General features: G+C 48.1%; 1 protein-coding gene across 1 annotated transcript; it reads right to left on the minus strand.

Annotated features, from left to right (window-relative positions):
* Positions 1-10410: 10410 nt before the first annotated feature.
* On the minus strand, positions 10411-29053 carry ARF1 (ARF GTPase 1). The gene is made up of 5 exons (XM_077267809.1): positions 28784-29053; positions 16321-16506; positions 16136-16246; positions 12346-12470; positions 10411-12264 (listed from the first exon to the last, which is right to left on the minus strand). Exons 2-5 carry the CDS (start codon positions 16466-16468, stop codon positions 12103-12105), a joined length of 546 nt encoding a protein of 181 aa, XP_077123924.1. The 5' UTR covers positions 16469-16506; positions 28784-29053; the 3' UTR covers positions 10411-12102.
* Positions 29054-72089: the final 43036 nt, after the last annotated feature.

Here is a 72089-nt window from a genome sequence, read left to right on the forward strand (position 1 = left end):
CTGAAAGGCATCGATGTAAATGGGCCCGCCATCCTGCCTAGTTCTACCTCTTTTTGAACTTTTTTCCGTAGGATCTCGGGAAATTCGCGAGCGGATTTAAGATTATTTGCCGATTTCGTTTCGCGACTAAAGTTAAAGGGGATAAAGAAACCGAATTTAAAGCCGAGATCGAGTTGCTGCGCGGCCTCTTTATTGGGGTAGCGGCTCAGCCAAGGGCCCATTGCGGTAACGTTCGCCGGGGTTATGCCGTGTAGGTGCTTGGCGCGTACATCTCGCTGCGGGGTGTCCACCACCACAGGCGGAGCAGTCGTGTCTGTATCTACAGGAACCGTGGAAGCGGCAGTACCCCTCGTTGTACAGCAAGCAGGCCCCTGGTCTCCGTACGACCACTGAATTTTGGCCTGCGGTGGCTGGGTAATTAGTGGCCGACGACGAAAAGGGGGGTTGTTTTTGGGATAACATAAGACGCAACCAGACATCCGTCGCTTTAACGCCCCATCCTAGGTTGGGTTGCATAGCAAGCCGCCTGCGGAATTCTTCGTCGTACCGCCTCCACGCTGACCCGCCGTGGGACTTATACGAGTTATATACTAGGTCTTGGTATATGAATAGCTCGGAACAGCGTTCCGGGTGTTTTTGACCCATGATGCAGCCTAAGACTGCGAAGGCCTGGAGCCAGTTATTCATGGTTTGGGCGATCTTAGGTCTGCTTCTTTCGAATCCTGCCCTCCGCTCCTTATCTACGGATTGCTTGTCTTCTGACAATAGCGACCATATATCCACGTAATCGTTATCCCATATTTTCTGCTTTATCTCTGGATCCACGTGTGTACCTAGGGGACTAATACCGCAGAAAAATGCGTCCTTGTGGAGGCTAGCAAGGCTAGCTGATTGAGCTGCCCTTGTGTCAGTTGGTCCGGCCGAGCGAGTCAGCTGGTGAACCAGCGCCCTGATAGTGGATGCTAAATCCCCTTCCCCTGTGATGTGTATGGCTTGGTGCTCGCCCAATTCAGAGCTCTTACCGTTGCCTGACGCAGGCCGAGTGTCTCCCGGTAGTGGGGGTACTCCGACTCCCGTCGTAGCTGTAACTTGCTGGCAGGAAGCCCAGGGGGGTAGGTTGGTAGCCCGGGGACCAGAGGGTAGGTATCCCCTGCCGGTAGCCGAGGCTAGGGACGTTGACGGCAATGGCTTATCGTGTGGCTGAGCCGTTACCGCTAGTGGTGTCGCTCCCGCCATGTTGATGTGTGGCTGAGCCGTTACCACTGATGGTGTCGCTCCCGCCATGTTGACATGTGGCTGTGCCGTTACCGCTAGTGGTGTCGCTCCCGCCATGTTGACATGTGGCTGAGCCGTTACCGCTAATGGTGTCGCTCCCGCCATGTTGCCGTGTGGCTGAGCCGTTACCGCTAGTGGTGTCGCTCCCGCCATGCTGACGTGTGGCTGAGCCGTTACCGCTGTTGGTAGTGAGCGCCGCCTTCTACGGTAGCGCCTCTCGCTGTACTCGGAACTGTCAGACTGTCCCGATGTGGGTGGCGAGCGCCACCTAGCGGACCGGGATCTGTGGCGATAAGTGCGCGCGCAGCGGCTATAGGGGGAATAGTGGGGATTTGGGGGGTGGACGTAGTGTTGGGAGTCTTCGTCGGATGGGGACAGTCTGCGGCGTATACGCCTGTGATTGTCGTTGTCAGGGGATGAGGCTGGGGCGCGCTGGCTGTGTGTCATAGCTTGCGGTGTGGGGCGGGGTGACGGCATTGGCGATAAGGCGACGACGTTAGCCGCTGGGGGTGTGTGGGAAGGAACCGTGGAGGGTGTATTAAACAGCTCCGGCTGTGTCTGGGTGTATGGGGGTGTCGGCGGAGCGCCGTTTATTAGTGGCGTGTGTGTGCACGTGTTTGTGCCATACTGTACTGGTTGCGGAGCGCGCTGGTTGGATGAGGTGGCCCGATCAGCGCGCTCCGTGACCACGATGTTGGGTGAACGGCCTGACCCCACGACCCCTCGTGCAGGCATTGCAGCGATGCCTGCTGGGAGGGCGTAGTGGGCCAGGCCGCGGCTGGCGGATGGTCTGTGCCGGGGTGGTGGGTGATTGAGCGGGACCTGACGTGGGGGGCCAGACAGCGCAGCCTGTGAGGCACCCCTCCGGATGATTTGGTGTGCAGGGGCCCCACAGGCTAGCAATGTGCTCGCACAGAGTGCCGGGGGGCCAGTGGGCGGGGCGTAATCACCCCGAGCAGGCAGGGGGATCTGCCTGCAGCTGCGGGAGCTGTGCGGCGCGCCCAGACTGTTTGGCGGCGCTGCACCGCTGCCCCACTGTGTGGGTGGCGTGCAGCCAGGCTACCAGGGGCGGCAGGCGGCCCCCCATGGTGCCCGGAGCTCCGGGCGGAAGTGGGCGTATCCCTGCCGGCCGGCGGTGCGCTCCGGGTAAAGGGGCGGGCCTGCATCCATGAGGAGTGCAGGGGTTGCTCCCCGCGCGCCGGGCCCCGGTCTGCAGTGCATGGACCGGAAGTGACCGGGGCCTGCGCATATGTAGGAGGAGGGGGGCAGCGAGGATGGGCCCGTTGCTGTGGGACCGCGCGGCGGCTTGGAAGCGCCGGCTCCCGACCGACACGCAGGCGCTCGGGGGGGCGTGAGGAACGACCCGAGCGCCTACCAGGGGGAAGCGCTGCAGCAGGGAGAGGGGCGCCGGCGGCAGTGGACGGAAGCTCAGGTGGAGTGGAGGAGGAACCGCTCGCAGCACCGGCAATTGACCGAGGTGGGTCCCCGGGCGGGGGAGGGGAGAGCAGGCAGCCCGGGAGAAGAGGCGGCGGTAGTCTGGGGGACCCCGAGTTCCGCGGGCAGGGGAGGGTGGTTTGTCAGCCCCGGGACGGCGGGAGAGGACGAGGACACAGGGGAAAGTATGTGGGGGGACGGAGCCCTGGGGGACAGCGAGGAGGCTTGAGGGGAGACTAGGGGGTGAGGAGAGGGCACAGGAAGGTGAGCACCCAGGCCAGAAATAAGGGATCGCAACCATTGCTCACCTTCCTGTGCAGCTCTCCGTTGTATGGCCTCGATCATGGGGTCAGACATGGCAGACGGGATATCCGGGACAATTGCTTCCAGAGGGTCAGCCGGGGAGAAAGAGGAAGGAACTGACCCCGGCACCTGGATTTAACCTTTGTGGGTGTGGCCAGATGCCCCTTCCTCTCTCCTCCCGTTGGTCCGCTGGGCGTCCCAATTAGTGCATCACCTGGGGGAGTAGTGTGAGGGGGGAATAGGCACTGCACGCTGTTTCCTATTATCTTCATCTATAAGGGGCTCCGCAGTCAGAGGCACATTCCCTATGCGGTACCGTGCCTACTATTACTGTGGCCACTCTAGATACTATCAGGTGAAGGTGTTATAGCATGTTGCCAGCCACAATGTGTTTGATCATTTAACAACCCCCTGGTGTGCTGGCCCCAGCTGCCAAATTATCCCCACCCTGGTCCCACAATCCATCTCTCCTGACCCAGCAGTCTGGACTATATATTAAGAACCATCCTTAGGGGTGCACGCAAGCATCCCAGAAGGAAAGCGTCATGAAGATAAGCGTCGTGATACAGCAGTTATTCCATGGCAGTTCGTCAGGGCAGGAGTCAGGTAACCCACTCTCTGCACTCCTGTCTATCCATGTGCTTTATTCCTATCCTCCCATGTTCCCTTGCAATCCACTTTCACCGCCCAATCTCCCCTCCACCACGACTCATATACATCAGCTCCTCTCTCTTTCCCTCTCCCATGTACAGCTCCCATGCACTTCTCACCTTCCTGGAAAACCTCAGTCCATCTTGCGCAAACACTGCACAAAAAAAACTTCATACACTTCCAAAAACTACTTGCTTTATATCTTCTTACTCCTACTGATTTCGGGGGACATCTCCCCCAACCCCGGTTCCCCCATCTTCAACCGCTACCCTACCTCATATCAAAACCATACTAACCTTATTAATGTTACTTGCACTCCCTCACCTCTCTCTTTCAATTGTGCCCTTTGGAATCCACGGTCTGTATGTAACAAGCTTCCTTTCCTGCACAACTACTTTCTGAACAACTCTCTAAATCTGTTGGCCCTCACTGAAACCTGGATCCAGGACTCTGACACTGTCTCCCCCGCTGCCATTTCTCATGGTGGCTTACAATTCTCCCATTCCCCGAGACCCACAAACAGACCTAGTGACGGAGTCGGCATACTCCTGTCCCCACAATGCACGTTCCAGGTCATCCCCCCAGTTCCATCACTCTCATTCCCTTTTGAGGTCCACACCATCAGGCTCTTTCGTCCTCTCTCCCTCAGAGTAGAGGTCATATACCGGCCCCCAGGCTCACCCACCCACTTCCTGGACCACTTCTCAGCCTGGCTGCCGCACTTCATGTCCTCAGAACTACCAACCCTTATCCTGGGAGACTTCAACATCCCCATTAACAGCCCCACTTCCACATCTGCATCCCAGCTTCTATCATTAACCACTTCTCTAGGCCTCTCACAGTTCTCAACCTCTGAAACACACAAAGACTGTAATACCCTGGACCTGGTCTTTGTCCGGCTCTGTTCAATCTCCTACCTAGATAACTCACCGCTTCCCCTCTCTGACCACATTCTATCCTTCACACTCACAATTCCTCCCCCACCCCAGCACTCTCCTACCTACAACACATTCAGAAATCTACATGCCATTAACCCTCATGCACTTTCAGACTCCCTACACTCATCATTGTCCCCAATCTCTTCTTAATCATGTCGTGATCTGCCTGTACATCACTACAACGACACTCTTAGAAGCACCCTTGAACAAGTAGCTCCCCCCTCACCCTCAGAACCTCCAAACACAGAGTGAAACAGCCCTGGCTCACATCACAAACCCGATTTCTCCAGCGATGCTCTAGGAGTGCTGAACGCTTATGGAGGAAAACATGCACACCAGAAGACTTCACACACTTCAAATTTATGTTAAGAACCTATAACTCTGCCCTTCACCTCGCCAAACAGACCTACTACACCAACCTGATCTCCTCACTATCCAGCAACTGCAAGAAACTTTTTAACACCTTTCACTCCCTCCTCAGGCCAAAAGCACAAGATCCTATCACAGACATTTGTGCTGATGACCTGGCCTCCCATTTTATAAAATAGACAATATCCGTCAGGAAATCCGCTCCCAGACACCAAGTGCAATGACTCCCATCCCTCCCTGCATCTCCCCTGGCTCACTTTCCACATTCGATCCCATCACAGAAGTCTCTCCGCTCCTCTCCTCTTCTGACTACATGCACTACCGACTCCATTCCCTCACACCTCCTCCAGTCTCTCTCTCCAGTTGTCACAACTCACCTAACTACAATCTTTAATCTCTCCCTCTTCCCTGGCATTTTCCCCTCCTCCTTCAAACACTATCATTACTCCATTACTAAAAAACCCACCCTCAACCCATCCTGCACAAACAACTACAGACCGGTCTCCAATCTCCCCTTCATCTCTAAACTCTTGGAGCGCCTGATCTACTCCCGTCTTACCCGTTACCTCTCCACTCATTCCCTCCTAGACCCTTCACAGTCCGGTTTCTGCCCCCTACATTCGACAGAAACTGCACTCAAGGTGACCAATGACCTTCTGACAGCAAAATGTAACGGTTACCACTCTCTGCTCATTCTTCTCAACCTTTCTGCAGCTTTTGACACTGTTGACCACCCTCTCCTACTCTCTAGGCTCCAGTCACTAAGGCATTAAGGACACTGCTGTCTCCTGGTTCTCCTCCTATCTTTCTGACCGCTCCTTCAGTGTTCTGTTCTCTGGTTCCACTTCATCTCCTCTTCCTCTTACTGTCGGGGTACCCCAGGGCTCAGTCCTTGGCCCTTCTCTTCTCCCTCTACACAGCCCCAATTGGACAGACCATCAGCAGATTTGGCTTTCAGTACCATCTTTATGCTGATGCTCATATTTGAAATACAGTCAGAATTTATTATGTGCATGTGCACTTTAGATATTGCGTTTTGACCTTTAGCAGTGCTGGCTTCTCTCCTCTTTTTGCATCTTTATGCTGATGACACACAACTATACACGTCATCCCCTGACCTTACCCCCGCTGTACTACAGAACGCCACTGACTGTCTGCAGTCTACAACATCATGTCCGCTCTCTATCTGAAACTCAACCTCTTCAAAACTGAACTTCTTCCGCTCCCGCCATCTACTAATCTCCCTAAATCTGACATTTCCCTCTCCGTGGGTGGCACCATAATAACACCCCGGCAGCAGGCACGCTGTCTGGCTGTTACGTTTGACTCCGATCTCTCCTTCACATCCCATATATAATCTCTTGCCCGCTCGTGCCGCTTACACCTAAAGAACATCTCAAGAATCCGCCCTTTTCTTACCATGGAGACAACAAAAACCCTGTTGCCCTGATCCACTCCCTGGACTACTGCAATGCTCTATTAATTGGCCTCCCCCTCACTCGACTTTCCCCTCTCCAGTCTATCCTATTGCAGCAGCCAGGGTTGTCCATCTGGCTAATCGTTACTCAGATGCATCAGCTCTTTGCCAGTCATTACACTGGCTGCCCATTCATTACAGGATACAATTCAAAGTTCTTCTCACCCACAAAGCTCTCCACAGTGCGGCACCCCCATATATCTCCTCCCTCATTTCAGTCTATCGGCCTAACCGACCTCTGCAAATGACTTTCGACTAACCTCGGCATTAATCCGTACCTCCTACTCCCGACTTCTCCTGTGCTGCGCCGATCCTCTGGAATGCTCTACCACAAGATATTAGAACCATCCACAACTTGCATAGTTTTAGGCGCTCCCTCAAAACACATTTGTTCAGAGCTGCCTACCACATTAACTAATCAAGGTCATTTTATGTTTGTGTGTGTGTAGCCCATTCACTATCTCCATCTATCCCGCACCCCCTGAAGATGGCTGGACCATCATTGTAAATACACACCTGTACTTGTATCTCCCCCACTCATTGTAGATTGTAAGCTCTCACGAGCAGGGTCGTCTTATTGTGCTTTATTATTGTATTGCTAACATTGTTACCTATGATTGTTGTTTGAAACTGTTACACTGTAAAGCGCTGCGGAATATGTTGGCGCTATATAAATATAGATTATTATTATTAAGCTCTTCCCTTAATTTCCTGAAATCAGCTTTTCCTAAAGTTCCAGGTTTTTGCATTTCTCCTTTTGAAAGGTTATGATTACATTGAAACTTTCCATATTATGGTCACTGGTTCCCAAATGCTCCCTGACCTGTAGTTCTAAAATTGCATTTGGTCTATGTGAAAGAACCAGATCCAGCAGATTACCTCGCCTGGTCTATGTGACAGGACCATATCCAGCAGATTACCTGGCCTATGTGACAGGACCAGATCCAGCAGATTACCTGGCCTGGTCTATGTGACAGGACCAGATCCAGCAGATTACCTGGCCTGGTCTATGTGACAGGACCAGATCCAGCAGATTACCTGGCCTGGTCTATGTGACAGGACCAGATCCAGCAGATTACCTGGCCTGGTCTATGTGTCAGGACCTGACCCAGCAGATTATCTCCTCTGGTCTCTGAGACAGGACCAGATCCAGCAGATTACCTGGCCTGGTCTATGTGACAGGACCAGATCCAGCAGATTACCTCGCCTGGTCTATGTGACAGGACCAGATCCAGCAGATTACCTGGCCTGGTCTATGTGACAGGACCAGATCCAGCAGATTACCTGGCCTGGTCTATGTGACAGGACCAGATCCAGCAGATTACCTGGCCTGGTCTATGTGACAGGACCAGATCCAGCAGATTACCTGGCCTGGTCTATGTGACAGGACCAGATCCAGCAGATTACCTGGCCTGGTCTATGTGACAGGACCAGATCCAGCAGATTACCTGGCCTGGTCTATGTGTCAGGACCTGACCCAGCAGATTACCTCCCCTGGTCTATGTGACAGGACTAGATGCAGCAGATTACCTGGCCTGGTCTATGTGACAGGACCAGATCCAGCAGATTACCTCGCCTGGTCTATGTGACAGGACCAGATCCAGCAGATTACCTGGCCTGGTCTATGTGTCAGGACCTGACCCAGCAGATTACCTCCCCTGGTCTATGTGACAGGACTAGATGCAGCAGATTACCTCCCCTGGTCTATGTGACAGGACCAGATCCAGCAGATTACCTCCCCTGGTCTATGTGACAGGACCAGATCCAGCAGATTACCTGGCCTGGTCTATGTGACAGGACCAGATCCAGCAGATTACCTCGCCTGGTCTATGTGACAGGACCAGATCCAGCAGATTACCTGGCCTGGTCTATGTGTCAGGACCTGACCCAGCAGATTACCTCCCCTGGTCTATGTGACAGGACTAGATGCAGCAGATTACCTCCCCTGGTCTATGTGACAGGACCAGATCCAGCAGATTACCTCGCCTGGTCTATGTGACAGGACCAGATCCAGCAGATTACCTGGCCTGGTCTATGTGTCAGGACCTGACCCAGCAGATTACCTCCCCTGGTCTATGTGACAGGACTAGATGCAGCAGATTACCTCCCCTGGTCTATGTGACAGGACCAGATCCAGCAGATTACCTCGCCTGGTCTATGTGACAGGACCAGATCCAGCAGATTACCTCCCCTGGTCGGTTCATCTACCAACTGACAGAGGTAATTGTGTTGCATTGTGGATAAGAACTTGCAGCTTTTAGCAGAAGCTTCTATGTCCCGTTAAATGTCTGGACAGTCACCACCCCCCAGTATTAGAGCCCTATTACCGTTTGTTGCAGCATTTCATCCTCTCCCTGTTCCTCACTATTAGGAGGATTGTAGCAAACCCCAGTTAGCAGCTTCCCATTATTGCCATCCCCATGAGCAAGCCTAAACCCCTGCTCACACATTGTACCAAAAAGAGCTTGTGCAGAATTAGAAATTAAATTTAGGTATTGCTCCCTAACCTATGACAGTAGAAGTGTCACCAGGACATGCATGGACCCCAACGTGCATATTGCATATATGGTATGATGCTTCTTCCAGGTGGGATACAAAGATACAACCTTCCACTCATGTTTAACCACTAGGACCTGTGGTCACATGGTCGCTATAAACCAATAGCGGCTGGGTATGCCAGCGCATGCTCACACTGCTGCACAATTTATGAACAGTGGTTTAGGCTCACTCTCGTGGCAGCCATTCACTCTAAACTAGCGTCATTATACGCCCGATTTGCATCGTCCAGGGAAGGGTTAAATAACTATCGCACTTGTATTAACCGTCATTTTTTTTTTTTTTTCTCTCAAATAAATTATGGTGTGTCAAATCTCTTAGTTTCGGATTGCTCAACTTAAAGGGAACCTGCCACCGCCCCTCCCTGGTGTTTTTAACTAAAAGAGCCACCTTGTACAGCACGAATGCTGCATTCTGTGAAGATTGCTCTTCTTTTTTGTGGTCCCTTCCAACACTGCAATATAACTTTTTATCATTTGCACGCTATACCTTTAGTCTGTCTGGGGGGCATGTCTTTTCCCCTGGACACAAACGCCTCCCAGCCATCACTCAGCCCCTCCGTGCGCCGCCTCCTATCCTTGGGGATAGACAATAAGGATATAAGCAGAGAAAACAATGGAAAACTAGTAAGGGAAATGCCAAACTATGATCTTACGCTACAGCATATTGTATGCAATAGTAGGCATTGGAACTTGTAGTCCTCCAACCAGCAAAGCCAGTTTGCTTTTTTTGCACTAATTACTTTCTATGGGTGATTAAGTGTCGGAAGAATTGACGCTGTCGATTTCAGAAACACTGTCGTTCTCAAATTCAGTTAGGAAAAGACAAAAAACTCAATCGTGTGAACGAGATTTCTGAAATATCAGCTGTTGGTAAAATAGAATGTAAAAAGCAGCATATTCACAAAAAAAAAAAAAGAAACCTCTGCAAAACCCCCAAAAGAACCTAGTGCATGCGAGCACAGCCTCGGGGGTGACAAGCTTAATGGTCTGGAATCAGGTTCAAGATACAGGGGCTCTGTTCTCCCCTCACCTAAACTCAATACTCCCATGGGGGTTGTCCAGAATTCATCAATATTGGCAAGATACTCTCCCACCATTCCTGCGTGGTGTGTGCTTACATTGCAGCACACGTGTATTCCAGCAGACAACGCAGGAAGACTGTCTATGGTGACAATATAGCTGCCTTGGGGGAAGACATTTACTTCAAGGACCAGATTTTTTCCCCCACTGTGTAATTGGTGGGCACGTTTCTTACAAGATAATCCCATTAATTACAGATCACTATACTATCGCCCAGAGACCTCATCGGCTAGCCCATCGATCACGGCCATGGTTCCCAGGTGCACCCATGCCACATTTCACCTGGGCGATCACCATTGACACATGAGACGACCAACGCTCCGAGTGTGAAATAGATGACTTTATTCTACCAGCTTTAATTACAGTGCTTGTTTGTCCAAATGAAAACAAGTTTACAAAACGGTTGATTACGGTTCATTTACTGAAAGCGAGAATCCACCCGACTAGAGGAAGCGTCCACACGGCTCCCAATGAGCCCAGATCCAACAGCGCCAGCATTTCAGTGTTTGATCAGAGTAAAGAGGGGGAAATAAAAGGATTCAATCAAATGGCAAATCTGAGCCTTGCAGCAAAAAGCATGCGGCCGGGGAATGACTCCAGACCAGAGAAAGGAATGACCGCTGCTTGATGGAGGGGCGCGAGCGCTACATACCCAGAGGACTGAGCCCAACCACCAGGAACCCTTGTAATCCTGTCCTAGTAGTAAGGTTAGGAATAGAGTGGAAACCCGACAACTTGTGTACAACCCGCCCCCGTAGCAGCTTCTCCACATCAGCATAGACCTTATAGGACCTCCGGCAGAGCCACCGATGCAAGACAACTACGGGAGCAAACAAGCCTCTGAGAACATCTGTACCTGCACGGCGGCTTACACAACTCTGCGATCCCCCAACGGCGCTTTGACAGGTGGTCCTTGGAGCAGGATTCTCCATGTACAGGATTCTCCATGTACAGGAAGCCACCACATTAAGAGCCGTTACTAGGCTGAGTGACAGCAGTCAGACTAGCATTCACCAGTGTGAGGTTCTTCAGGAGCCCATGACATCGGAGGGGGCCACTAACAAAAGCTGAAGGGCACACAAAACGGCCATGAATTCAGGTAGATCAAAGGCCAGCAAATCCGAAATCCAGGCATAGACATACAGGAAAAACCGCAGCAACAACAGGAGATCCCCGCTGGAAACACTGATGTACCCCAGTGTCACTAAGACAAGTGGCCCATGTTTCTTACTTTTGTCGATTTTCATCTCCTAACCAAGTTCTCACTCGAGCGCAAACAAAAGCAGCTGCAAAACGCAGGCAGATCCAGCAGCATTGCAAGTACTGGAGCGGCCATTAACCATGCAAGCAATGAAAAAGAGCATCGAGCAGACACCAGTCTGTGGTGATGCCCTGGAGCCACCAGAAACCTTCTGCCATCAGCGGAAACATGGATGAACTCCGCCAACAGGAATGAACTCTGCCTGACAACCGCATGTAGCCCCTCTGTCAGCACTGCCGACTAACTCTATACAACATGTAGCCCCCCTGCCAGCAGCGTCAGCAGGGACAAAATGTGCCCACATGTGAGGTAAACAGACCAAAGTATTTGTTTTTCAGAATTAACAAGCAATTTCATAGTAAATCCGGCATCCTGGGCCCGATGCGGATGATGGCAGATCCCTCCCCAGACTGTGACATAAAAGAAACCCAATGTTGAATAATATTGCATAGGAGAACCAGACACTGCCTCAGTGGAGACAAAAAGAAAGTAACTATTTACATTAAATAGGAGACCTAAAGTATCAGGCTCTTCATTGCCACACGCACGGCACAGGGCGATACAGACTGGGAGGAACGGAAGGGCAGACAGCGGCTCTCAGTGCCGCAAAGTCACACAGTTTGCCACATTAGATAGAAGCGGAGGAGGAAGAGGAGTAGGGCATGAAGAGAAGATGGGGCAGGACAAAAAAAATAAAGAAAATACCCCAAAAGGGGAAGAAAAAAAAAAAAATATAATATGAAGATGATTGGTGTCTCATTTCTGGTTCCGGAGCTGATTGGACAGCCAGTCCAGTCCTTCATACAGCCCGTCTCCGCTAGTGGCGCAGGTGGCCTGAATGTACCAGTTTCTATGTCGGAGGGAGTGAAGTCCTAACTTGTCTGTGATTTCTGCTGCGTTCATAGCGTTGGGAAGATCCTGGAGGAGGTAAAAAAGGTCACGTTATCCATCAGTGCGGCCACATCCGGCAAAACCTAAGCTCGGCGCTACGGCACAAACCTGTTTGTTAGCAAAGACCAGCAGGACTGCGTCTCTGAGCTCATCCTCCGCCAACATCCTCATCAGCTCCTCCCTCGCCTCGTTCACGCGCTCCCGATCGTTGCTGTCCACCACAAAGATCAGTCCTGGGAAACAAGGAGAAAACATGAGGACTTGATACTGGGGATCAACCGCAGCTCTGCCACAGACGTTCAACATCCAACAGGTGATCATCCGCATGGCTGCCACAGATTACAACATCAAAGAGCCAACAGATGATCAGCCACAACGCCGCCACAGATGTCCAACATGAAAGAACCAAACAGGTGATCAGCCGCAGTGCCGCCACAGATGTCCAACATCAGAGAACCAACAGGTGATCAACCACATGGCCGCCACAGATGTCCAACATCAGAGAGCCAGCAGGTGATCAGCCGCATCGCCACCACAGACATCCATCAAAGAACCAACAGATGATCATCCACAGAACTGTCACAGATGACAAACAAGCCAAGCCAAGAGCGGCCGAACTAATCATGACAATGACCTGCAGCAACACCTCTGTGCACACAAATAGTGGGGACCCCAACACATGTACTAGCACACATCACTGGAATGGAGCACAGCTGTCCTGATGGTGACCCCACACAAACATTGCTAGGAGACATCCGAGGACAGAAGGTTTGCACATTTATCAAGAATAATGGCTTAGTTATTATTCAACCCCTTCATGACGGGGTTATTTTTTTGCGCTTCCATATTTCGCTTTTCTTTCAAGTGCCATAACCTACAAGTCTTGTAAAAATAAAACAAATAGTCTGAATGACACCATTCTTTTTACCATACAGTTTACTGAAAAGCATGAAGAAAAAAAAAAAATGCAGCAAGATGGTGGCAACATGCCAGCATCATCCAGCGTCCCCGACACGTGCAGACCCGGAAGCGAGTCCCGGAGCACAACGCTGGGGCGCTCCTGCAACACCCAGCACGCGCAGACCCGGGACCTAGTGTCTGCTAGAGACATTAACCCAAGAGGTCTCAGCCTGCCCCAACCTCCCGGTTGGTGTTACCACATCCGCAGACGGCATCCCCTGTCCTGGAACCCTTCCGGGTAAGTTTAGTACAGCTTCCTTCTGCAGGTTCCCACGAGGACAGGAAACCAAACTGACGCAGAGGAGAGGTACCGCCTTGTTATTCAGTAGGTTTCCTGTCCTGGTGGGTGGATACCCTCTCAGTTGCTGCTGTCATGGGAAAAATATAAGTAAATTCTGCTTTTTTTTTTTTTAGTGTATATGGCGTTCCTAGTGCGCTAACAATGAACTGGCAACAGCAGTCTTTTATGTTCTCATAATGGCATATTACCGTACAACGAACCATCACAGACACGGCATTAACACGGTCTGAGGTCTATATATAAACTAGGGAAAAGGGGCGATGGAGCGGTGTATATTTTTAAAGGTTTTTATTTGTTAAACTCCGTTTTCAGCCTGAAGTATGGCTTCGTCAGGTACAGATTGATGACCCCGAGGCCATAGGAACCTATAAGCAGTCCGATCTTGTCGCAGGTCGGTGGGGCGAGATAGGAGCGTGAAGTGTGACCCCAATAGAATCACATACATTGAATGCAGCAGTCGTCGGAGTTAAATATCAGAAATCAGAGGGCGCTCAGGTCCCTGCTGTTAATGGTTGGGGTGGGTGTATTCTGTGGCGCCAGCTCCAGGAGACGAGGAAGAGTGACCACATGTATGCGATTTGTCAATTAGATTGTACCTGGCCTCACTCAATGCAGAATACATAGCGCATACTTGAGGCCACATGACTCCTCGCTGCCAGTGATGGCACCGGAGTCCTCACAGCACGCAGTCTGCGCGATGTGAGGATCTACAGGTCTTCGGCCAGCTGTAGTTTAAGACTGGACGGCCCTTTTAAATCGACAAAGGGATAATCGCAACAGGCGTACATCAATGTCAACAGCCACATACAAGACATAAATGCAAAGAAATTATCACTGCTCGCAAATGAGGAAGACAGCGGCCAGCACTTAGTCGTAGTAAAATTGAGAATCAGGGACGCCTGGTACCCTGCTCCCACAACAGGACCAAGACTGGTCAATTATAATCTGTGCCCGAGATATTCCAGGTCCATGAAGCACTCGCCCCCTAAAGCCCATGCACTCCCTGCCTCCAGGCCCCTGAAGCAATCGTCCCTGCACTCCCTGCCTCCAGGCCACTGAAGCACTCGCCCCCTAAAGCCCATCTACTCCCCGTCTCCAGGTCCCTGAAGCACTCGCCCCCTGTAGCCCATACACTCGCTGCGTCCAGGCCCCTGAAGCACTCGCCCCCTGCAGCCCATGTTCTCCCTGCCTACAGGCCCATGAAGCACTCGCCCCTAAAGCCAATGCACTCCCTGCCTCCAGGCCCCTGAAGCACTCGCCCCCTGCAGCCCATGCACTCCCTGCCTCCAGGCCCCTGAAGCACTCGCCCCCCTGCAGCCCATGCACTCCCTGCCTCTGAAGCACTCGCCCCCTGCAGCCCATCTACTGCCCGTCTCCAGGTCCCTGAAGCACTCGCCCCCTGTAGCCCATACACTCGCTGCCTCCAGGCCCCTGAAGCACTCGCCCCCTGCAGCCCATGTTCTCCCTGCCTACAGGCCCATGAAGCACTCGCCCCTAAAGCCAATGCACTCCCTGCCTCCAGGCCCCTGAAGCACTCGCCCCCTGCAGCCCATGCACTCCCTGCCTCTGAAGCACTCGCCCCCTGCAGCCCATCTACTGCCCGTCTCCAGGTCCCTGAAGCACTCGCCCCCTGTAGCCCATACACTCGCTGCCTCCAGGCCCCTGAAGCACTCGCCCCCTGCAGCCCATGTTCTCCCTGCCTACAGGCCCATGAAGCACTCGCCCCTAAAGCCAATGCACTCCCTGCCTCCAGGCCCCTGAAGCACTCGCTCCCTGCAGCCCATGCACTCCCTGCCTCTGAAGCACTCGCCCCCTGCAGCCCATCTACTGCCCGTCTCCAGGTCCCTGAAGCACTCGCCCCCTGTAGCCCATGTTCTCCCTGCCTCCAGGTCCATGAAGCACTCGCCCCGTCACCCAAGCACTCCCTGCCTCCAGGCCACTGAAGCACTAGCCCCATAAACCCATGCACTCCCTGCCTCCAGGCCCCTGAAACACTCGCCCCCTGCATTCCCTGCCTCCAGGCCACTGAAGCACTCACCCCCTGCAGCCCAAGCACTCCCTGCCTCCAGGCCCCTGAAACACTCGCCCCCCGCATTCCCTGCCTCCAGGCCCCTGAAACACTCGCCCCCCGCATTCCCTGCCTCCAGGCCCCTGAAACACTCGCCCCCCGCATTCCCTGCCTCCAGGCCCCTGAAACACTCGCCCCCTGCATTCCCTGCCTCCAGGCCCCTGAAACACTCGCCCCCTGCATTCCCTGCCTCCAGGCCCCTGAAACACTCGCCCCCTGCATTCCCTGCCTCCAGGCCCCTGAAACACTCGCCCCCTGCATTCCCTGCCTCCAGGCCCCTGAAACACTCGCCCCCTGCATTCCCTGCCTCCAGGCCCCTGAAACACTCGCCCCCTGCATTCCCTGCCTCCAGGCCCCTGAAGCACTCTCCCACTCACTCCCTGTCTAGGCCCCTGAAGCACTCACCCCATGCACGCCCTGCCTCCAAGCCCCTGAAACACTCTCCCCCTGCAGCCCACGCACTCCATGCCTCCAGGCACCGGAAGCACTCGCCCCTGCACATAGCGGCCCCTTCCCCCCTGCAGCCCACCCCTCACCCTACAGCCCACGTCTTCTCCAGCATCGCCTACCTTGTGTGTTCTGGAAGTAGTGGCGCCAGAGAGGCCTGATCTTGTCCTGACCACCCACGTCCCATACTGTGAAGCTGATGTTCTTATATTCTACAGTTTCTACATTAAAACCTGAAAGAGAAGGTGGAGGTCAGCGCCTCGATCATGCCAAAAGTTGCGCCAGTGAATTAGTGGGGGACACTTGCCTATTGTGGGGATTGTGGTCACGATCTCTCCCAGCTTCAGCTTGTACAATATAGTGGTCTTGCCAGCAGCGTCCAGACCTACCATGAGGATCCTCATCTCTTTCTTGCCAAACAGGCCTTTGAACAGATTGGCAAACACATTCCCCATGTCGGAAATGTGAGAATGTCAAGTACGGCAAGAAAAACCTGCAAAAAACAAATCCATGAAATTATTAGACAAGATCTGCCAGTAGCAGATAATGTGGTGATAACAGGAAGGCGGCACATAATGACCAACGGCGATTTACACAAATGTATCTAGTGCGAGACTTATCCACAGACGGCGCCCACGAGGAACCGTGCAGATGTGAATGGTCGTGATCGAACAGCAGTGCGACAATCACAGAACACACTGGAACAGCAAGATCTAGAAAACGGCCAAAAATGGATCCAGAAAGTCTAAGAGACAATCGAGTAAACTTCATCAACGCTGCACATTTGCCGAAACATTCTGTTTACCCTCTGATAACCTTCTTTCCCGTGACCTATGTAGCCGTGTGAAAACTTGTTTTTTTTCTATGGTGAGTGGACAGATTAATAGACACCATTTTGGAGTGGATACAACATTGATAGTTTATTCCATTTTTTTTCTGTTTAGAAAAGTGCACCGACAAAGTAAGCTCTGCAATACCGGCCATTCAAAACCTTCTCGTTACAGCATTTACCGTTCAGGTTAATATTTTAATAGATCGGACTTTTCCAGATGTGGCAACACCAATACGCTTGCTCATTGCTTATTAATGGACGACAAAAACATTTGTGGATTTTTATCCCTCTCCGTCGCCTTGAGTCTGAACGCTTGTTCTATACATAGTCCTTCCTCTAAAGTTCAGTCTCAGATTGGGTCCCACAGAAGGGCAAAGATGGTGGCCGTTCCTCAACTGCCATGACACCCACTGGCGTTTGAGCCATTTCAAGGTCGTTGGCACTGACTGATCGAAGAACCTAAATGGTTTCACAGCGGCGATCAGAGATCACTGCCGTCACAGCGTGATGCTGCCCCGATGTAGGGTCGGCTCCTGTACTCGCTCCATACATGGCTATTTATCTTGCGAAGACACAAGATAAATACAATGTATTGGATGTGGTGAATCCGTACGGTTCAATGAACACATGTGGAATCACCTGCATTTAAGGCTATGTGCACACATTCAGGATTTTTCACGTTTTTTCGGCCATTTTCCGCGGAAAAAACGCTTAAAAAAAACCGCATAAATAAGCATCCCATCATTTAATGCATTCTGCAATTTTTGTGCACATGATGCGTTTTTTTTTTACGCGAAAAAATGCATCGCGGTAAAAAACGCAGCATGTTCATTAATTTTGCGGATTTTTCATGTTTTTGCCGCTATTTAATGCATTGGGAAGCTCCGGAAAAAAAACGCACAAAAAACACATGCAGATTTCTTGCAGAAAATGTCCGGTTTTGCTCAGGAAATTTCTGCAAGAAATCCTGACGTGTGCACATAGCCTAAAAGTCAGCAGTGGACATGTGCTGCGACCAACGCACTGCCAATTACTCACCGTGTGCACAGAGTCTTAGTGGGAATGAATCTGTGCTGCACTTTATGCACATGCTTAGCAGTGACCAGTGGTGTGCAGTATTATATCCCAGACTTGCACTTTATGCACATGCTCAGTAGCGACCAATGCTGTAGAGTCGGGAGTCAGGGAAATTGAGTCAGGTTTGGCTTTCCAACTCCACAGCCCTGATTTATATGGAAAGTGAAAGGAGTCAGTCAACCCCCCCCAACCCCAGTCACTATGGGGAGCAGACAAACCACTAGTATGGACTGAGACCGATGTCCTCAAGGTATCTGATGAATAACACCAGTGATTCCAGGTCATGTGACTGAGTTATTCACATGTAAGGTCCTGCAAATGCTCTGCTGCTCCAGCCTCCGTACAGGTCCCGATCAGGAACTGCAGGATGTGGTATTGTACAGTGTGTGTCTATATGAGCATGTAGTGTGCATATAGTAGAGCTGTGTATATATGTACGCGCGCAGGCAGCACAGCGGCGCAGGTACGCTTGCACCAGGCAACGGTTCTCCCAATCTGAACAGGACAGCCTGGGGCAGATATGACACCAACAGGTTCGGGTCAGGAGACCGCGACCGGTCAGTACTTTAACCGCAGCACACAAATGTGCATCTCCAGGTTGCGGCTACATCCACACATGTGTTAATGCATTTGATTAACCCCTTCATGACCCAGCCTACTTTGACCTTAATGACCTGGCCGTTTTTTGCAATTCTGACCAGTGTCCCTTTATGAGGTAATAACTCAGGAACGCTTCAACGGATCCTAGCGGTTCTCAGATTGTTTTTTTGTGACATATTGGGCTTCATGTTAGTAGTAAATTTAGGTCGATAATTTTTGCGTCTATTTGTTAAAAAAATGGAAATGTGTCGAAAATTTCAAATTCTGAATTTTTATTCTGTCAAACGAGAGAGTTATGTGACACAAAATAGTTAATAAATAACATTTACCACATGTCTACTTTACATCAGCACAATTTTAAAAACAAAATTTTTTTTTGCTAGGAAGTTATAAGGGTTAAAAGTTGACCAGCGATTTCTCATTTTTGCAACGAAATTTACAAAACCATTTTTTTTAGGGACCACCTCACATTTGAAGTCAGTTTGAGGGGTCTATATGGCTGAAAATACCCAAAAGTGACACCATTTTAAAAACTGCACCCCTCAAGGTGCTCAAAACCACATTCAAGAAGTTTATTAACCCTTCAGGTGCTTCACAGCAGCAGAAGCAACATGGAAGGAAAAAATGAACATTTAACTTTTTAGTCACAAAAATGATCTTTTAGCAACAATTCTGTTATTTTCCCAAGGGTAAAAGGAGAAACTGGACCCCAAAAGTTATTGTACAATTTGTCCTGAGTACGCCGATACCCCATATGTGGGGGAGGACCACTGTTTGAGCGCACGACAGGGCTCGGAAGGGAAGGAGCGTCATTTGAATTTTTCAATGAAAAATTGGCTCCAATCTTCAGCGGACACAATGTCGCGTTTGGAGAGCCCCTGTGTGCCTAAACATTGGAGCTCCCCCACAAATGACCCCATTTTGGAAACTAGACCCCCCAAGGAGCTTATCTAGATGCATAGTGAGCACTTTGAACCCCCAGGTGCTTCCCAAATTGATCCGTAAAAATGAAAAAGTACTTTTTTTTTTTCACAAAAAATTTCTATTAGCCTCAATTTTTTCATTTTCACATGGACAACAGGATAAAATGGATCCTAAAATGTGTTGGGCAATTTCTCCTGAGTACACGGATACCTCATATGTGGGGGTAAACCACTGTTTGTGCACACAGCAAGGCTCGGAAGGGAAGGAGCGCAATTTGACTTTTTGAATGAAAAATTAGCTCCAATCGTTAGCAGACACCATGTCGCGTTTGGAGAGCCCCTGTGTACCTAAAGATTGGAGCTCCCCCACAAGTGACCCCATTTTTGAAACTAGACCTCCCATGGAACTAATCTAGATGTGCGAGGAGCACTTTGAACCCCCAAGTGCTTCATAGAAGTTTATAACGCAGAGCCGTGCAAATAAAAAATCATTTTTCTTTCCTCAAAAATTATTTTTTAGCAAGCAATTTTTTATTTTCACAAGAATAACAGGAGAAATTGGACCCCAAAAGTTTTTGTCCAGTTTGTCCTGAGTACGCCGATACGCCATATGTGGTGGTGGGGGGGAACCTGTTATGACCCCAATGGCAGAGGGTCTCAAAAGTACATACCAAGTCTGCAAACACAAAAAACCAGCTCATAGGGCAGTGGTAACTGGGCTGACCATATATCTAATCCTAGCACCACAAATAGCAGCAGCCGGGGAACGTGCCTACGTTGGTTCTAGACGTCTCGCGCCAGCCGGAGAACTAACTAACCCTAGAAGGGAAAAGATAGACCTTTCTTGCCTCCAGAGAAAAGACCCCAAAAGTTGGATACAAGCCCCCAACAAATAATAACGGTGAGGTAAGGAGAAAAGACAAACGTAAGAATGAACTAGATATTTAGCAAAGAGAGGCCCACTGACTAATAGCAGAATATAGTAAGATGACTTATATGGTCAGCAAAAACCCTATCAAAATTTCCACGCTGGATATTCAAGAACCCCCGAACCGTCTAACGGCCCGGGGGGAGAACACCAGCCCCCTAGAGCTTCCAGCAAAATCAGGAATCACATTTAGTACAAGCTGGACAAAAAATAAGAGCAAAGCAAAAAACCAAAAAACAAGGAAGCAGGACTTAGCTTAATTTTGCAAGATCCAAGACCAGCAGATAGAAGCAAACAGAAAGGAACTGATTACAACGATGCCAGGCGCTGGACTGAGAAACCAGGAAGTTTATATAGCAACACCCCTGGACTAACGACCCAGGTGGGTGCCACACTGAGGAAAGACAATTCCAGAGTCATATCACTAGTGACCACAAGAGGGAGCCAAAAAAGTCTAATTCACAACAGGAACCACTGTTTGGGCAAACGTCGGGGCACGGAAGGGAAGCAGTGACGTTTTGGAACGCAGACTTTGATAGAATGGTCTGCGGGCATCATGTTACGTTTGCAGAGCCCCTGATGTGCCTAAACAGTAGAAACTCCCCCAAAAGTGACCCCATTTTGGAAACTAGACCCCCCAAGGAACTTATCCAGATGTGTGTTGAGCACTTTGAACCCCCAAGTGCTTCACAGAGCTGTGAAAATAAAAAATTTTTCTTTCCTCAAAAAAGAGGTTTTAGCAAGCAATTTTTTATTTTCACAAGGGTAACAGGAGAAATTGGACCCCAATATTTGTTGCCCAGTTTGTCCTGAGTACGCTGATACCCCATATGTGGGGGTAAACCACTGTTTGGGCACACGTCAGGGCTCGGAAGGGAAGTAGTGACGTTTTGGAATGCAGACTTTGATGGAATGGTCTACGGGCGTCACGTTGCGTTTGCAGAGCCCCTGATGTGCCTAAACAGTAGAAACCCCCCATTTTGGGAACTAGACCCCCCAAGGAACTTATCTAGATGTGTGGTGAGCACTTTGATCCCTCAACTGCTTCACAGAAATTTATAACGCAGAGCCGTGAAAATAAAAAATCTTTTTTTTACCACAAAAATAAGTTTTAGGCTAGGTTCACATTTCGTTTTTGGGTGATCGCTAACGGACAGCGTTGCACGGCGAAAATGTCGCAATTAACGCCGTGCAACGGGTCCGTTAGCGCACCCATTGACAGCAATGTTCTTTTTGCCTGAAGCGCATCGCTAGCGCGTGCCTTTTTCGGCTCGCGCTAGCGATGTGCCGTTCTTTTGCAGCGTCCGCGGCGCGCTCGAGGTCCGTTCACCGAGTGGGGACGTTAACGCGAACCCCAAACGCGACCCCTAAAAATACATTGCGTTAGGGCAATCCGTTTAGCGCTAGCGGATTGCGCTAACGCAATGTGAACCTAGCCTTAGCCCTCTTTTTTTTTTCCCCAAGGGTAACAGGAGAAATTAGACCCCCAAAGTTGTTGTGCAATTTTTCCTGAGTAAAGCGATAACCCATATGTTTGGGTAAACCACTTTTTTGGGCGCACGTTGGGGCTTGGAAGGGAGGGAGCACCATTTGACTTTTTTGAACGCAAGATTGGCTGAAAATCAATGGTGGCGCCATGTCGCGCTTTTAGACCCCTGATGTGCCTAAACATTGGAAACCCCTCAATTCTAACCCCAACCCTAACCCCAACACACCCCTAACCCTAATCCAACTCTAGCCATAAGCCTAACCCCAACACACCCCTAACCCTAATCCCAACCCTTGTCCTAACCCTAATCCCAACACACCCCTAACCATAAGCCTCATCTTAACCCTATTTCACCCTAGCCCTGATTCCAACCCTAACTCTAATTCCAACCCTAAGGCTATGTGCCCACGTTGCGGATTCATGTGAGATTTTTCCGCACCATTTTTGAAAAATCCGCAGGTAAAATGCACTGCATTTTACCTGCAGATTTACAGTGTTTTTTGTGCGGATTTCACCTGCGGATTCCTAATGAGGAACAGGTGTAAAACGCTGCGGAATCCGCACAAAGAATTGACATGCTGCAGAAAATACAATGCAGCATTTCCGCGCTGTATTTTCCGCACCATGGGCACAGCGGATTTGGTTTTCCATAGGTTTACATGGAACTGTAAACCTGATGGAAAACTGCTACGAATCCGCAGCGGCCAATCCGCCGCGGATCCGCAGCCAAATCCGCACTGTGTGCACATAGACCAATTCTAACCCTAACCCTAATTCTAGCCCTAACCTTAGCCCTAGTTCTAACCCTAAGCCTAGTGAAAAAATAAAAGTATTTTTTCTTTATTTTATTATTGTCCCTACCTATGGGGGTGATAAGGGGGGGGGAAAGAGTTATTTATTTTTTTATTTTGATCGCTGTGATAGAACCTATCACAGCGATCAAAATGTACCTGGAACAAATTCGGCGGGCGCACTGCACATGCGCCCGCCATTTTGGAAGATGGCTGCGCCCATGGAGCAGACGGACAGACACTGCAAGGGACACAGGAGGTCGGTAAGTATGGGGGGGGGAGGGGGTAATCAGACAGGGGGAGCGGAGGACAGCAGATGAAAGGATGGAGGACGGTGGGGAGGAGATCGGTGGCCAAATCGCAATTTCCAGCCATGGCTGATGCCATTGCAGCATCGGCCATGGCTGGATTGTAATATTTCACCAATTTTCATTGGTGATACATTACGATCGCTCTGATTGAAAGTGAAACATCACTTTCAACAGCCAATCAGAGCGATCGTAGCCACGGGGGGGGGGGGGGGGGGGGTGTTCAAGTACCACTCCCCCTATCCCTGCAGGTCGGGTGAAATTAACCCTTTCACCCGGCCTGCAGGAGCGCGATCCGACCATGACGCATATGCTGCGTCACAGGTCGGATTGGCACAGGTTTTCATGACGCATACACTGCGTCAAAGGTCGGGAAGGGGTTAATATTCACCGATTGCAGCTGAGCTCGTCTGCACTACTCTGGCATGCACTGCGAGTTTCAGCACAAAGCCTAACTGTGGTTCCTGTGTGGTCCTTTCTTCAGACAGTCAGCGCATTGACCTAGACTATGTCTGAATGTACCCTCACACTGGTGCTACGGAGGTCTATACAGCCAAACCACTCCCCATATTGAGGCTGGGGTAGCCGGGATCACAAAGACAGAGCGGCCGCCATCATGCAGCTACTGGACGTTCCATAAAGCAGCCGGGCATCCAGCACAGATGTGAAGTGCCCTTTGTCCAGAGCATTGAGCATAGTCTTTTCCAGCCGCATTCATGGGACTGAACACCAACACAGCATTGTTACAGTGCTGCCAGGGGTTCACATACTTGTCAGACACCATCTCTGACAGCAAACAGGTGTGCTTCCTATGTGTGGGCGCCCCACAGAGGAGGGACCCATGCTATTAATGCCACTTTTAATACTTATATTTGGGATAGCAAATTATCGATTTGCCACCTCAAGAAATACCGTATATACCTCAAGTATAAGCCGAGATTTTCAGCCCCCCAAAAATGGGCAGATAGTGCCCCTCTCGGCTTATACGCGAGTCATGGAAGGTGGGGGGTCGGCGGGTGAGGGGGAGCGACGACTGTCAAATACTCACCTGCTACCAGCGCTCCTGGCGCGGTCCCCGCATGTCCCATGGTCTTGGGGCGCAGCAGCTTCTTCCCCTGTTCAGCGGTCACCGGTACCGCTCATTAAAGTAATGAATATGGACTCCACTCCCATAGGGGTGGAGCCGAATATTCATTACTGTAATGAGCGGTACCATGTGACCGCTCACTACAGGAAGAAGCTGCCGCGCCCGGAGACGTGGGACATGCGGGGACCGCGCCAGGAGCTCTGGGAGCAGGTATGTCATATTTACCTTTCCGCGTTCCTCCGCCGCCTCGTCTTCCGCGTCCTTTGCACTGACTGTTCAGGTCAGAGGGCGCGATGACGTATTAGTGTGCGCGCCGCCCCCTGCCTGAACAGTCAGTGCGGAAAGACGGGACGCTGAGGAGCAGCGACGAGAGGCGAGTATGTGATTTTTTTTTTTTTTTTTTTAGAGCAGCAGCAGCATTACATGTGGCACAATGTTATATGGAGCGTCTATGGGGCTATAAAGAACTGTATGGAGCATTATATGGGGGCATCTATGGGGCCATAAAGAACTGCATGGAGCATTATATGGGGGCATCTATGGGGCCATAAAGAACTGCATGGAGCATTATATGGGGCATCTATGTGGCCATCATGAACTGTATGGAGCATTATATGGGGCTCCTGATTCAATATGGATATTCAAAAACAACCTACTGATGTCTCAATTAATTTTACTTTTATGGGTATCTATTTTTACTTTTGATACATACCGGTAGCTGCTGCATTTTCCACCCTAGGCTTATACTCGAGTCACTAAGTTTTCCCAGTTTTTTGTTGCAAAATTAGGGGGTCGGCTTATACTCGGGTCGGCTTATATTTGAGTATATACGGTAAATATGACTACAGGATGAAGCCATTATGAAAACAGAACTGACTGGCGCGAAATAAGACCTGGGTGCCTGATGAGTATAATGTGATGACCCAGCTCACACGCAGCCACTTTATAACCCCACATCGAGAATATTCTCCATCCAATGCTTCTCCCAATCTTAAGGTCCCATACTCCTTAACCCGCTCTTGACAAGTGGGGCAGAGGTCAGTAACACCTCAGGAGCTGTAGTGCGTTACAGCTGGCAACCAATGCTGCAGTCAGCCTCTAAGGCTGCGTTCCCACCATCAGGAATAGGAGCGCTTTGGACGCAGCGTATTTTCGCTGCGTTCTACGTAACAAGCTCAGGGGATGGATTTATAGAAGTCTCCTGCCCACAGTGCTCCTATTTACCGCTGCATATACTCCCCTGCGGTGCGTATGAGGGGAAACACTGCATATTTTTAATAGTAGAACGCCATAGCATGGCATACCTAAACAAGTGTGGTAATCAGAGCACAGCGAACACACTGCGTCCAAAACACTAAGGCTATGGGCACACGTTGAGGATTCGGGTGCGGATTTTTCCGCACCGTTTTTGAAAAACGCAGTGCGGTTTACCTGCGGATTTCCAGTGTTTTTTGGGCGCTGTTTTTTTTCCACCCCCGTCTCTCACAGCCCCTCCTCCGTCCACCTCTGCTCTGTCCACCCCGCCCAAACCTCTGTCCTCCTCCGCCACCCCCGGCCTCTCCTCCATCCATCACCAGCAGTCTCTCCTTCGTCCACCCCCGTCACTCGTGGCCTCTCCTCCGTCCACCCCCCGTCACTCGTTGCCTCTCCTTTGTCCACCCCCCCGTCACTGGCTGTCTCTCCTCCATCCACCCCCCGTCACTCCTGGCCTCTCCTCCGTCCACCCCCCCCCCCCCCCCCCGTCACTCGCGGCCTCTCCTCTGTCCACCCCCCCGTCACTCGCAGCCTCTCCTCTGTCCACCCCCCCGTCACTCGCGGCCTCTCCTCCGTCCACCCCCCCGTCACTCGCGGCCTCTCCTCCGTCCACCCCCCCGTCACTCGCGGTCTCTCCTCCGTCCACCCCGTCACTCGCGGCCTCTCCTCCGTCACTCGCTGCCTCTCCTCCGTCCACACACACACCCCCCCCGTCACTCGCGGCCTCTCCTCCGTCCACCCCCCCGTCACTCGCGGCCTTTCCTCCGTCCACACACCCCCCCGTCACTCGCGGCCTCTCCTCCGTCCACCCCCCCGTCACTCGCGGCCTCTCCTCCGTCCACCCCCCCGTCACTCGCTGCCTCTCCTCCGTCCACACCCCCCCCGTCACTCGCGGCCTCTCCTCCGTCCACCCCCCCGTCACTCGTGGCCTCTCCTCCGTCCACCCCCCGTCACTCGTGGCCTCTCCTCCGTCCACCCCCCCCCCCCGCGGCCTCTCCTCCGTCCACCCCCTCTCACTCGTGGCCTCCTCTGTCCACCCCGTCACTCGCGGCCTCTCCTCCGTCCACACCCCCCCGTCACTCGTGGCCTCTCCTCCGTCCACACCCCCCGTACTCGTGGCCTCTCCTCCGTCCACCCCCCCCCCCGTCACTCGTGGCCTCTCCTCCGTCCACCCGCCCCGTCACTCGTGGCCTCTCCTCCGTCCACCCTCCCCCCGTCACTCGTGGCCTCTCCTCCGTCCACCCCCTCTCACTCGTGGCATCCTCTGTCCACCCTGTCACTCGCGGCCTCTCCTCCGCCCACACCCCCCGTCACTCGTGGCCTCTCCTCCGTCCACACCCCCCGTCACTCATGTCCACACCCCCCCGTCACTCGTGGCCTCTCCTCCGTCCACCCCCCCGTCACTCGTGGCCTCTCCTCCGTCCACCCCCCCCGTCACTCGTTGTCTCTCCTCCGTCCACCCCCCGTCACTCGTGGCCTCTCCTCCGTCCACCCTCCCCCCGTCACTCGTGGCCTCTCCTCCGTCCACCCCCCGTCACTCGTGGCCTCTCCTCCGTCCACACCCCCCGTCACTCGTGTCCACACCCCCCCGTCACTCGTGGCCTCTCCTCCGTCCACCCCCCCGTCACTCGTGGCCTCTCCTCCGTCCACCCCCCCCCGTCACTCGTGGCCTCTCCTCCGACCACCCCCCCGTCACTCGTGGCCTCTCCTCCGTTCACCCCCCCCGTCACTCGTGGCCTCTCCTCCGTCCACCCCCCCCGTCACTCGTGGCCTCTCCTCCGTCCACACCCCCCCGTCACTCGTGGCCTCCCCCCCGTCCACCCCCGTCACTCGTGGCCTCTCCTCCGTCCACACACCCCCGTCACTCGTGTCCACACCCCCCCGTCACTCGTGGCCTCTCCTCCGTCCACCCCCCCGTCACTCGTGGCCTCTCCTCCGTCCACCCCCCCGTCACTCGTGGCCTCTCCTCCGTCCACCCCCCCCCCGTCACTCGTGGCCTCTCCTCCGTCCACCCCCCCCGTCACTCGTGGCCTCTCCTCCGTCCACACCCCCCCGTCACTCATGTCCACACCCCCCGTCACTCGTGGCCTCTCCTCTGTCCACCCCCCCCCGTCACTCGTGGCCTCTCCTCCGTCCACCCCCCCGTCACTCGTGGCCTCTCCTCCGTCCACCCCCCCCCCGTCACTCGCGGCCTCTCCTCCGTCCACCCCCCCCCCGTCACTCGTGGCCTCTCCTCCGTCCACCTCCCCGTCACTCGTGGCCTCTCCTCCGTCCACCCCCCTCCCCCCGTCACTCGCGGCCTCTCCTCCGTCCACACCCCCCGTCACTCGCGGCCTCTCCTCCGTCCACACACCCCCGTCACTCGTGGCCTCTCCTCCGTCCACACACCCCCGTCACTCGTGGCCTCTCCTCCGTCCACCCCCCTCCCCCGTCACTCGTAGCCTCTCCTCCGTCCACCCCCCCTGTCACTCGTAGCCTCTCCTCCGTCCACCCCCCCTGTCACTCGTGGCCTCTCCTCCGTCCACCCCCCGTCACTCGTGGCCTCTCCTCCGTCCACCCCCCCCCGTCACTCGTGGCCTCTCCTCCGTCCACCCCCCCGTCACTCGCGGCCTCTCCTCCGTACACCCCCCCCGTCACTCGTGGCCTCTCCTCCATCCACCCCCCCGTCACTCGTGGCCTCTCCTCCGTCCACCCCCCCGTCACTCGTGGCCTCTCCTCCGTCCACCCCCCGTCACTCGTGGCCTCTCCTCCGTCCACCCCCCCGTCACTCGTGGCCTCTCCTCCGTCCACCCCCCCGTCACTCGTGGCCTCTCCTCCGTCCACCCCCCCGTCACTCGTGGCCTCTCCTCCGTCCACCCCCCCGTCACTCGTGGCCTCTCCTCCGTCCACCCCCCCGTCACTCGTGGCCTCTCCTCCGTCCACCCCCCCGTCACTCGTGGCCTCTCCTCCGTCCACCCCCCCGTCACTCGTGGCCTCTCCTCCGTCCACCCCCCCGTCACTCGTGGCCTCTCCTCCGTCCACCCCCCCCGTCACTCGTGGCCTCTCCTCCGTCCACCCCCCCGTCACTCGTGGCCTCTCCTCCGTCCACCCCCCCGTCACTCGTGGCCTCTCCTCCGTCCACCCCCCCGTCACTCGTGGCCTCTCCTCCGTCCACCCCCCCGTCACTCGTGGCCTCTCCTCCGTCCACCCCCCCGTCACTCGTGGCCTCTCCTCCGTCCACCCCCCCCGTCACTCGTGGCCTCTCCTCCGTCCACCCCCCCGTCACTCGTGGCCTCTCCTCCGTCCACCCCCCCGTCACTCGTGGCCTCTCCTCCGTCCACCCCGCCCGATCCTCTGTCCTCCTCCGCCGCCACCCCCGGCCTCTCCTCCGTCCACCTCCACCATCTAACACACCGGTCTCCCCGGCCTCCTCCATCCCCCACTACACCGGTTTTCTCCTCCTTCGCCCGCGGCCTTCAGTGCACCTTCCTCGTCATCTCACCTCTCTCCGTCACGGATGGCTGGCGCTCGTCTCCCGCCCGGCCCGTCTCTCAGCAGCTCCCCGTCCGTGCTCCGCGTCTCTCTCTGAGGCGTTGGTTTGTCCGGCACAAGATGGCGGATCCCGGCGGCCACGTCAGAGCAGGGTACGCGCTGCGTCCTGAGCGCGCGTCATTAACATGGCGGCCGGAAGTATGGGGGCGGGGCCGTGAGGGTGAATCACAGACTGGCAGTGAGGGCAGCGGCTGTGGGCGGGGTCTGAAGGCTGACGGGAAACTGCGCAGTTCTGGCGGGTTTTTTTATACCTCAGCGGCTGTGAAGTGACAGGAGGAGTCAGCAGCGTCTGCTCTGTGCTTACCCCCGCGCCGCGCGTCACCCCTCCGTCATATGTTACCCCGCCATCATATGTTACCCCTCCGTCATGTTACCCCTCCATCATATCTGACCCCTCCCTCATATGTTACCCCTCCATCATATGTTACCCCGCCATCATATGTTACCCCTCCGTCATGTTACCCATCCACGCCACATGTTACCCCTCCACCCCCGCTCTGTACACTACCCCCTCCACCCCGCTCTGTACATTACCCCCTCCACCCCCGCTCTGTACATTACCCCCTCCACCCCCGCTCTGTACACTACCCCCTCCACCCCGCTCTGTACATTACCCCCTCCACCCCCGCTCTGTACATTACCCCCTCCACCCCCGCTCTGTACATTACCCCCTCCACCCCCGCTCTGTACATTACCCCCTCCACCCCCGCTCTGTACACTACCGCCTCCACCCCCGCTCTGTACATTACCCCCTCCACCCCCGCTCTGTACATTACCCCCTCCACCCCCGCTCTGTACATTACCCCCTCCACCCCCGCTCTGTACATTACCCCCTCCACCCCCGCTCTGTACACTACCCCCTCCACCCCGCTCTGTACATTACCCCCTCCACCCCCGCTCTGTACATTACCCCCTCCACCCCCGCTCTGTACATTACCCCCTCCACCCCCGCTCTGTACACTACCGCCTCCACCCCCGCTCTGTACATTACCCCCTCCACCCCCGCTCTGTACATTACCCCCTCCACCCCCGCTCTGTACATTACCCCCTCCACCCCCGCTCTGTACATTACCCCCTCCACCCCCGCTCTGTACACTACCCCCTCCACCCCGCTCTGTACATTACCCCCTCCACCCCCGCTCTGTACATTACCCCCTCCACCCCCGCTCTGTACATTACCCCCTCCACCCCCGCTCTGTACACTACCGCCTCCACCCCCGCTCTGTACATTACCCCCTCCACCCCCGCTCTGTACATTACCCCCTCCACCCCCGCTCTGTACATTACCCCCTCCACCCCCGCTCTGTACATTACCCCCTCCACCCCCGCTCTGTACATTACCCCCTCCACCCCCGCTCTGTACACTACCGCCTCCACCCCCGCTCTGTACATTACCCCCTCCACCCCCGCTCTGTACATTACCCCCTCCACCCCCGCTCTGTACATTACCCCCTCCACCCCCGCTCTGTACACTACCCCCTCCACCCCGCTCTGTACATTACCCCCTCCACCCCCGCTCTGTACACTACCCCCTCCACCCCGCTCTGTACATTACCCCCTCCACCCCCGCTCTGTACATTACCCCCTCCACCCCCGCTCTGTACATTACCCCCTCCACCCCCGCTCTGTACATTACCCCCTCCACCCCCGCTCTGTACATTACCCCCTCCACCCCCGCTCTGTACACTACCGCCTCCACCCCCGCTCTGTACATTACCCCCTCCACCCCCGCTCTGTACACTACCGCCTCCACCCCCGCTCTGTACATTACCCCCTCCACCCCCGCTCTGTACACTACCCCCTCCACCCCCGCTCTGTACATTACCCCCTCCACCCCCGCTCTGTACATTACCCCCTCCACCCCCGCTCTGTACATTACCCCCTCCACCCCCGCTCTGTACATTACCCCCTCCACCCCCACTCTTTACATTACCCCCTCCACCCCCGCTCTGTACACTACCCCCTCCACCCCTGCTCTGTACATTACCCCCTCCACCCCCGCTCTGTACACTACCCCCTCCACCCCCGCTCTGTACATTACCCCCTCCACCCCCGCTCTGTACATTACCCCCTCCACCCCCGCTCTGTACACTACCCCCTCCACCCCCACTCTGTACAATACCCCCTCCACCCCCGCTCTGTACATTACCCCCTCCACCCCCGCTCTGTACGCTACCCCCTCCACCCCGCTCTGTATGCTACCCCCTCCACCCTGTTCTGTACGCTACCCCCTCCACCCCCACTCTACATTACCCCCTCCACCCCCGCTCTGTACATTACCCCCTCCACCCCCGCTCTGTACACTACCCCCTCCACCCCCGCTCTGTACATTACCCCCTCCACCCCCGCTCTGTACATTACCCCCTCCACCCCCGCTCTGTACACTACCCCCTCCACCCCGCTCTGTACATTACCCCCTCCACCCCGCTCTGTACACTACCCCCTCCACCCCGCTCTGTACATTACCCCCTCCACCCCCGCTCTGTACACTACCCCCTCCACCCCCGCTCTGTACATTACCCCCTCCACCCCCGCTCTGTACATTACCCCCTCCACCCCCGCTCTGTACACTACCCCCTCCACCCCCACTCTGTACAATACCCCCTCCACCCCCGCTCTGTACATTACCCCCTCCACCCCGCTCTGTATGCTACCCCCTCCACCCTGTTCTGTACGCTACCCCCTCCACCCCCACTCTACATTACCCCCTCCACCCCCGCTCTGTACATTACCCCCTCCACCCCCGCTCTGTACACTACCCCCTCCACCCCCGCTCTGTACATTACCCCCTCCACCCCCGCTCTGTACATTACCCCCTCCACCCCCGCTCTGTACACTACCCCCTCCACCCCGCTCTGTACATTACCCCCTCCACCCCGCTCTGTACACTACCCCCTCCACCCCGCTCTGTACATTACCCCCTCCACCCCGCTCTGTACATTACCCCCTCCACCCCGCTCTGTACACTACCCCCTCCACCCCCGCTCTGTACATTACCCCCTCCACCCCCGCTCTGTACATTACCCCCTCCACCCCCGCTCTGTACATTACCTCCTCCACCCCCGCTCTGTACATTACCCCCTCCACCCCCGCTCTGTACATTACCCCCTCCACCCCCGCTCTGTACATTACCCCCTCCACCCCCGCTCTGTACACTACCGCCTCCACCCCCACTCTGTACATTACCCCCTCCACCCCGCTCTGTACATTACCCCCTCCACCCCGCTCTGTACATTACCCCCTCCACCCCGCTCTGTACATTACCCCCTCCACCCCCGCTCTGTACATTACCTCCTCCACCCCCGCTCTGTACATTACCCCCTCCACCCCCGCTCTGTACATTACCCCCTCCACCCCCGCTCTGTACATTACCCCCTCCGCCCCGTGCCGTACATTACCCCCTCCACCCCCGCTCTGTACATTACCCCCTCCACCCCCGCTCTGTACACTACCCCCTCCACCCCCGCTCTGTACACTACCGCCTCCACCCCCGCTCTGTACATTACCCCCTCCACCCCCGCTCTGTACACTACCGCCTCCACCCCCGCTCTGTACATTACCCCCTCCACCCCCGCTCTGTACACTACCCCCTCCACCCCCGCTCTGTACATTACCCCCTCCACCCCCGCTCTGTACATTACCCCCTCCACCCCCGCTCTGTACATTACCCCCTCCACCCCCGCTCTGTACATTACCCCCTCCACCCCCACTCTTTACATTACCCCCTCCACCCCCGCTCTGTACACTACCCCCTCCACCCCTGCTCTGTACATTACCCCCTCCACCCCCGCTCTGTACACTACCCCCTCCACCCCCGCTCTGTACATTACCCCCTCCACCCCCGCTCTGTACATTACCCCCTCCACCCCCGCTCTGTACACTACCCCCTCCACCCCCACTCTGTACAATACCCCCTCCACCCCCGCTCTGTACATTACCCCCTCCACCCCCGCTCTGTACGCTACCCCCTCCACCCCGCTCTGTATGCTACCCCCTCCACCCTGTTCTGTACGCTACCCCCTCCACCCCCACTCTACATTACCCCCTCCACCCCCGCTCTGTACATTACCCCCTCCACCCCCGCTCTGTACACTACCCCCTCCACCCCCGCTCTGTACATTACCCCCTCCACCCCCGCTCTGTACATTACCCCCTCCACCCCCGCTCTGTACACTACCCCCTCCACCCCGCTCTGTACATTACCCCCTCCACCCCGCTCTGTACACTACCCCCTCCACCCCGCTCTGTACATTACCCCCTCCACCCCCGCTCTGTACACTACCCCCTCCACCCCCGCTCTGTACATTACCCCCTCCACCCCCGCTCTGTACATTACCCCCTCCACCCCCGCTCTGTACACTACCCCCTCCACCCCCACTCTGTACAATACCCCCTCCACCCCCGCTCTGTACATTACCCCCTCCACCCCGCTCTGTATGCTACCCCCTCCACCCTGTTCTGTACGCTACCCCCTCCTCCCCCACTCTACATTACCCCCTCCACCCCCGCTCTGTACATTACCCCCTCCACCCCCGCTCTGTACACTACCCCCTCCACCCCCGCTCTGTACATTACCCCCTCCACCCCCGCTCTGTACATTACCCCCTCCACCCCCGCTCTGTACACTACCCCCTCCACCCCGCTCTGTACATTACCCCCTCCACCCCGCTCTGTACACTACCCCCTCCACCCCGCTCTGTACATTACCCCCTCCACCCCGCTCTGTACATTACCCCCTCCACCCCGCTCTGTACACTACCCCCTCCACCCCCGCTCTGTACATTACCCCCTCCACCCCCGCTCTGTACATTACCCCCTCCACCCCCGCTCTGTACATTACCTCCTCCACCCCCGCTCTGTACATTACCCCCTCCACCCCCGCTCTGTACATTACCCCCTCCACCCCCGCTCTGTACATTACCCCCTCCACCCCCGCTCTGTACACTACCGCCTCCACCCCCACTCTGTACATTACCCCCTCCACCCCGCTCTGTACATTACCCCCTCCACCCCGCTCTGTACATTACCCCCTCCACCCCGCTCTGTACATTACCCCCTCCACCCCGCTCTGTACACTACCCCCTCCACCCCGCTCTGTACATTACCCCCTCCACCCCGCTCTGTACATTACCCCCTCCACCCCGCTCTGTACATTACCCCCTCCACCCCGCTCTATACATTACCCCCTCCACCCCCGCTCTGTACATTACCCCCTCCACCCCCACTCTGTAAATTCCCCCCCCCCCCGCTCTTTACACTACCCCCTCCACCCCGCTCTGTACACTACCCCCTTCACCCCCACTCTGTACATTAATCCCTCCACCCCCGTGCCGTACATTACCCCCTCCATCCCTGCACTGTACATTACCCCCTCCATCACCATGTACTGTTGTTATCTATCCCAGGCCTAGCTCCTCTTCTTGGAACAAGATGGCGGGTTCATGCACTGTGCGCCGTGGAGATATGCCGGCCGGCACCCAACAACATCAGGAACTAAGTTCACTGGTTCCTGATGCTTTGATCACTGTGATTGACCCCCCTTCTCCCCCTGTAGCTTTCCCCTGTGTCACCCCTAGTCAGATTAAATATATTTTATTAATTTTTATTATATGCTATTTTTTATTTCTTTTAGTTCCGGTCTCTTGTCTGCCGTTAGCTTTTTTTTTTTTTTTTTCAAAAGTTAAAAAAAATTACTAGATTAGGTTTTATTTAGCTGTTGGGCAGTCCTAGAATGGTAAAATGACCCTTACAATATTCACTGCGGAGATGGCGTCCACCCCGCTTTACTCTGGCAGTTTTGCTTCTGAAGCAGAAATATCTTTGTTTTCCTCCACGGGATCCCGCAGCCCTATGGAGGAGGAGTAAATCGTTACTGCTCATGTGTCATAATTGGGGACAAGTGTCGCATTCCTCTTATCTTAGAATTAAGTTCCCAATAAACATACTGCTCTGGCAAAAATTAAGAGACCACTGCAAAATTTTCAGTTTGTCTGATTTTTCTCTTTATATTTTTTAGTAAAATTTAAATTGTTCTTTTATTCTATAAACTACTGACAACATGTCTCCGAAGTTCCTAGCAATACATTTTGTATTTTTTTTCTGACAAAGAAAAATGGTCAAATTTTTTTTAAAAAAACAGTGCTTTCAGACCTCAAATAATGCAACGAAAGCAAGTTTATAATAATTTACAAACCACAATACTAACGTTTTACCTCAGGAAGAGTTCAGAAATCAATATTTTGTGGAATAACCATGATTGTTAATCCCAGCTTTCCTGCGTCTTGGCAGCTTTCCACCAGTCTCCTGGGTGACCTTATGCCACTCCTGGTACAATAATGTCAGCAGTTCTTCTTTGTTTGATGTCTTGTGACTATCCATCTTCCTCTTGATTACATTCCAGAGGTTTTCAGTTGGGTTCAGGTCTGGAGATTGGGCGGCCATGACAGGGATTTGATGTCCTTCATCCACACCTTGATTGACCTAGCTGTGTGGCATGCTGCATTGTCCTACTGGAAAAACCAGTCCTCAAAGTTGGGGAACATTGCCTGAGCAGAAGGAAGCAGCTGTTTTTCCAGGATAACCTTGTATGCCGCTTGATTCATTCGTCCTTTGCAAAGAACAACCTGCCCAATTCCAGCCTTGCTGAAGCCTCCCCAGATGATCACCGATCCTCCATCAAATTTCACAGTGGGTGCAAGACACTGTGGCTTGTACGCCTCTCCAGGTCTCCGTCTAACCATTAGAGGACCAGGTGTTGGGCAAAGCTGAAAATTAGACTCATCAGAGATTACCTTACTCCAGTCCTCTAAGGTCCAATCTTTATGGTCTTTGGCAAACTTCAGCCTGGCTCTCCTTTGCTTCTCAGTGATGATAGGCTTTTTTCTAGCTTTACATGACTTGAGTCCTGCCTCTAGGAGCCTGTTACGAACTGTTCTTGCTGTGCCCTTTACCCCAGCTGCCATTTGCCATTCCTTTTGTAGGTCACTTGATGTCATCCTGCAGTTGCTGAGTGACATTCAAATAAGATGATGGTCATCCCGGTCAGCGGAGAGTCGTTTTCACCCTCTGCCGGTCTGTAGCTTTGTTGTCCCCAATGTCTGCTGCTTAACCTTGTAATGGACTGCAGTCTTAGAAATTTTAAGGATGGAGGCAACATGACGCTACCGGGGCCCCTCTGCTAGTAAAGCCAGAATTCAGCCCTTCTCTTCCTCACTCAGGACTTTTCAGCTCCTTTGGCATGGGGTAAAAGTTATTTTTCCATTCCTATTACTTTTGGGATATTCCTAGGACTTGTTTTGCCATCCAGCTTGTCCTATTGCAGGAGGATTGTGAACACCACAGCAGGGTTTTTATACTTTCCTTCATTAAATAAGATTTGGTTCAGGTGATCACCTAATCAGACGCACATTAAGTAGAATGAGGAGTCCTCTGGGTGGGAATTCAAAGGACACTGGAAAGGAACGGGTCAGACATGGAGAGAAGTGGATTTTTGTACAACTGTGCAGTGGGCTCTTCATTTTTGCCAGAGCTGTATATATGCCAGACATTAGATTTCTCCAAGACAAACGTCCTTCTATTCCTAGTAATGGGTCCCCACAAGTGTCCCTGAAATACAACTCATTTGGGGGGCATTACCCATAACATAGGTTTTCCAAAAAATTCTTGGAGTACATTTTTCCAAAAAAGTGGAGGGGCTGTACCAAGTCTGTATGGGATAAAGCTTGTGATAAAGCTCTAATGCAATATCTTCATTTTAATGACAATTTACAAGCCTCTCCAAGAAGTGACACCCAAATATGATTGCCTTAATAAATGGAGAGCCTTAATTTCCCTCCTAAAACATAATTTTTTAAAATTTGTATACCCCTGACCAGAATGTCTCAGTTGACAAGTTCCTTAGGAGTTAAAGTACCACTCTTCCTCCAATTCATTCCCTCCAAGTGCACCAAATATGGAATTAAGTTATACAAAATGTGCAAAAGCACAACGGGTACACATTCATATTTCCCATTTATAAAGGTAGGGACCGCTCAATAAATCCTCCAAGCTGCCCACAGACAATTGACATCCTGGATAAAATTGTTGGGGAACTAATGATGCTATTTCTGTATCATGGGTACCAAGTGTATCATAGAATGGTAGAGTTGGAAGGGACCTCCTGGGTCATCTGGTCCAACCCCCTGCTCAGTGCAGGATTCACTAAATCATCCCAGACAGATGTCTGTCCAGCCTCTGTGTGAAGACTTCCATTGAAGGAGAACTCTCCACCTCTCGTGGCCGCCTGTACCACTCATTGATCACACTCACTGTCAAAAAGTTTTTTCTAATATCTAATCTGTGTCTCCTCCCATTCAGTTTCATCCCATTGCTTCTAGTCTTTCCTTGTGCAAATGAGAATAAAGATGATCCCTCTACACTGTGACAGCCCTTGTGTACACTGACAGCTATTACACAAGTATCCCCCTGTATAGATCCCTCCACGCTGCAAATACTGGAGCCTGAGGGATAGGAGCCTGTTATGATGTATCATGTCACTGGGAACCTTCGTACACCATATACAGGTTGATGGAGCTAAGGAGATGTTGTGCAACCAATTGTGTACAACGTCGTCAGTCTCTGAAGGATAAACCTCTCATTCGAGCCCTACTAGTGTTCTTTCATCTTTGGAGCAAACTCAGGTAGGTTTGCCACACACATTTTTCTCTATATTTTGAATATTTCACCCTTCTCTCCAGTACAGTTTATTTTATTTTGCTACAATATACACAATTGCGGCACAACTGCTTTCTTAGCCAGACCAATTTTTATAATTGGCAAATGTGTTTTAGGGGCAAGTATCCCTTTGTAGTTATTAGTTCCTGGAAGAATTTTCTTGTTTGGTAGCTCAGTGTCTCTGTAAGCTTTGAATGGGTCCTGGAATTTCATCACTTATACCAGATATGGACTGGGACTGAAATTTAGCCCTGGCATTTGAAATCGCACCGGCCCATGCGGTGCCCATCCCCAATCACCAGATGGGAATATATTACTAACATTACCCTGGACAGAGGAAAGCAAGACTTACTACAAAACCAATATTTCTAATGATACCCATGGACTCCTGGGGTAAGGACGGAGTCAGCAACTTTGTTCTCCGTCACAACTCTTAACAGTATGGGTGTCTTGAGAGCACAGATTTTGCTAACAACGAGCAGACAGGCCCTTCTGGCATTTTCCAGAATTGCCAGATGGCCAGTCCGGCCCTGAATTATAACCTAATTCTACCCTGAAGACCAAATGGTGCTCCATTGATTATAGGTACAGCTGTGTGTTCAGTACTCTTGTTGGTGCCATATTTGGTAACCACAAACTGGGGCCCACTTTTTTGAGTTACCTCTTACGTGAAAAATTTGGGGCTAAAGCAACATTTTTGTGAAACATTTACAATTTTTTAATATGACAACTTAATGTTATAAAATTCTGTGCAGTACCTGTGGGTTCAAAATGCTCACTATAAGGCTGCCGTCACACTATCAGTATTTGGTCAGTAGTTTACATCAGTATCTGTAAGCCAAAACCAGGAGTGGGTGATAAATACAGAAGTGGTGCAGATGTTTCTATTATACTTTTCCTCTAATTGTTCCTCTCCTGGTTTTGGCTTACAAATACTGATGTAAAATACTGACCACATACTGAGCGTGTGACGGCAGCCTAACACTGGATAAAATCATTGATGGGTGTAGTTTCCAAAATGCAGTCAGTTGTGGGGAGCTTCTGCTGCTTAGATACCTTAGGGGCACTGCAAGTGTGACATTGTGCCTGCAATCTACTTTGGCCAAATTTGTGTACTAAAATTCAAAAAGTGCTCCTTCCGAGCGCTGCTGTTTGTCCAAATACAACTTTTTGACGACCTGTGAGATATCGCCGTTCTCAGTAGAAAGTAGGCAACAAACTACAGGGTCCACTTTTTCATGTTACCACTTGCAACAGTGAAAAATTTGGGGCTAAAGCAACTTATTTCTGAAAAAATATTTTTTTTTCAAAATGACCTAATGTTATCAAATTCTTTGTAGTACATTCAAAATGCTTACTACGTGTACCTCTGGATAAAATCCATGAGGGGTGTAGTTTCCAAAATGGGGTCAGTTGGGGGTTTCTGCTATTTAAGCACTTTAACATTGCTACTCACTTGGGAATGGGATAGGGTATCACAGGAACTTTTTCTATTTAAAAGTCCGGCTGGTTTATTTCACTCCACATAAACCGCTATACAGTAAAACTTAAGTACAGCCCTTGTCCTGCACAAAGTGAAACATAAAATAAAAAGTCCATTCAAAAGTAGAGCAGGTTCACTTGCTTGAGTTTAGAGTCCAGCTTCTTTGATTTTTAGCAGGACACATTTCTGGACATTGTACGCCTCCACACTTAGACCACGAGTGTGATAAACAGGTCCCATTTTGCAATGTGAACCATACCCAGGGGTGGAGATCTGGTGAGCAGCCATTTCCACCCAACTCACCAACTGCTCACATTATATCGACCCTGTCATGGTCAATTAACCATCTTAGTACTATGTGTACTAGAGCATTACTCCAGGTTTACATCACATGGGACATCCACCCCTGTGATACATATCTTTGATTCACTATGTGTCTGTCAGACACCTTACATGCCTCGCCCTTTGACTAAAGCCGTGGGGCTTGGCACCTTCTACCACTAGACATGGGATTCTTAAGAGAGCATCGACATTACCATGTACTTTCCCAGCTCTATGTTCCATATGGAAACAGGAATCCTGCAGGGCTAGAAACCAGTGAGTGACACAAGCATATTTTCCCTTTTTCTCTCTCATCCACGAGTGGAGCATAGTCTGACACTAATTCAAATTTCCGCCCTAACAGATAGTATTGCAATGTTTTCACTGCCCACTTTATGGCCAAGCATTCTTATTTTACAATGAATAACTTTTCTCACATGCTGACAGTGTCCTCAGGTAGAGAACAGAGTGCTCCTCACCATGTATCTCCTGAGAAAGGATAGCTCCTAATCCGACTTCTGAAGCAGCCATCTGGAGAACAAATTCTTAAAGTCGGGGGCAGTACCAGTTGCTGACAAAAAGTTCATTTCAGTTCTTGAAAGGCCTCCTCCATTGTCCATTTAGCCATAATGGGTTTTGTCCCCATAAGGAGATTGGTCAGGGGTGCTGCTATCAATGCAAAGTTTGGGAGGAACCTCCTGTAGTACCCTACGATTCCCAGAAAGGCACTAACTTTCTTCTTGGAGAGGGGTCTCAGTTCTGTATTACGTCAGCTTTAAAGATCTGAGGTGTGACTTTGCCTCTACCTACTACATATCCTAGGAATTTTGCCTCTTCTTTCCCCATGGAACATTTTTTTAGACTTATAGGGAACCCCACCTTCCTGATAGCATCAAACAAAGCCTAGACCTTTTCCAGATGAGTTCCCCAGTCCAGTATGAAGACTACAATATTCTCCAGGTATGCCGCAGTGTAACACTTATGGGGTGTGAGGATCCGGTCCATGGCCCTCTGGAAGGTGGGTGGAGCTCCCTGCGGTCCAAACGGCATCCGGACGTATTGGAAGCAACCATCGGTGTAAAGAAAGCCATCTTCTCCTGGTTTGTTGTGACATGGGAATTGTCCAATATCCCTTTGTTAGATCCAAGGTGATTATGTATGTCCAAGTCTCTCAATCAGCTTATTGACAAGCGACATTGTCTATGCATCAAACTTGGAGACTTCGTCCATCTTCCAATAATCATTACAGAATCACCATTCTCCATCTTGTTTTAGAACAAGGACAATCCAGCTAGACCACCCGCTCTTAGATTCCCCATTGACTCCAAGATTCAGCATACACTTCACTTCCTTGGAGATTAGTTCTAGCTGGGCCTCGGTAGTTCGGTAGGGCTTCAAGTTCATCTGCACATGGGGTTCCGACAGAACGTTTTGTTCTGTGAATAGGTCCCGGTTCTGCTGCAGCAATTCCCGATACTTCTGTTTTTGGGCCTTCAACAGCGTTTTGACTACTGTGACACCTTCAATATCCCCTTTTGGCTTAACCAGCAAACATGGCGTTTCAACTAGGTCCCTGTCTTGGCCTGCCTTGATAAGATTGATGAGGTACACCTGGTACAGCTTTCGTCTTCACAGTTGAACCTTGTAGTTCACTTCACCCAACTTCTCTACCACTTCATAGGGGCCTTGCAACTTGGCCAAAAACCTACTCTCTACAGTAGAAACAAGCATGAGGACTCGGTCCCCGTGGTTGAAGTGCCTCACCCTAGCTTACTGGTTGAAGACCCAGAATTGAGCCTCTTGTGCCTGAAGGAGATGTTCCTTTACAATAGGCATTACCTTCACAACTCTCTCCTGCATCTGGGGGACGTGCTCGATAACGATTCCAGGTTACCTTTGCTATATGAAGGAGACCTCACGGATGTCAGCTATGCAAGATTTCAAAATGGAGAAAATCCGCTGCAGACTTGTGGAACCCTGTTATGACCCCAGTGGACAGGGTCTCAGAGGAACGTGTAAGTCTGCGAGATTCAAAAATCCAGCTCATAGGGCTGTGGTAACTGGGTTGACCAAATAGCTACTCCTAACGCCAACACTAGAAGTAGCCGGGGATCATGCCTACGGTGATCGCTAGATGACTCGCGCCAGCCGGAGAATCTAACTACCCCTAGGAGAAGAAAACAAAGACCTCTCTTGCCTCCAGAGAAAGGGACCCCAAAGCAAGATACAAGCCCCCCACAAATAATAACGGTGAGGTAAGAGGAAATGACAAACACAGAAATGAACCAGGTTCAGCAAAGAGAGGCCAGCTTACTAATAGCAGAATATAGCAAGATAACTTATCTGGTCAACAAAAACCCTATAAAAATCCACGCTGGAGATTCAAGAACCCCCGAACCGTCTAACGGTCCGGGGGGAGAACACCAGCCCCCTAGAGCTTCCAGCAAAGGTCAGGATACAGATTGGAACAAGCTGGACAAAAATACCAAACAAAACAAAAGCAAAAAGCAAGGAAGCAGACTTAGCTTGAAATACAGGAACCCGGATCATAGGACAAGAGCACAACAGATTAGCTCTGATTTCAACGATGCCAGGCATTGAACTGAAGGTCCAGGGAGCTTATATAGCAACGCCCCTGAACTAACGGCCCAGGTGAGGATATAGGAAAAGACAGAAGCTCCAGAGTCAAATCACTAATGACCACTAGAGGGAGCAAAAAGCAAAATCACAACAGTACCCCCCCCCTTAGTGAGGGGTCACCGAACCCTCACCACGACCACCAGGGCGATCAGGACGAGCGGCGTGAAAGGCACGAACTAAATCGGCCGCATGAACATCAGAGGCGACCACCCAGGAATTATCTTCCTGACCATAGCCCTTCCACTTGACCAGGTACTGAAGCCTCCGCCTGGAGAGACGAGAATCCAAGATCTTCTCCACCACGTACTCCAACTCGCCCTCAACCAACACCGGAGCAGGAGGCTCAGCAGAAGGAACCACAGGCACAACGTACCGCCGCAACAAGGACCTATGAAACACGTTGTGGATAGCAAACGACACAGGAAGATCCAGGCGAAAGGATACAGGATTAAGGATTTCCAATATCTTGTAAGGACCAATAAAACGAGGTTTAAATTTGGGAGAGGAAACCTTCATAGGAACAAAGCGGGAAGAAAGCCACACCAAATCCCCAACACGTAGTCGGGGACCCACACCGCGGCGGCGGTTGGCAAAGCGCTGAGCCCTCTCCTGTGACAACTTCAAGTTGTCCACCACAAGATTCCAGATCCGCTGCAACCTATCCACCACAGAATCCACCCCAGGGCAGTCAGAAGGTTCCACATGACCCGAAGAAAAACGAGGGTGGAAACCAGAGTTGCAGAAAAACGGCGAAACCAAGGTGGCGGAACTAGCCCGATTATTAAGGGCAAACTCAGCCAACGGCAAGAAGGTCACCCAATCGTCCTGATCAGCAGAGACAAAACACCTCAAATAAGCCTCCAAAGTCTGATTAGTTCGCTCCGTCTGTCCATTAGTCTGAGGATGGAAAGCAGACGAAAACGACAAGTCAATGCCCATCCTACTACAAAAGGATCGCCAGAATCTGGAAACGAACTGGGATCCTCTGTCTGACACAATATTCTCAGGGATGCCGTGCAAACGAACCACGTTCTGGAAAAACACAGGAACCAGATCGGAAGAGGAAGGCAGCTTAGGCAAAGGAACCAAATGGACCATCTTGGAGAAGCGATCACATATCACCCAGATAACAGACATGCCTTGAGACACCGGAAGATCAGAAATGAAATCCATGGAGATATGTGTCCAAGGCCTCTTAGGGACAGGCAAGGGCAAGAGCAACCCGCTGGCACGAGAACAGCAAGGCTTAGCTCGAGCACAAGTCCCACAGGACTGTACAAATGACCGCACATCCCTAGACAAGGAAGGCCACCAAAAGGATCTGGCCACCAGATCTCTGGTGCCAAAAATTCCTGGGTGACCTGCCAACACCGAGGAATGAACCTCGGAAATGACTCTGCTGGTCCACTTATCAGGCACAAACAGTCTGTCAGGTGGACAAGAATCAGGCCTATCAGCCTGAAATCTCTGCAACACACGTCGCAGATCTGGAGAAATAGCTGACAAGATAATACCATCCTTAAGAATACCAACAGGTTCAGCGACTCCAGGAGCATCAGGCACAAAGCTCCTGGAAAGAGCATCGGCCTTCACATTTTTTGAACCTGGTAAATACGAGACAACAAAGTCAAAACGGGAGAAAAACAATGACCAGCGGGCCTAGGATTCAGGCGTTTAGCAGACTCGAGATACATAAGATTTTTGTGATCAGTCAAGACCACCACACGATGCTTAGCACCCTCGAGCCAATGACGCCACTCCTCAAATGCCCATTTCATGGCCAACAACTCCCGATTGCCCACATCATAATTTCGCTCCGCAGGCGAAAACTTCCTAGAGAAAAAGGCGCAAGGTCTCATAACAGAGCAACCAGGACCTCTCTGCGACAAAACGGCCCCTGCTCCAATCTCTGAAGCATCCACCTCAACCTGAAAGGGAAGCGAGACATCAGGCTGGCACAAAACAGGCGCCGAAGTAAACCGACGTTTCAACTCCTGGAAAGCCTCCACGGCAGCAGGAGCCCAATTAACCGCATCGGAGCCCTTCTTGGTCATATCCGTCAAAGGTTTCACAATGCTAGAAAAGTTAGCGATAAAACGACGGTAGAAGTTAGCGAAACCCAAGAACTTCTGAAGACTCTTAACTGACGAGGGCTGAGTCCAATCAAGAATAGCTCGGACCTTGACTGGGTCCATCTCCACAGCAGAAGGGGAAAAAATGAACCCCAAAAAGGGAACCTTCTGTACACCAAAAAGACACTTTGAGCCCTTGACAAACAAAGAATTTTCACGCAAAATTTTAAAGACCATCCTGACCTGCTCCACATGCGAGTCCCAATTATCAGAAAAAACCAGAATATCATCCAGATAAACGATCAAAAATTTATCCAGATAGTTCCGGAAAATGTCATGCATAAAGGACTGAAAAACTGAAGGGGCATTAGAGAGCCCAAAAGGCATCACCAAGTACTCAAAATGACCTTCGGGCGTATTGAATGCGGTTTTCCATTCATCCCCTTGCTTAATGCGCACAAGGTTGTACGCACCACGAAGGTCTATCTTGGTAAACCACTTGGCACCTTTAATCCGGGCAAACAAGTCAGACAACAGCGGCAAAGGATACTGAAATTTGACAGTGATCTTATTTAAAAGCCGATAGTCAATACAAGGCCTCAAAGATCCGTCCTTTTTAGCCACAAAAAAGAATCCCGCACCAAGAGGGGAAGAAGACGGACGGATGTGTCCTTTCTCCAGAGACTCCTTGATATATGAACGCATAGCGGAATGTTCAGGTATCGACAGATTAAACAGTCTTCCCTTAGGAAATTTACTGCCTGGAATCAAATCTATAGCACAGTCACATTCCCTATGAGGAGGCAATGCACTGGATCTGGACTCGCTAAAGACATCCTGATAATCAGACAAGTACTCCGGAACTTCCGAAGGCGTAGAAGAAGCAATAGACACAGGCAGGGAATCCTCATGAATACCACGACAGCCCCAACTAGACACTGACATAGCCTTCCAGTCAAGGACTGGATTATGGGTCTGTAACCATGGCAGCCCCAAAACAACCAAATCATGCATTTTATGTAGAACGAGAAAACGTATCACCTCGCGGTGTTCAGGAGTCATGCACATGGTAACCTGTGTCCAATACTGCGGTTTATTTTCTGCTAATGGCGTAGCATCAATACCCCTAAGAGGGATAGGATTTTCTAATGGTTCAAGAATAAAACCACAGCGCTTAGCAAATGAGAGATCCATAAGACTCAGGGCAGCACCTGAATCTACAAACGCCATGACAGGATAAGATGACAGTGAGCAAATCAAAGTTACAGACAGAATAAACTTAGGATGCAAATTACCAACGGTGACAGGACTAACAACCTTAGATATACGTTTAGAGCATGCTGAGATAACATGTGTAGAATCACCACAGTAGTAGCACAAGCCATTCCGGCGTCTATGAATTTTCCTCTCATTTCTAGTCAGGATTCTATCACATTGCATCAAATCAGGTGTCCGTTCAGACAACACCATGAGGGAATTTGCGGTTTTTCTATCACATTGCATCACATCAGGTGTCTGTTCAGACAACAACATGAGGGAATTTGCAGTTTTGCGCTCCCGCAACCGCCGGTCAATTTGAATAGCCAGGGACATGGTATCATTCAGACCTGTGGGAATGGGAAAACCCACCATAACATTCTTAATGGCCTCAGAAAGGCCATTTCTAAAATTAGCGGCCAGTGCACACTCGTTCCAATGCGTCAGCACGGACCATTTCTGAAATTTTTGGCAATACACCTCAGCCTCGTCCTGGCCCTGAGACATAGCCAGCAAGGCTTTCTCTGCCTGAATCTCAAGATTGGGTTCCTCATAAAGTAAACCGAGCGCCAGAAAAAACGCATCAATATCAGCCAATGCCGGATCTCCTGGCGCCAACGAAAAAGCCCAATCTTGAGGGTCACCCCGTAAGAATGAAATAACAATTTTTACTTGTTGAGCAGAGTCTCCAGACGAACAAGGTTTCAGGGACAAAAACAATTTACAATTATTCCTGAAATTCCTAAACTTAAATCGGTCTCCTGAAAACAGTTCAGGAATCGGAATCTTGGGTTCAGACCTAGGATTTCTGGTAACATAATCTTGTATACCCTGCACACGAGCGGCAAGCTGGTCCACACTTGTAATCAAGGTCTGGACATTCATGTCTGCAGCAAGCTTAAGCCACTCTGAGGTAAAGGGGAAAAGAAAAAAAAAAAAAAAATGAGAGAGGGAAAAAAAACCTCAAAATTTTCTTTCTTATAATCCCACTTCTGCAATGCATTAAACATTTAATACTGGCCTGGCATACTGTTATGACCCCAGTGGACAGGGTCTCAGAGGAACGTGTAAGTCTGCGAGATTCAAAAATCCAGCTCATAGGGCTGTGGTAACTGGGTTGACCAAATAGCTACTCCTAACGCCAACACTAGAAGTAGCCGGGGATCATGCCTACGGTGATCGCTAGATGACTCGCGCCAGCCGGAGAATCTAACTACCCCTAGGAGAAGAAAACAAAGACCTCTCTTGCCTCCAGAGAAAGGGACCCCAAAGCAAGATACAAGCCCCCCACAAATAATAACGGTGAGGTAAGAGGAAATGACAAACACAGAAATGAACCAGGTTCAGCAAAGAGAGGCCAGCTTACTAATAGCAGAATATAGCAAGATAACTTATCTGGTCAACAAAAACCCTATAAAAATCCACGCTGGAGATTCAAGAACCCCCGAACCGTCTAACGGTCCGGGGGGAGAACACCAGCCCCCTAGAGCTTCCAGCAAAGGTCAGGATGCAGATTGGAACAAGCTGGACAAAAATACCAAACAAAACAAAAGCAAAAAGCAAGGAAGCAGACTTAGCTTGAAATACAGGAACCCGGATCATAGGACAAGAGCACAACAGATTAGCTCTGATTTCAACGATGCCAGGCATTGAACTGAAGGTCCAGGGAGCTTATATAGCAACGCCCCTGAACTAACGGCCCAGGTGAGGATATAGGAAAAGACAGAAGCTCCAGAGTCAAATCACTAATGACCACTAGAGGGAGCAAAAAGCAAAATCACAACAGAACCCCCTGAATAGAGAATGACATATGGGAGAAGACAGTCCCAGTCTCGTCCGTCCTTTTCTATGACTTTCTTAAGCATACTTTTTAAGGTTTCATGATACCTTTCCACAAGGCCGTTCATCTTTGGATGATAATCTGACATCTTCAGTTGTGTAATTTGCTAGCTCCTCACCACTTTACTCATAAAAGGTGTTCATTGGTCGCTCCCCTGTCTGGGCAAAGATGTGAATCAACTCGCAGGCTTTAGTTTTTGTGGAGTTTCTCAAGGGAACCGCTTCTGGGTACCATGTAGCATAGTCGAGGGCAACCAATATATTGATGCCCCGATTAGACTTAACCAGGGGCCGGACCAGGTACATGGTGATTTGCTGAAGTGGCACAAGGGGATTTCGAAAATGAGAGGTGGGAGCAGTTAACTGGCAGGTGGGGCAGGACTTGCAATACCTTAGGATCTTCCGGTGACACCTGGGCCAATAGAACCTCCGAATAACCTGTTCATGGGTTGTGTCCACAACCAGATGGCCAACCAGGACATGGGAATGGGTCATATCCAACATCCTCCTTCTATAGGGTCCTGGTACCAACAATTTCTCCACTATTTCTTCTCTAACCTTAGTAAATCGGTACAATAAGTCCTCACTCATAAAATAGGGAAATCTGGTGTCAGTCCCGGCTCCTGCGCTATGCAGTATTAGGTATCACAGGAACTTTTTCCATTTAAAAGTCCAGCTGATTTACTTCCCTTCACATAAACTGCTTCACAGGAAAACTTAAAGGGAACCTGTCATGTCCATTGTGACATGTAAAGTGTCCCCAGTGCGTTGTTAGTGATGCAGTGTGCATCACTAACAATTTTTTTCAGTTAAAATCACTGCTGTAATCTTTATAAAAAACACTTTATATAGTTATACTTTACCTGCTCGTTTAGTCACAGGGGTGTGCTTCATTGCGTTCAGAGAGGCTTGTCTCTGCCCACGCAATTTGAATTGTTCCCGGGGTTGTGCCGTATTGGAGAAGCTGCACTTGCGCAACATGTAATTGCTGACCCACGCTTGCGCATTGTCCACCAGCGATCCGCGCTGCGCATCACAGTCTATCAATGTCTGTGAGGAGTGCAGTGGCTTCGGCTCATGCACACAGTCAGTAAAGCTGGGAACTAACACCAGCTTCAGTACACAGGAGCAGGTAGCCGCTCTTCAAGGGATATCGGTGCAAACACGGGAACAATTGAAATTGCGTGGGCGGGGACAAGCCTGACTGAACGCAATGAAGCACACTCCTATGACTAAATGAGCAGGTAAGATATAACTACATAAAGTGTTTTTTTATAAGGATTACAGTGGCAATTTTAATGGGAAAATGTGTTAGTGATGCATATTGCATCACTAACAACTCACTTGCGACACTTTACATGCTACAAAGGACATGACAGGTTCCCTTTAAATGCAGCCCTTGTCCGGCACACAGTGAAACATAAAATGAAAAGTCAATTCAAAAGTAGTGTAGGATTGCCCGCTTGAGTTTAGAGTCCAGCTTCTTTGACCTTCAGCAAGACACACTTCTGGAGATCTGCACACCTCCACACACAGACTACATATGACACAAAAAGGTCCAATTTTACAATGTGAACCATACCCAGGGGTGAGCAGTCATCCCACCCAACTCTTCAGTGCTCACATTAAACTCGACCCTGGCATGGCCGACTAATCCCTGTCAAAGATCGCAGCCAGAGGGATCGTCACTGGACCCACCCACTGTTATCTTTGGAGCGAACAGCTCTCTGCTGCCCTCTATCGTCTCGACAATTGCACGATTGACCGATGATTATTGGAGGATTTTGTGGGGTGTTTCCACTAATGGTCTGGTTATCGGGAAACTAACTGAGCATATGGTATATACACCTCCAAATCCAACTCCTGGGATATGTGTAAATACCCCGTTTACGGTCACGGCTAGCTCCACGATAACCCAAGTACTATTCGCTGCCACCACCAGTTGTGTTTTATACAGGCTCACTGGAGACCTGGTTTTGGTAGCGTATATGGCTTTGGGGTGTGTGTTACAGAACAAAAGGAACAGAACTATTAAATTTTATATTTAATCCAAAACGATAGACAGTGTTTATAAAAAATATACAAAAGATTTTACAAAGGGGACAAAACAATACAGCATATACAATTTCAGAAAATGAAAGCGATTAACAAGAGGACTTACTACACCGATCACAGTGATGATTCAGTTTAGCGAAGGAGAGTACTTCGATTGGAATTCATGCATGCACCAATGTGTATCTCTCTACAGGGACTCAGATTAGAAAAAACACCACAGAAAAACAGGCAAAGGTGCTTACCTAATTTATAGAAAAGACTTCAACTATCTGCGCTGGGATCAGTGAGGGAACTATGTATAAGACCTATAATAAATATGATCAGACTGCTGCGAATAAATATATTAAAAACCAAAATGTATAATAACCTGATGATGAATGCGGAAGCCTGACGCTGAGACCGTTGATATAGATGTCTCTCTCCGCTGTGTCTTTCTGCTGATTAATCCATTCCCTTGGTCCGGAAAGAAGGGTAATAAGATGTAAACTTGCTTGAATCTTCAGGGGTATGAGCTGCAGGTGCTGTCCCGGCCGGTAACAGAAACTCCTGCGCTCTATACCTCCGTACAGTCTCTGCACGCTGTTCGGCTTGGATAGGTGCTCTGCTTACCGCAGGACCTTCCGTGACGTCACGTACACGTGATTCCTCACGTGACAGCCTATGGATAGTGAGAAGGACCAATTCCTACGCGTTTCGGAGCAAAAACGTGCTCCTTCCTCAGGGATGGTCCTAATTCAGCAATACCTTCCTTTTATAGCATGCAGCGATCATATGACTGTACTATGTATTAAATGCAAATAATTCTATTTCGCTATTCAAACCCTTCGGGACCAAGGTGTCAAATTTAAAGATCATTTTCGTTTCCTCCCTTGACATTTGGCGAATATAATCACCCCCTCTCCAGCACTCCTGTACTTTCTTTAGACCTGTGATGGTAGTGCCGTGCATTAATCCATTATGATGAGTCAAAAAATGCTTTGAAAGCGGATGACCTTCAAATTTTTTCTGAATGTTTCTAATATGTTCATTAATTCTAATTTGAAGGGCCCGCTTTGTTCTCCCGATATATATTTTATCACAGGGGCACCTGATGGAATAAATCACCCCTTTGGTGTTACAGGATATAAAGTCCTCAATTTTCCACTCAACTGTTCCTTTAGTCAAAATAAATTGTTTTTTCGTTTTTAATATTTTGCATGGTTTACATTTTAAACAGGGGAAGAAACCTTGATGTTGACAAGAAGAGTGTTTCAATAAAGAAAACGGACGCGGTACTGTAGGAGCTATTCTGTTCCCCAAGTTTTGGGCTTTTTTGTAAACAAAAAGTGGATGTTCCGGGAGTTTTTCTCCAATTATTTTGTCTTCCTTCAGAATATTCCAATGTCTCTTGACTATTTTCTGGAAAAGATGCATATTAGCACTGTATCTGGTAATAATGGGAACAATTTCCCATGGTGGTTGTTTTTTATTTCTTTCTTTTTTCTGAAGAAGACGTGATCTAGGTAATTTTTCAACTTGATTTTTTGCCAAAGATAGGGAACTAGCCGAATAACCTTTATTGATAAATTTTTTCATTAGAGTTTCTGTTTCCCGATCGAAATCTTGTGTTCGGGAACAATTCCTCTGCGCCCTGATCATCTGACTCTTAGGGACATTGAGCAGCCAATTAGGGAGATGACAGCTTTTTAGAGCAATATAATTATTCCCATCTGTTGGTTTATGGAATGTTTTTGTGTGGATTTTTCCTTCAGCAATAAAAATACTAAGATCCAAAAAGTTGATAGCTTCGGTACTGGTGGTTCCCGTAAATTTTAAAAAATAAGAATTTTTATTTAAAACATTTATAAAATCAGACAGAGAATCGGGTCCACCAGACCATATAAAAATGATATCATCAATGAACCTCTGCCAGAGCACCAGGTTCGCACCCCAAGGGGCATTTTCATAAATGGTGTCATGTTCCCATTTACCTACATAAAGATTAGCATAACTTGGTGCGAACCTGGTGCCCATAGCAGTACCCCACTGCTGGGAGTAGTAGTGCGTCTGGTATTTAAAATAATTATGAGTTAATATAAAACGCATGCAGTCCAAAATAAATGAAATTTGGTCTCTCGGGAATGTTCCCTGTTTCTCCAAGAAGAATTCTGTCGCTGAGCATCCTTTATCGTGCTGAATAACCGTATATAATGAAGTGATGTCCAGTGTGCCCATGATATAATGGTTTTTCCATTCCACATGTTCCAGGATTCTAAGAATATGAGTACTGTCTTTCAAATGTGAGGGGAGTTCTGGAACCAGTTTTTGTAAATGACAGTCCACGTATTTTGACAGGTTTGCTGTTAAGCAGCCCACCCCGGATATAATAGGTCTTCCGGGGGGGTTTAATGGATTTTTGTGAATCTTCGGTAGATAGTAAAAATATGCTATCTTTGGATGATTTATATTAATAAAATCCACCTCCCGTTTCGTAATGATTCCTCGTTCAAATCCTTTTTTAATTAGACCCTTCATTTCTTGAATAAATACATCCGATGGGTCTTTTTGTAGGAGGCAGTAAGTATTTTGATCTCCTAATAAGCGTAGGCATTCTTTGGTGTAATCTTCAGAATCGAGGATAACTATGCCTCCCCCTTTATCAGCTGGTCTGATTGTAATAGCTTTGTTCGTTTGGATCTGCTTAATGGCTTTTAGTTCCTCACCTGTCAAGTTATTTTCAAATCTGGAACATCTTTTATCTGAGATTTTTCTGATGTCCCTAATAACGTTATTTTGAAATGCTTCAAACGCCTCAGAGTACTCTTGTATTGGATTAAAATTTGATTTAGCCCTCAGTGTAGTATGAATGAAAGGATCCGTGGGTGGGGAAAGGTTAGTTCTTGTGGTAGCTATATTTTTCAAAAAATGTTTTTTTACGGCTAGTTGTTTCATAAATAATTTGATACCGATAAATGCCTGAAATTTATCGAACTTAACCTTGGGGGCATATTTCAAACCTTTATTTAGTAGAGATATTTCTTTTTTATCTAATATATGTCTACTTAAATTAAATATTTTTTGATCCAACTTAGTGTCTAGTTCCTCTTTCCTAATGATTTGCTGCTTCTTTTTTTGGGCAAATTTCCCGCCCCTACATCCCCTTTTTCTAATTTTTTTGAGACCACCTGAAAAAAAGGATGATTCTTATGTTTATTTTTTGGTAGGGATAATTCATTCAAGTGAGTGTTTCCCATAGATTTAGCGGTCTTTTTAAGGGTTTTTTTGGGAGTTTTTTTGGGGATTTTTTTAGGAGTTTGTTTCAAAAATTGGTCAGGATCCTGTCTCCTTGGAAAATTACTAACACTGGTTTGTTTATTCTCTAGTCCACTAGTGGATGGAAAGTTCTCCTCATTATCTAAAACCTGGAACCTGTTCTGGAAAGCATGTGAGGATATAGGCGTATAGATGGAGATTTCCTGAGTGGACAGCTCAGATTCTATCAAGATGTTACTCAATTCCAATGAATTTATGGGGGTTTGATGTCTGATGTCCTCAACCTCCTCCGTTGGATGAATAGAAAAGCAGTCATCCATTATCGAACTCATATTAGTTTCATCTAATGTTATAAAATGATTGTTATTTTTAGATTTATAATGTTGTTCTTCAGGTATATATTCAGTGTTTCTATTGCCCATGCTGTTATCCTGAAGCAATGATCCACATGGAGGTTGCTTAGTCCAATTAGGAATCCTGTCTCTGCTGAATTTGGACTGTTTTTTAACCAGGATCTCTTTTTCCTTCGCTAAGATTCTAATCCTGATACTTTTAGATAGCCTCAGGATTTTTTAGTATTTTTATTGCTGAAGGAAAAATCCACACAAAAACATTCCATAAACCAACAGATGGGAACAATTATATTGCTCTAAAAAGCTGTCATCTCCCTAATTGGCTGCTCAATGTCCCTAAGAGTCAGATGATCAGGGCGCAGAGGAATTGTTCCCGAACACAAGATTTCGATCGGGAAACAGAAACTCTAATGAAAAAATTTATCAATAAAGGTTATTCGGCTAGTTCCCTATCTTTGGCAAAAAATCAAGTTGAAAAATTACCTAGATCACGTCTTCTTCAGAAAAAAGAAAGAAATAAAAAACAACCACCATGGGAAATTGTTCCCATTATTACCAGATACAGTGCTAATATGCATCTTTTCCAGAAAATAGTCAAGAGACATTGGAATATTCTGAAGGAAGACAAAATAATTGGAGAAAAACTCCCGGAACATCCGCTTTTTGTTTACAAAAAAGCCCAAAACTTGGGGAACAGAATAGCTCCTACAGTACCGCGTCCGTTTTCTTTATTGAAACACTCTTCTTGTCAACATCAAGGTTTCTTCCCCTGTTTAAAATGTAAACCATGCAAAATATTAAAAACGAAAAAACAATTTATTTTGACTAAAGGAACAGTTGAGTGGAAAATTGAGGACTTTATATCCTGTAACACCAAAGGGGTGATTTATTCCATCAGGTGCCCCTGTGATAAAATATATATCGGGAGAACAAAGCGGGCCCTTCAAATTAGAATTAATGAACATATTAGAAACATTCAGAAAAAATTTGAAGGTCATCCGCTTTCAAAGCATTTTTTGACTCATCATAATGGATTAATGCACGGCACTACCATCACAGGTCTAAAGAAAGTACAGGAGTGCTGGAGAGGGGGTGATTATATTCGCCAAATGTCAAGGGAGGAAACGAAAATGATCTTTAAATTTGACACCTTGGTCCCGAAGGGTTTGAATAGCGAAATAGAATTATTTGCATTTAATACATAGTACAGTCATATGATCGCTGCATGCTATAAAAGGAAGGTATTGCTGAATTAGGACCATCCCTGAGGAAGGAGCACGTTTTTGCTCCGAAACGCGTAGGAATTGGTCCTTCTCACTATCCATAGGCTGTCACGTGAGGAATCACGTGTACGTGACGTCACGGAAGGTCCTGCGGTAAGCAGAGCACCTATCCAAGCCGAACAGCGTGCAGAGACTGTACGGAGGTATAGAGCGCAGGAGTTTCTGTTACCGGCCGGGACAGCACCTGCAGCTCATACCCCTGAAGATTCAAGCAAGTTTACATCTTATTACCCTTCTTTCCGGACCAAGGGAATGGATTAATCAGCAGAAAGACACAGCGGAGAGAGACATCTATATCAACGGTCTCAGCGTCAGGCTTCCGCATTCATCATCAGGTTATTATACATTTTGGTTTTTAATATATTTATTCGCAGCAGTCTGATCATATTTATTATAGGTCTTATACATAGTTCCCTCACTGATCCCAGCGCAGATAGTTGAAGTCTTTTCTATAAATTATTTATATTTATTACAGACTGGTGGTACTGTAAAACTATCAGCTGCAGGTTTTCATAAGTGTGGAAGCGCTGTTGGTACACATATTTTAATATTTCAATTTTAAATTTTACCACCACACCAACTGAGCAGCATCTCACCATTTTCCATTATGAGGGACCTTCTGTCAGATAGAAATAAAAGAATCCATACCATCCAGAAGTTTTTTAATTGTACCCAGATAGAAACCCCAGAAATACAAAATACGGAGGATGCCACTAATGCAATAGAAACTTTAAAAAATTTGGAACAACTTTTGATCAAGGAAATGAGGGACCTTTGGGAAATTGCGACGTTGGAAAGATATTTATCTTTCAACTGCATACCAAAGGGTTTAATAGTACATAAATCTATTTCGGGTGATATCGGTGATCAAGAAACAGTTAGGGAATGGGAAGCTATGTTTAGAGATTTTTCAATCAAAACTCTCTTTTATAATTGATAAGAGAAAACAACATTTAAGCGAATTAAAAAGAAAAATCTCCAACTTATGTGATGAGGTAAAACCATTTGAATTTCATCCTGACATCCTGAGGCTATCTAAAAGTATCAGGATTAGAATCTTAGCGAAGGAAAAAGAGATCCTGGTTAAAAAACAGTCCAAATTCAGCAGAGACAGGATTCCTAATTGGACTAAGCAACCTCCATGTGGATCATTGCTTCAGGATAACAGCATGGGCAATAGAAACACTGAATATATACCTGAAGAACAACATTATAAATCTAAAAATAACAATCATTTTATAACATTAGATGAAACTAATATGAGTTCGATAATGGATGACTGCTTTTCTATTCATCCAACGGAGGAGGTTGAGGACATCAGACATCAAACCCCCATAAATTCATTGGAATTGAGTAACATCTTGATAGAATCTGAGCTGTCCACTCAGGAAATCTCCATCTATACGCCTATATCCTCACATGCTTTCCAGAACAGGTTCCAGGTTTTAGATAATGAGGAGACCTTTCCATCCACTAGTGGACTAGAGAATAAACAAACCAGTGTTAGTAATTTTCCAAGGAGACAGGATCCTGACCAATTTTTGAAACAAACTCCTAAAAAAATCCCCAAAAAAACTCCCAAAAAAACCCTTAAAAAGACCGCTAAATCTATGGGAAACACTCACTTGAATGAATTATCCCTACCAAAAAATAAACATAAGAATCATCCTTTTTTTCAGGTGGTCTCAAAAAAATTAGAAAAAGGGGATGTAGGGGCGGGAAATTTGCCCAAAAAAAGAAGCAGCAAATCATTAGGAAAGAGGAACTAGACACTAAGTTGGATCAAAAAATATTTAATTTAAGTAGACATATATTAGATAAAAAAGAAATATCTCTACTAAATAAAGGTTTGAAATATGCCCCCAAGGTTAAGTTCGATAAATTTCAGGCATTTATCGGTATCAAATTATTTATGAAACAACTAGCCGTAAAAAAACATTTTTTGAAAAATATAGCTACCACAAGAACTAACCTTTCCCCACCCACGGATCCTTTCATTCATACTACACTGAGGGCTAAATCAAATTTTAATCCAATACAAGAGTACTCTGAGGCGTTTGAAGCATTTCAAAATAACGTTATTAGGGACATCAGAAAAATCTCAGATAAAAGATGTTCCAGATTTGAAAATAACTTGACAGGTGAGGAACTAAAAGCCATTAAGCAGATCCAAACGAACAAAGCTATTACAATCAGACCAGCTGATAAAGGGGGAGGCATAGTTATCCTCGATTCTGAAGATTACACCAAAGAATGCCTACGCTTATTAGGAGATCAAAATACTTACTGCCTCCTACAAAAAGACCCATCGGATGTATTTATTCAAGAAATGAAGGGTCTAATTAAAAAAGGATTTGAACGAGGAATCATTACGAAACGGGAGGTGGATTTTATTAATATAAATCATCCAAAGATAGCATATTTTTACTATCTACTGAAGATTCACAAAAACCCAATAAACCCCCCCGGAAGACCTATTATATCCGGGGTGGGCTGCTTAACAGCAAACCTGTCAAAATACGTGGACTGTCATTTACAAAAACTGGTTCCAGAACTCCCCTCACATTTGAAAGACAGTACTCATATTCTTAGAATCCTGGAACATGTGGAATGGAAAAACCATTATATCATGGGCACACTGGACATCACTTCATTATATACGGTTATTCAGCACGATAAAGGATGCTCAGCGACAGAATTCTTCTTGGAGAAACAGGGAACATTCCCGAGAGACCAAATTTCATTTATTTTGGACTGCATGCGTTTTATATTAACTCATAATTATTTTAAATACCAGACGCACTACTACTCCCAGCAGTGGGGTACTGCTATGGGCACCAGGTTCGCACCAAGTTATGCTAATCTTTATGTAGGTAAATGGGAACATGACACCATTTATGAAAATGCCCCTTGGGGTGCGAACCTGGTGCTCTGGCAGAGGTTCATTGATGATATCATTTTTATATGGTCTGGTGGACCCGATTCTCTGTCTGATTTTATAAATGTTTTAAATAAAAATTCTTATTTTTTAAAATTTACGGGAACCACCAGTACCGAAGCTATCAACTTTTTGGATCTTAGTATTTTTATTGCTGAAGGAAAAATCCACACAAAAACATTCCATAAACCAACAGATGGGAACAATTATATTGCTCTAAAAAGCTGTCATCTCCCTAATTGGCTGCTCAATGTCCCTAAGAGTCAGATGATCAGGGCGCAGAGGAATTGTTCCCGAACACAAGATTTCGATCGGGAAACAGAAACTCTAATGAAAAAATTTATCAATAAAGGTTATTCGGCTAGTTCCCTATCTTTGGCAAAAAATCAAGTTGAAAAATTACCTAGATCACGTCTTCTTCAGAAAAAAGAAAGAAATAAAAAACAACCACCATGGGAAATTGTTCCCATTATTACCAGATACAGTGCTAATATGCATCTTTTCCAGAAAATAGTCAAGAGACATTGGAATATTCTGAAGGAAGACAAAATAATTGGAGAAAAACTCCCGGAACATCCACTTTTTGTTTACAAAAAAGCCCAAAACTTGGGGAACAGAATAGCTCCTACAGTACCGCGTCCGTTTTCTTTATTGAAACACTCTTCTTGTCAACATCAAGGTTTCTTCCCCTGTTTAAAATGTAAACCATGCAAAATATTAAAAACGAAAAAACAATTTATTTTGACTAAAGGAACAGTTGAGTGGAAAATTGAGGACTTTATATCCTGTAACACCAAAGGGGTGATTTATTCCATCAGGTGCCCCTGTGATAAAATATATATCGGGAGAACAAAGCGGGCCCTTCAAATTAGAATTAATGAACATATTAGAAACATTCAGAAAAAATTTGAAGGTCATCCGCTTTCAAAGCATTTTTTGACTCATCATAATGGATTAATGCACGGCACTACCATCACAGGTCTAAAGAAAGTACAGGAGTGCTGGAGAGGGGGTGATTATATTCGCCAAATGTCAAGGGAGGAAACGAAAATGATCTTTAAATTTGACACCTTGGTCCCGAAGGGTTTGAATAGCGAAATAGAATTATTTGCATTTAATACATAGTACAGTCATATGATCGCTGCATGCTATAAAAGGAAGGTATTGCTGAATTAGGACCATCCCTGAGGAAGGAGCACGTTTTTGCTCCGAAACGCGTAGGAATTGGTCCTTCTCACTATCCATAGGCTGTCACGTGAGGAATCACGTGTACGTGACGTCACGGAAGGTCCTGCGGTAAGCAGAGCACCTATCCAAGCCGAACAGCGTGCAGAGACTGTACAGAGGTATAGAGCGCAGGAGTTTCTGTTACCGGCCGGGACAGCACCTGCAGCTCATACCCCTGAAGATTCAAGCAAGTTTACATCTTATTACCCTTCTTTCCGGACCAAGGGAATGGATTAATCAGCAGAAAGACACAGCGGAGAGAGACATCTATATCAACGGTCTCAGCGTCAGGCTTCCGCATTCATCATCAGGTTATTATACATTTTGGTTTTTAATATATTTATTCGCAGCAGTCTGATCATATTTATTATAGGTCTTATACATAGTTCCCTCACTGATCCCAGCGCAGATAGTTGAAGTCTTTTCTATAAATTATTTATATTTATTACAGACTGGTGGTACTGTAAAACTATCAGCTGCAGGTTTTCATAAGTGTGGAAGCGCTGTTGGTACACATATTTTAATATTTCAATTTTAAATTTTACCACCACACCAACTGAGCAGCATCTCACCATTTTCCATTATGAGGGACCTTCTGTCAGATAGAAATAAAAGAATCCATACCATCCAGAAGTTTTTTAATTGTACCCAGATAGAAACCCCAGAAATACAAAATACGGAGGATGCCACTAATGCAATAGAAACTTTAAAAAATTTGGAACAACTTTTGATCAAGGAAATGAGGGACCTTTGGGAAATTGCGACGTTGGAAAGATATTTATCTTTCAACTGCATACCAAAGGGTTTAATAGTACATAAATCTATTTCGGGTGATATCGGTGATCAAGAAACAGTTAGGGAATGGGAAGCTATGTTTAGAGATTTTTCAATCAAAACTGTCTCTTTTATAATTGATAAGAGAAAACAACATTTAAGCGAATTAAAAAGAAAAATCTCCAACTTATGTGATGAGGTAAAACCATTTGAATTTCATCCTGACATCCTGAGGCTATCTAAAAGTATCAGGATTAGAATCTTAGCGAAGGAAAAAGAGATCCTGGTTAAAAAACAGTCCAAATTCAGCAGAGACAGGATTCCTAATTGGACTAAGCAACCTCCATGTGGATCATTGCTTCAGGATAACAGCATGGGCAATAGAAACACTGAATATATACCTGAAGAACAACATTATAAATCTAAAAATAACAATCATTTTATAACATTAGATGAAACTAATATGAGTTCGATAATGGATGACTGCTTTTCTATTCATCCAACGGAGGAGGTTGAGGACATCAGACATCAAACCCCCATAAATTCATTGGAATTGAGTAACATCTTGATAGAATCTGAGCTGTCCACTCAGGAAATCTCCATCTATACGCCTATATCCTCACATGCTTTCCAGAACAGGTTCCAGGTTTTAGATAATGAGGAGACCTTTCCATCCACTAGTGGACTAGAGAATAAACAAACCAGTGTTAGTAATTTTCCAAGGAGACAGGATCCTGACCAATTTTTGAAACAAACTCCTAAAAAAATCCCCAAAAAAACTCCCAAAAAAACCCTTAAAAAGACCGCTAAATCTATGGGAAACACTCACTTGAATGAATTATCCCTACCAAAAAATAAACATAAGAATCATCCTTTTTTTCAGGTGGTCTCAAAAAAATTAGAAAAAGGGGATGTAGGGGCGGGAAATTTGCCCAAAAAAAGAAGCAGCAAATCATTAGGAAAGAGGAACTAGACACTAAGTTGGATCAAAAAATATTTAATTTAAGTAGACATATATTAGATAAAAAAGAAATATCTCTACTAAATAAAGGTTTGAAATATGCCCCCAAGGTTAAGTTCGATAAATTTCAGGCATTTATCGGTATCAAATTATTTATGAAACAACTAGCCGTAAAAAAACATTTTTTGAAAAATATAGCTACCACAAGAACTAACCTTTCCCCACCCACGGATCCTTTCATTCATACTACACTGAGGGCTAAATCAAATTTTAATCCAATACAAGAGTACTCTGAGGCGTTTGAAGCATTTCAAAATAACGTTATTAGGGACATCAGAAAAATCTCAGATAAAAGATGTTCCAGATTTGAAAATAACTTGACAGGTGAGGAACTAAAAGCCATTAAGCAGATCCAAACGAACAAAGCTATTACAATCAGACCAGCTGATAAAGGGGGAGGCATAGTTATCCTCGATTCTGAAGATTACACCAAAGAATGCCTACGCTTATTAGGAGATCAAAATACTTACTGCCTCCTACAAAAAGACCCATCGGATGTATTTATTCAAGAAATGAAGGGTCTAATTAAAAAAGGATTTGAACGAGGAATCATTACGAAACGGGAGGTGGATTTTATTAATATAAATCATCCAAAGACAGCATATTTTTACTATCTACTGAAGATTCACAAAAACCCAATAAACCCCCCCGGAAGACCTATTATATCCGGGGTGGGCTGCTTAACAGCAAACCTGTCAAAATACGTGGACTGTCATTTACAAAAACTGGTTCCAGAACTCCCCTCACATTTGAAAGACAGTACTCATATTCTTAGAATCCTGGAACATGTGGAATGGAAAAACCATTATATCATGGGCACACTGGACATCACTTCATTATATACGGTTATTCAGCACGATAAAGGATGCTCAGCGACAGAATTCTTCTTGGAGAAACAGGGAACATTCCCGAGAGACCAAATTTCATTTATTTTGGACTGCATGCGTTTTATATTAACTCATAATTATTTTAAATACCAGACGCACTACTACTCCCAGCAGTGGGGTACTGCTATGGGCACCAGGTTCGCACCAAGTTATGCTAATCTTTATGTAGGTAAATGGGAACATGACACCATTTATGAAAATGCCCCTTGGGGTGCGAACCTGGTGCTCTGGCAGAGGTTCATTGATGATATCATTTTTATATGGTCTGGTGGACCCGATTCTCTGTCTGATTTTATAAATGTTTTAAATAAAAATTCTTATTTTTTAAAATTTACGGGAACCACCAGTACCGAAGCTATCAACTTTTTGGATCTTAGTATTTTTATTGCTGAAGGAAAAATCCACACAAAAACATTCCATAAACCAACAGATGGGAACAATTATATTGCTCTAAAGAGTTGTCATCTCCCTAATTGGCTGCTCAATGTCCCTAAGAGTCAGATGATCAGGGCGCAGAGGAATTGTTCCCGAACACAAGATTTCGATCGGGAAACAGAAACTCTAATGAAAAAATTTATCAATAAAGGTTATTCGGCTAGTTCCCTATCTTTGGCAAAAAATCAAGTTGAAAAATTACCTAGATCACGTCTTCTTCAGAAAAAAGAAAGAAATAAAAAACAACCACCATGGGAAATTGTTCCCATTATTACCAGATACAGTGCTAATATGCATCTTTTCCAGAAAATAGTCAAGAGACATTGGAATATTCTGAAGGAAGACAAAATAATTGGAGAAAAACTCCCGGAACATCCACTTTTTGTTTACAAAAAAGCCCAAAACTTGGGGAACAGAATAGCTCCTACAGTACCGCGTCCGTTTTCTTTATTGAAACACTCTTCTTGTCAACATCAAGGTTTCTTCCCCTGTTTAAAATGTAAACCATGCAAAATATTAAAAACGAAAAAACAATTTATTTTGACTAAAGGAACAGTTGAGTGGAAAATTGAGGACTTTATATCCTGTAACACCAAAGGGGTGATTTATTCCATCAGGTGCCCCTGTGATAAAATATATATCGGGAGAACAAAGCGGGCCCTTCAAATTAGAATTAATGAACATATTAGAAACATTCAGAAAAAATTTGAAGGTCATCCGCTTTCAAAGCATTTTTTGACTCATCATAATGGATTAATGCACGGCACTACCATCACAGGTCTAAAGAAAGTACAGGAGTGCTGGAGAGGGGGTGATTATATTCGCCAAATGTCAAGGGAGGAAACGAAAATGATCTTTAAATTTGACACCTTGGTCCCGAAGGGTTTGAATAGCGAAATAGAATTATTTGCATTTAATACATAGTACAGTCATATGATCGCTGCATGCTATAAAAGGAAGGTATTGCTGAATTAGGACCATCCCTGAGGAAGGAGCACGTTTTTGCTCCGAAACGCGTAGGAATTGGTCCTTCTCACTATCCATAGGCTGTCACGTGAGGAATCACGTGTACGTGACGTCACGGAAGGTCCTGCGGTAAGCAGAGCACCTATCCAAGCCGAACAGCGTGCAGAGACTGTACGGAGGTATAGAGCGCAGGAGTTTCTGTTACCGGCCGGGACAGCACCTGCAGCTCATACCCCTGAAGATTCAAGCAAGTTTACATCTTATTACCCTTCTTTCCGGACCAAGGGAATGGATTAATCAGCAGAAAGACACAGCGGAGAGAGACATCTATATCAACGGTCTCAGCGTCAGGCTTCCGCATTCATCATCAGGTTATTATACATTTTGGTTTTTAATATATTTATTCGCAGCAGTCTGATCATATTTATTATAGGTCTTATACATAGTTCCCTCACTGATCCCAGCGCAGATAGTTGAAGTCTTTTCTATAAATTATTTATATTTATTACAGACTGGTGGTACTGTAAAACTATCAGCTGCAGGTTTTCATAAGTGTGGAAGCGCTGTTGGTACACATATTTTAAAGGTGCTTACCTGTCTAGGCCTCAAATCAAATGCACTCTCATGGTGCAGTGGGCCCCAAGTAAAGATGGCGACTACACAGGTGTGGTAATACCAAATGCAACAGCCAGCCTACAATCAGGGATTGGCCGCTGGGCACACCAGCGCAAATAATAATCTGCAGCAATGTTCACACAGAGTATGCACAGCAACTGGATCCTAGCCTATTAGTAACGCCATGTGGCGGGCTGACCAGTGCTAACTGTAATGCGTCCTGTGTGAACAGAGGCCACAACTTACAAAGCCATCAGGGCCCAACTGCACCTCAAAAAGTAAAAGTAAAAAAAGTGCACAAGAACATATCGAAAAATGTAAGGTATTAGTTAATATTATGGCCACAATACATAAACTGGCAACCCACGTCACGGGTCCTCACGCTTGCCAGTCCTAGTCTAACAGCAAAAACCACAACAGGAGGAAAAAAAGAGGAAAAAACCTCCACTATTCTAGAAAAAACACCACAGAAAAACAGGCAAAGGTGCTTACCTGTCTAGGCCTCAAATCAAATGCACTCTCATGGTGCAGTGGGCCCCAAGTAAAGATGGCGACTACACAGGTGTGGTAATACCAAATGCGACAGCCAGCCTACAATCAGGGATTGGCCACTGGGCACACCAGTGCAAATAATAATCTGCAGCAATGTTCACACAGAGTATGCACAGCAACTGGATCCTAGCCTATTAGTAACGCCATGTGGCGGGCTGACCAGTGCTAACTGTAATGCGTCCTGTGTGAACAGAGGCTCACTGGAGACCTGGTTTTGGTAGCGTATATGGCTTTGGGGTGTGTGTTACAGAAAAGGAACAGAACTATTAAATTTTATATTTAATCCAAAACGATAGACAGTGTTTATAAAAAATATACAAAAGATTTTACAAAGGGGACAAAACAATACAGCATATACAATTTCAGAAAATGAAAGCGATTAACAAGAAGACTTAATACACCGATCACAGTGATGATTCAGTTTAGCGAAGGAGAGTACTTCGATTGGAATTCATGCATGCACCAATGTGTATCTCTCTACAGGGACTCAGATTATAATTTGTCTTGACATTTTATCAGCACCTGAGTCTCACCCCCCCTCCCCGTCATGACTTCACGTGGGCCGGGTTGTGGGATGTTTTCAGCCCTTCAGGTTTTTATGAAATTCCCAACTTATGGGAGAACTTCACTCCTGACGATCACAGAAGTTCAAATAGTCGCCATATTTTTTATCAGGATTTTACTTTCCAAGGATAGTAAACATGACATGGCTGATGTCAGTAGGAAGTAATAGGCTCTACGCATTACTTCAAACCAACGGCAGGACAGTTAATTATAGGTTGGCTGTCTCACCTTAATCACCTAATGAAGACAACGGAGGCAATTGTGGGAGAGGGGCGTCTCTAGGTTCCCTATAAAATAGCTCCAGGCCTACCCCGTCATACGGGTGCGTCCTATCCAAACCATCTGGGGGACGGAGAGAGAAAGAACAGAAACATACACGACAGTTGTGAGGACTATCCCGTGGTGCTCAGGAGGGAAGTACTACAACACACAGGCGCTAGTAGGAAGGCTACTGATTTCCACCTGCAAAGGGAGCTCTGGATGTGCCATCGGACCGGCCGGTCTCAGCCAGCCCTGTTAGCAGTGCTCTGGATTGTGGATGCCGAAGCCTTCAGTAAAGAGGTAAAGAGACTGCAACCCTGTGTCCTCGTTATTTACTGCGACCTACACCTGCACCTACATCTTTGATTGAGCGCCCCTTAGCAGGGCCACGGACCAGGTCAGGCCACCGTGACATCCCCAGAACCGAGAGATAGACCCGGTACCGAGTAGCCCGCTGCCCTGCGTTTGGGGGCCGCTCCATGTACACTTGGGGATGTACTAGTTATGTTGAGGTACAATAAATGATACACTGTTTCTCACATAATACGAGCAAGATTTTCAGAGTGCTTGAAGAAGCGTGAGTTTATACAGTGGAGTGCTAAGGCTGCGAGGTGAATACCTAAAAAATACGATTTCTCATAAATATCAGTGCATAAAGGTGTCCATTATGCTGTATAGGAGGAAAACAAACGTGAGACTCATCATAAGACCTATGGTAATGCAGCGCCCCAGAGTCCTGGTCGTTGCAGTAATACCATTCTTCCACCAGGGGGAGTGATGTTACGTCTGAAGGCAATAAAGGAGATCTCGTTACCAGGTATCACAAACCACACTTCACACTCCAGGCCGCCAGGGGGAGCTACGCTCCTATTTATTAGGGCACTCCTCACAATTAGGTAAAACTGGTAGTCTGGAAAGGAAGTTAGGCAGAAGCGATCTGGGCTTCACCCAGTAAGCTGCTATCTGAGCTCCTCTCAGGTAGTGGGTCCCTGACAGGGGTGGGATCCTGTCAGAGGCCTAGACAGAAGGCCACGGAGCTGCGCCTGCCCCACGTGCAGCAGCATCCTAAGAAAGAGACAAGAACAGCGAATTGTATTGTAGTGGGTGAAAAACAAAGTCATAGCAAAAGGAGAGGAAACCAGAAGGAGTTCTGCCCTGCAAAAGGCTGCCTCCTTTCTGAGGCACAGGATCCGGTAGCCGGAACACCGAGGGAGTCATTGTCTCCAGGCCTCGCTCCAGAGACCGGCAGGACAGCTAGTTCCATATTAGTTGTCCGACCTTATACCCAGGAGGCACGGTGGCAACTGTGGGGGCCGGGGCGTGATAAGTCCCTGTAAAAAGCCTCAGGCCATCAGTCATATGGGTTTGTCCTATCCTTCCATCAGGAGGATAGAGAGAGAAAGAGACACCAACATCAGTTGTGAGAACCTTACCGAGAAGCTCAGCAGGGAGGTACTACAACACCCAGGCGCTAGAGGAAGGCTACTGATTTCCACCTGGATAAGGGGACTCTGGATTTGCCTTCAGACCGGCCGGACTCTGCCTACCCTGTGGTCTGTACCCTGGACTGTGGATGCTGAAGCCTTCAGTAAAGGTAAAGAGACTGCAACCTTGTGTCCTCGTTCTTCACTGCACCTCTCACCATCCACCATTTACACACTGGGAAGCCCTGGGGACATACTTCACCTGTGGGAAGGTATACCATCTAGCTGCCATAACATCACCCCAGCGGACCCCTAAGCAGTGTCGGTCACCCTGACCGAATACCACAGGTGGCGTCACGAACATTATCCCTTTAAAGACCTTTCCCCCATTTCTCAACGGACGTCCCTAGGGCCACAAACCGGGTCAGCCACCGTGACATCCTCACCGAGAACCGAAGGACCCGGTACCGAGTACCCCATTGCCCTACTGGGGGCGCTCCAGTAACAGAGCTAACCTAGATGGTGTAGGTGAGATCAGTGTCCTAGTGCCCAGCAAAAAAAAAAAAATTAAGGCAAACTTTTAACTGGGGGATACTGAATGATGGTGTACCTGGATGTGAAGGGGTGCTCTGTAAGCGGTCATGAGCGTCCAAATTATAGGGACCTGCTGCAGCGGGTATGTGCTGTAAGAAAGGGCAAGAAGAGAACAGTGCAATGAGGAGAAAAGCATGATGTGAGAGAAAGCGCAATTAATAGGAAAATACAGGTAGCCTAAGGCAGTATTTAGAAAAAAGCAGAGTAGTGACATATACCTGTAGACCAGCTGGGCATCATAAGCCAAGGACAGCGCAAAAGGCAAACCTATTGTAAAAAGAACCGTGCTGGAAATAAAATTGTATAGCGGTTAGGTATAGTGACTAAAGGGGAGTCCGGCCGCAGCCTCGTCTCCCTGTGTTACCTGTATCCCAGTGTGCGAGTGCGCCGTGCAGCAGGGAGGAACGCTGTAATGCAGTGGTACTTCTGGGTTTAAATCCCGGCCTGTGATGACATCACAGCGGTCCGCTGACTCTGATTTCTCTGATTTGTCCTGCTGCGTGTGCTGTCTGAACCCGTGTCTCTGTTTTCCCCTGTTCCTGTCTTGACGCAGTGTTTCCCTTTAGTGTGCAGACTCCCTGGTTTGACTTTCCGTGTATCCTGACCTGTTTCTGTCCTTTGTCTTTTGGCTTATCCACTCATGACCGTTACAGACCCCCTGGCTTGTCTCTGACCGCGAGTTTGCTTATTCCTTTGATACTGCACTACAGTCTAGGATTTGACCCGGTTTGTTTTGACTATTCTGCTGCCACCTGTGGCAGCCTCACTGCTGCTCTGCATTTTAGCTCTGTTTAGGTGCAGACCTACTTCCTCTCTACTGTCATCTAGTGAAGCCTGCACCTACCTGTATTGCAGCAGCATGACATTATAACTGACCAGAAACAGTTTTTTCTCTGCTCTGCTTTCTATGGATCGGCTCCGTACCTTGGCAGATCAAATGGCTAGTTTTACACAAATGATGCAGGATCTGTCTGTGGAGCATAGGGCCTTGGCCATGTCTCATAACCACCTGCAAAGAGAGCTTTCTGACACTGTAAGATCTTTTCAGGGATCTTCTTCACAGTCTGTCTGTAAGCACTCTGACACTGTTGATGTCTCATTGCACTCTCCTGAACCTACGGTCAGCCTCTCAGATACCTTCTCAGGGGAAAAGGAGAAGTTCCGTATGTTCAAGGAGAGTTGCAAGGTGTTGTTTTCTCTTAGACCCCGATCTTCTGGAGATGAGAGTCAGCGAGTGGGGATAATCATTTCTTTACTTCGGGACAGACCTCCATCTTGGACTTTCTCTTTACCTGCTACTGCTCCTGAACGTATGTCTGTTGATAAGTTTGAGGTCTTAGGACTTATTTTTGATGAGCCTGATGGGTCAGATTGGCAGAGGACACAATCATGAGTCTCTTTCAGGGTAAGCTATCGGCTGAATGGTATAGCTCCGAGTTCCGTCGATGGTCCACTGAGGTGTCCTGGGATGACGCTGTGATGTCAGTTCAGGAGAGAACTGTTGGATCACCTAAAGGACGCTCTGGCTCTCCATCCACCACCCAGCTCATTGGAGGAGGCTATGACTCAGGCTATCCTGAGAAAAGAGGTGTTACACAGCAAGAGGTTCCGTTGCTCCCTACTAATCCTGTTGTTTTGCCACCGTCTGAACCTGTGGAGGTGGGGGCCACCAAATCCAAGGAGAAGGAGAGGAAGTTACAACGTGATGGGAAATTATATTTTTATTGTGGAGGTTCAGGACATTGGAAGAAGGACCGCCAGTCTTGTCCATCGATTAACAAGCTTCCGAGTCAGGGTGATTGTCATGGAGGTCACCCAGACTCTCAGGTACCATTTTCATCATTTCAAAAAGTTTTGTTACAGGTGGAACTGTTATGGAGGTGGTTACGTATCCACTTCAGCTTTTGTAGACTGTGGATCTTCCATGAACTTCATTGACTAGTCTGGTGGCCAAGTTAACGTTATGGACAGTTAGGCTAGAGACTCCCATGCATGTCATTGCCATTCACAAGACACCGTTGGCTCAAAATGTTATTACGTTTGTCTCTGACGAGTTTCTCCTCAAGGTGGGTTCCTTGCACTAGGAACAAATTCCATGTTATGTTATGAATAATGTTCCTGCGGGACTGATGTTGGGGTTCCCCTGGTTACAGAGGCATAATCCTGTTATAGACTAGGGATTTCTGCTGTTTTTGTGTCTGCCATTAGTCCGGAGGGTATTCTGGAGTATCTCAAGGATTTTGGGGACGTTTTCAAACAAAGAGGCTAGATCTTGCCATCACATCGTCCGTATGATTGTACAATTAATCTTATTCCGGGTTCTAAATTGCCCAAAGCCAGTTTGTACAATCTTTTTGGCCCAGAACGTACCACTATGAAAAACTATATCTCTGATAGTCTACGCAAAGGTCACATCTGTCCTTCTGTTTCACCTGTGGCCGCTGGATTCTTTTTTGTTAAGAAAAAAGATGGTGGTTTACACCTGTGCCTCGATTTCCAGGAACTAAATATATTTTCGGTGAGAAATACCTACCCTCTCCAACTCATTCCAGATCTTTATAACCAATTGTCTGGGGCTAAGTGGTTTTCCAAACTTGATCTTAGGGGAGCATATAACCTTATCCGCATTCAGGAAGGTGATGAGTGGAAAATGGCATTTCTCACCTCCGAGGGTCTGTTTGACCCTCCCATAAGACGAGGATGTTGTCAATATATCGGCTCCAGAATAATATCTGTGGGCACTAGGCGACATCATCCCTAAAGACTACTGTGTATACCCACAAATCCAGGAGCATGTTGGTGTACGTGGGGGCGCAGGGGTCCACCATTGCCGTGCCACTAAGCTGATGGTAATACTTGCCATCAAAAGAAAGAAATTGTGTTGTAAGACAAACTCTGTTAGTTCCCAGTTCCTTAGAGTCAGGAGGAACCGCTTCATACCCAGTTCAGATCCAAAGGTATCATGGAGTCAGCATACCGGCATGCTAGGGGAGTCGATAGATCATCTCTGTTGACTCCCAATGTAAAATCTTGCTCTGATTCCATAACAAAGCAGATAGGGATGTATGATGATCAGTCACATAACGTCATGGATGCCCTAAAAAGACATTGGGGCATATTAAGAGCTAACCCGGACATCTGTAACTTTATTTACCCTAAGCCATCAGTCACCTACAGAATCGGGAAATTGATAAAGGAGTCTGTAGTCCATAGTCATTTCACTCAGCGCATGAAGGAAGGTACCTGGTTACAAAATGTATCTTAGTTACCTTCAGGTGTGGCCGCTGCAGTTTTTGCCAGTATATATCCCCTCCAAGAGCTTTACAAGTGCTGCAACAAATAGAACATACGAGATTACGTACTTTGCAAGTTGTAAGACCTCGGGGGTGGTGTTTGTCTGTACTTGTTGGTACCTCATAAAATATATGGGAAAAACCAAGTATGAACCAGAATTAAAAAGCAGAGGCTTGTTACAAGAAAAAGGGGGACCATTATTTTTTGAAGAGCTGTATGTTTAGGAGTTACTTAATGTGAATCTTCCACCGATCGCACTGATCATTAAAATTTCCATCTATTGATCTTACCTAAGGATGGTTAGTCCTTTGCGCTTTTGCCCTTGGTATATCTGCGCATGCGCTTTGTCCTTGGAGGGTGGGTTTGCATGTAATTGCACTTTAGGCATACACCCAGATGTATTATGGTCGCCATATTGATACTCACCTTGATCCAAGATATAGGGCTTGCGCATGCGTTCTCCTCTGGGTACATTTGACCCGGATTTGATCTTTCTCTATTTGTACTCTCGGATGTATTATTGCCACCATATTAGAACTCTCATACCAATAACTACTATACTTGCGGGGATTCGGTTGTAAGTTCTATTTTGTATTTTTGGCTATTGAAGCTAGGATATGGTTATTGAATGTTGAGTACGGACATTTTGGGTTTTCACCTACATGGTAATCGTACGTGGTCTGTTTTAAGATCTGACCCCGGGAGAGACCTGGGTATTACATAACTTCTGGTATTCCATGTGTTCTCGGTGAACATCGCTTTCTGGCATCTCCATTTTCGACTACAGCTGCAACTAGGCATTTAATTAAGGTTAGATATTTAAGGATAAGTGGGTGTACTTACGTCATGCTACTGACCCCTGAGGAAGCCACGGCAGTGGCCACACGCGTCAGGTCTCCACTGCAGGCTCTCTGATGTAATACCTGGCTGAACAGGTCTTGGGCTATGAGCATTCTTTTTGGGTATGTGCTGCTATTAAGAAAGCTCGGCGGCTATTAGCCGCTCCTGATTCTAGTTGTCACCTTACTCTACATATTATTGAGTGTATAAGCCTTGAGTGTTTGGCTCCCTGTTGGAGCTATCTGCGGGGGCTCTTGCCACACTCTGTAGGGATTAGATTTTACAGAATGAATCAGTGTTGCTGGTATATATCTTTATTTGTTTCATCACTGTGACTAAGTATTATCTCATATATACGAGGAGCTCAGGACCACTCACATACACCTTATAAATGTGGGCATTGTGCATTATTTGAAAGACATCATATTTATCTTGCCAGTAGAGCTCTGTGTGGAAACATGTTTGTTGTTTCTTTGTAAACATTGTTTTAAAATGTTTTTATTGTGTGGTTTTGTCTGTGCACCTTTACTAATAAAGTTTGTTCTATTTGATATATAGCTCCATACTTGATGGTCCCCCTTTGTCTTGTAACATGCCTCTTCTTTTTGATTCTGGTTTGCACATTGACATGTTTTGGGGGTTGACCAGTTATTTATTTATCTGACCTTGAAATTTGATGGTGCCCTCCATGTGTTTAATATAAAAGCCAAGTGTGAATTACGTGTACGTATTGGCGAGCACCTTGGGGATGTAAGACGTAGCAGAGATACACCACTTGTGCATCCTGTGAATCTGAAGCATGAGGGTGATGTTGGATGTGTTTCTTTTTGTGTGATAGAGGTTATCAATACATTCATCAGAAAGCGAGATTGGGAAAAAGAAATACTACAACGGGAAACATGGTGGATATATTTGGAATCCATAAAGGATTCAACGAACAGTTGAACTTTTGAAGCTTCTTCTGGATCCACTATTTTTACATAGCATACTATAGCCGTGTACCAGGACCAACTTCTTTGTGTATAGGCGCTTGATGAGCCATGCTTTTTGTACATATAAATCGCCTATTATGTTGGCTTTATTACTATTTTTTGGACTATGACTTCTTTTTTCTTTTGGGTGTTTGTCCACAGTTCTTTTTCTACAATAAAGGAAAGTGGTCTGCCAGAAATTCTATATAAAAAAGAGCTCATCGACACAAAAAGAGGACTTAGAAATCCTCCAACAATGTTTCAAATAACACCAGAAAAAAGGCAGAGATGCTTACTTGTTTTTGAGAACTTCTATATATTTTGCCGAGGTCATCTCAAATGGGCCCACCAGCTCTCAACCCATGATTCCGTCCCAAAACATAACTCCGACACTTGCTGATGTTGCAGCCGTGTTGGGCCTTCTTGGTTTGCCACCAACCATCCACTGTTCCATTCATCTGGACCAAGTAGGGTTGCACAGCACTCATCACATCAATAAAAAAGACTTTTAAAATCATTCTTCATGTATGTCTGGGCCACTGCAAGCATTTCTGCTTGTGAGCACTGTATAAGGGATGCTGAATTGTAGGTTTATGTACAACTAAAACCCTCTGGAGAATACTACA

Source organism: Ranitomeya variabilis, chromosome 6 (genome assembly GCF_051348905.1).
Source record: "Ranitomeya variabilis isolate aRanVar5 chromosome 6, aRanVar5.hap1, whole genome shotgun sequence".
Lineage (NCBI taxonomy): Eukaryota > Metazoa > Chordata > Amphibia > Anura > Dendrobatidae > Ranitomeya > Ranitomeya variabilis.

Coding starts and splice junctions, on each gene's coding strand:
- ARF1 (XM_077267809.1), bottom strand. CDS start 16,468: ATGGGGAATGTGTTTGCCAATCTGTTCAAAGGCCTGTTTGGCAAGAAA. Junction 16,247..16,320: donor GACCACAATCCCCACAATAG/GCAAGTGTCCCC, acceptor CTTCTCTTTCAG/GTTTTAATGTAGAAACTGTA. Junction 12,265..12,345: donor TGGTCTTTGCTAACAAACAG/GTTTGTGCCGTA, acceptor TACCTCCTCCAG/GATCTTCCCAACGCTATGAA.